This window comes from Triticum dicoccoides, chromosome 6A, assembly GCF_002162155.2.
Source record: "Triticum dicoccoides isolate Atlit2015 ecotype Zavitan chromosome 6A, WEW_v2.0, whole genome shotgun sequence".
Classification (NCBI taxonomy): Eukaryota; Viridiplantae; Streptophyta; class Magnoliopsida; order Poales; family Poaceae; genus Triticum; species Triticum dicoccoides.
Window position 1 is genome coordinate 241422834 of NC_041390.1, and position 69502 is coordinate 241492335.

General features: G+C 44.7%; 3 protein-coding genes and 2 long non-coding RNA genes across 14 annotated transcripts; 2 read left to right on the top strand and 3 right to left on the bottom strand.

The window, feature by feature from the left end:
* The first annotated feature begins 9813 nt into the window (after nt 1-9813).
* Nucleotides 9814-14362, top strand: LOC119316712. 6 transcript variants are annotated; one of them, XR_005153215.1, is made up of 8 exons: nt 9814-10283; nt 10377-10402; nt 10476-10612; nt 11052-11120; nt 11668-11757; nt 12152-12190; nt 13640-13807; nt 13925-14362. It is a non-coding gene; the product is annotated as an uncharacterized LOC119316712 (long non-coding RNA). The 6 variants fall into 6 exon arrangements; XR_005153212.1 differs by lacking the exons at nt 12152-12190; nt 13640-13807; nt 13925-14362 and adding an exon at nt 11834-12143 and having other exon boundaries at nt 9816-10283; nt 10484-10612; XR_005153210.1 differs by lacking the exons at nt 12152-12190; nt 13640-13807; nt 13925-14362 and adding an exon at nt 11834-12143 and having other exon boundaries at nt 9817-10283.
* Nucleotides 14363-16056: 1694 nt separating this feature from the next.
* LOC119316714 (kinesin-like protein KIN-14D) lies at nt 16057-24063 on the top strand. 2 transcript variants are annotated; one of them, XM_037591093.1, is made up of 19 exons: nt 16057-16304; nt 16395-16651; nt 16839-17007; nt 17223-17350; nt 17499-17582; nt 17701-17778; nt 17849-17941; nt 18254-19738; nt 19824-19905; nt 19993-20088; nt 20192-20368; nt 20492-20598; nt 20721-20899; nt 21599-21763; nt 21834-22087; nt 22176-22348; nt 22611-23017; nt 23162-23256; nt 23706-24063. In XM_037591093.1, the coding sequence occupies exons 1-18, from the start codon at nt 16268-16270 to the stop codon at nt 23178-23180; spliced, it is 3990 nt and encodes a 1329-aa protein (XP_037446990.1). In that variant the 5' UTR covers nt 16057-16267; the 3' UTR covers nt 23181-23256; nt 23706-24063. The 2 variants fall into 2 exon arrangements, with proteins under 2 accessions (XP_037446990.1, XP_037446991.1); XM_037591094.1 differs by lacking the exons at nt 16057-16304; nt 16395-16651; nt 16839-17007; nt 17223-17350 and having other exon boundaries at nt 17502-17609.
* Nucleotides 24064-25023: 960 nt separating this feature from the next.
* Nucleotides 25024-29085, bottom strand: LOC119316715 (monosaccharide-sensing protein 2-like). 3 transcript variants are annotated; one of them, XM_037591098.1, is made up of 6 exons: nt 28916-29085; nt 28718-28824; nt 27818-28384; nt 26168-27126; nt 25872-26059; nt 25024-25779 (listed from the first exon to the last, which is right to left on the bottom strand). In XM_037591098.1, the coding sequence occupies exons 2-6, from the start codon at nt 28794-28796 to the stop codon at nt 25338-25340; spliced, it is 2235 nt and encodes a 744-aa protein (XP_037446995.1). In that variant the 5' UTR covers nt 28797-28824; nt 28916-29085; the 3' UTR covers nt 25024-25337. The 3 variants fall into 3 exon arrangements, with proteins under 3 accessions (XP_037446995.1, XP_037446994.1, XP_037446992.1); XM_037591097.1 differs by having other exon boundaries at nt 28718-28830; XM_037591095.1 differs by having other exon boundaries at nt 28718-28836.
* Nucleotides 29086-43921: 14836 nt separating this feature from the next.
* LOC119316717 lies at nt 43922-45035 on the bottom strand. Of its 2 annotated transcripts, none has more exons than XR_005153216.1 (3): nt 44945-45035; nt 44684-44846; nt 43922-43983 (listed from the first exon to the last, which is right to left on the bottom strand). It is a non-coding gene; the product is annotated as an uncharacterized LOC119316717 (long non-coding RNA). The 2 variants fall into 2 exon arrangements; XR_005153217.1 differs by lacking the exon at nt 43922-43983 and adding an exon at nt 44583-44609.
* An 85-nt stretch (nt 45036-45120) lies between these two features.
* Nucleotides 45121-50598, bottom strand: LOC119316716 (serine/threonine-protein phosphatase 7 long form homolog). The gene is made up of 4 exons (XM_037591099.1): nt 50512-50598; nt 50332-50417; nt 49662-49755; nt 45121-46320 (listed from the first exon to the last, which is right to left on the bottom strand). Exon 4 carries the CDS (start codon nt 46315-46317, stop codon nt 45127-45129), a length of 1191 nt encoding a protein of 396 aa, XP_037446996.1. The 5' UTR covers nt 46318-46320; nt 49662-49755; nt 50332-50417; nt 50512-50598; the 3' UTR covers nt 45121-45126.
* Nucleotides 50599-69502: the final 18904 nt, after the last annotated feature.

A 69502-nucleotide genomic window follows, 5' to 3' on the forward strand; every position in this document is an offset into this window, starting at 1 on the left:
CCCCCCCCCAATCCTAGTTGGAATAGGATTCGCGGAGGGGGGAAAGAGAGGGAGGGGGCCGGCCACCTTTCCTAGTCCTAATAGGACTAGGGGAAGGGGGAGGCGCGCAACCCATGTAGGGCTGCCTCTTCTCTTTTCCACTAAGGCCCATCATGGCCCATTTAGCTCCCGGGGGTTTCCGGTAACCTTCCCGGTACTCCGGTAAAATCCCGATTTCACCCGGAACACTTCCGATATCCAAACATAGGCTTCCATTATATCAATCTTTATGTCTCGACCATTTAGAGACTCCTCGTCATGTCTGTGATCACATCCGGGACTCCGAACAACCTTCGGTACATCAAAATGCATAAACTCTTAAGATAATTGTCATCGTAACCTTAAGCGTGTGGACCCTACGGGTTCGAGAACAATGTAGACATGACCGAGACACGTCTCCGGTCAATAACCAATAGCAGGACCTGGATGCCCATATTGGCTCCTACATATTCTACGAAGATCTTTATCGGTCAGACCGCATAACAACATACGTTGTTCCCTTTGTCATCGGTATGTTACTTGCCCGAGATTCGATCGTCGGTATTCCAATACCTAGTTCAATCTCGTTACCGGCAAGTCTCTTTACTCGTTCTGTAATACATCATCCCGCAACTAACTCATTTAGTTGCAATGCTTGCAAGGCTTAAGTGATGTGCATTACCGAGAGGGCCCAGAGATACCTCTCCGACAATCGGAGTGACAAATCCTAATCTCGAAATACGCCAACCCAACATCTACCTTTGGAGACACCTGTAATGCTCCTTTATAATCACCCAGTTACGTTGTGACGTTTGGTAGCACCCAAAGTGTTCCTCCGGCAAACAGGAGTTGCATAATCTCATAGTCATAGGAACATGTATAAGTCATAAAGAAAGCAATAGCAACATACTAAACGATCGGGTGCTAAGCTAATGGAATGGGTCATGTCAATCAGATCATTCAACTAATGATGTGACCTCGTTAATCAAATAACAACACTTTGTTCATGGTTAGGAAACATAACCATCTTTGATTAACGAGCTAGTCAAGTAGCGGCATACTAGTGACACTCTGGTTGTCTATGTATTCACACATGTATTATGTTTCCGGTTAATACAATTCTAGCATGAATAATAAACATCCATCATGAAATAAGGAAATAAATAATAACTTTATTATTGCCTCTAGGGCATATTTCCTTCAATTCGGACATCGGAAAGGTTCCGAGTGATTCGAGTATTTTTCGGAGTACCAGAGAGTTACGGGAATTCGTCGGGGAGTATATGGGCCTTATTGGGCCATACGGGAATAGAGGAGAGAGGCCAAAAGGAAGGAGGCGCCCCCCTCTGGTCCGAATTGGACAAGGGGTGCAGCCCACTTTTCCTTGTTCCTCTCCCCCTCTTTCCTTCTCTCCTACTCCAACAAGGGAAGGAGGAGTCCTACTCCCGGTGGGAGTAGGACTCCCCCCTTGGCGCGCCCTTCTCCTAGGCCGGCAGCCTCCCTCCCTTGCTCCTTTATATACGGGGGAAGGGGGGCACCCCATAGACACAACAGTCGATCATTGGTCTCTTAGCCGTGTGTGGTGCCCCCCTCCACCATAGTCCTCGATAATATTGTAGTGGTGCTTAGGCGAAGCCCTGCGACAGTAGAACATCAAGATCGTCACCACACCGTCGTGCTGACAGAACTCTTCCCCGATATTCTGCTGGATCGGAGTCCGGAGATCGTCATCGAGCTGAACGTGTGCTAGAACTTGGAGGTGTCGTAGTTTCAGTGCTTGATCGGTCGGGCCGTGAAGACGTACGACTACATCAACCGCGTTGTGCTAACGCTTCCGCTTTCGGTCTACGAGGGTACGTGGACAACACTCTCCCCTCTCGTTGCTATGCATCACCATGATCTTGCGTGTGCATAGGAATATTTTTAAAATTACTACGTTCCCCAGCACTTATTCCTCGATTTTATCCTGTCTAGTAGGTTTATCCTGTCTAGTAGGTTTGCAGTAGATGTTAGTGTAGGTTACTCAACCTGAGAGCCACAGATATGACAAGGCGAATAGTGTTAATGGATTAGATCAAACGACTGGGCCACTCAAATGTGATTTTCATCAGTTAGTCATCACGGAACTCGCATACTTCTTCCCTCGATTTTCTTCTGTCGAGTAGGTTCTGTATTAGAGATGGAATCAGAAGGGGAGATGTTATATCCTCAGTATGCAAATTCATGCTAAACAGACAGAAGGAGATGTGGAATTCTCTAGAGATGGAAAAAGCAACAAACTGAATGTCCCAGCAAAACAACAAACTGTACTACAGGAGTCTGAAGAATTTCTTGGCTGCACCATTACTAATGAAGTTAACATCCACCCGCCAAATGATATTTGATCTAGGGGTAGGATAAAGGGAATTAAGGGGTATGATGAAAAAGGATGCAGAATAGGTAACAACAATAAGGCGAAGGTGTCGCAGCTATGCGAGATTCTATCTGTTTGTTCGTGTTTAAAAAACAGTTTTTTTATCTATCTCACTTCATGAACTGATAATTGGATATTCACTCTAATTGCAATACTTTTTTGTTTGTGCGAATGACATAGTTAATATTCATTCATCGTCATGTACAGTTTTGTTGCAACTGAAATATATGTATTTCTAACTATCGGAATGTTTAGACTTTCCTGTCTACATATATATCACAAAATAACAAGTTAGATGCTTGCAGAAAACACATAAATTACCAGATATATTGTAACACAGTATAGAATACCTTGCGGTTCCGGACAATACTGACCCTCTTCTTAATAGCCCCAAGCTCCTGAAAGAAACCTGCAAAATAATCCAAATCAACAAAGATGATATTAGGACCAGACCCCTTGCATCACCTGCACTTCTCCAAGCTCTAATGACAGAGACATACCTTGCATATGGTCCTTGTAGAAGCCGTGGGGGATATGGCCACACATAGGACAGGGGTCGTGTTCTCCGGCTCCTCCGGTTGCTTCGCCTCTCGGATCCTCTGCTCTTTCCCCTCCGGCAGCTACACCAATTACAACACAACATCAGGGACAAGGAAAAAATGCATGCGTATAATGAAAGCAACATTTCCATCAGTTCTACTAATTGGTCACCAACTTCCTGAAAATATGAGATAACTGAAGGAAATACAAATATAGGCTATCCTAGGCGGCAAAGTGTTTGGCATGTCGTCATTTGATGCCAGTTGGCACAAGCCATTTATTTTAACTGGGTTATTTGTGTAACAAGGCATTTTTTGTATAGCTATAGGTTTTATATAGCATTTAGTAGGACCGAGTAGAACATACCTTAAACGCAGCAACGTCGATCAACAGCAGGAACAAACCACACAGATACATGCTATTTCCTTGATCACAGTAGCCAACCTTCACATCACCTGCAAGATAAACATTAAAATATGGGTCCATAAATCAACATGGGTTTACGGCCTATATGCATCCACACACACTCGTCAGAAAAGCAGAGATAACTAATTAGTAATTACTCCTCTTAACTTCTGTAGAACATAACAAACAAGAGCTAAAAATTGATCCAGTAGAACCTAACACCAGCTCATAATATGTCAAGTACAGAAGCAATTCCTTTGAACAAAACACATAAGAAAAAAAGAGCGAAAGAAAAGAAAGTGTAAGTCTATCGATGATCCAACATAGACATATGTTTTTGTCACTAAATCTGCTGCAACACACTAATATGCAAGAATAGCGGATACACAAAGCCATCTCATACCAAGTGAAGATAATATGCCAAGTAGGGAGCAACCAGCGGTGCTACACATGCAGCAAGCTTTGCCCGTCTGCATAGCAGAATATACTTCGTCATTTATGTCTTAGCATAGTATAGTACTGCACATGCAACAAAAAACAAGCACCACGATCCTCCTGGATAAACAACATAAACAACCAAGAAGCACTCAGTTTTCAATTCATCAAAGGACTAAAAATATAAAACTTTGCATGCAGAAAAATTGACTCCCATGCATTGCAAAACCGACCAAATTCTGAATCCATTTACATGTGAGGAGCACCAAAAAAATTCCTAGTAAAGTATACTACTGAAAAAAGAAATTCTATAATTCTAATGAAACCAAGATGACAACCCTTCAAATTGAACAAAAACCAATAAGCCTGCCAATCAATCAACATCACAAGAGGCATTCTGTTAGCAAATCCATTAATTTGATATCTATTGTATTAGTACCATTAATTATACAGTAGATATCAAATTAAGCGGAAGTTGGTCAAAATCAGCACAAGTGCACAATAAAAATCAGCAACCCATCACGTGCAATATAGAACATACTTCCACCACCAGCATACCGCTAAACAACAAGGCGCATCGGCCATCCACTTAAATTATTATTCTGCAGCAAAAGAAAAGAAAATACACATAGAGCACCGATTAGAAGGGCTCCCTGCACACCAGTCAATGGTCTGTATAAGTAATTGCACTAATATAGTAGATATCAAATTAATGGTGTGCATTAGGTACAGAGGCATCCGCTTGTGATGTAGATAACGGATGTCCAGGAACGCAAAAGGCAGCCAAAAGCATGACCCATCAAGGGTCTACAACAAACAACAAGTAAACATCAGCGGCTTTGCCTATTTAGCTAAACAATTTCTCGTTGTTCTTTTCTTTATTCTCGGTTTCATAAAAGAACAAGAATCAATTACAAAAACAGTCAGCAACATATAAAGTACACTTACAGAAAAAGAACTCACCCATACAGATAATTCCAAAACCCTCAACCTCCCATAAAACAGAGCAACATCATCACACGTAGAATTACCATACTGCATATTGTTGGGGAACGTAGTAATTTCAAAAAAATTCCTACGCACACGCAGGATCATGGTGATGCATAGCAACGAGAGGGGAGAGTGTTGTCTATGTATCCTCGTAGGCCGTTCGCAGAAGCGTTATATCAACGCGGTTGATGTAGTCATACGTCTTCACGTCCGACCGATCCAAGTACCGAAAGCACGGCACCTCCGAGTTCTGCACACGTTCGGCTCGGTGACGTCCTCGCCTTCTCGATTCAGCAAGAGGGGCGAAGTAGTAGATGAGTTCCGGCAGCACGACGGCGTGGTGACGGTGTTGGTGAAGAACAAGCACTACGAAAACTATGACGGAGGATAAACTAGAGGGGACGGGGTTGCCGGCACACGGCTTGGTGTTTCTTGATGTGTCTTGGGTGCTAGCCCTACCCCTCTATTTATATGTTGAGCCTTGGGGTCGAAACTTGGAGTAAAAGCCTCCACAAAGTCGGTTTTACCCGAAAGGCAAGAGTCCTTCTCGGACTCCAGGGCCAGACGCCAGGGTTCCCGGCGTCTGGACCCAGACGCCAGGGACCCTGGCGTCTGGCCCCTGGACTCCGCAAAACTTCCTTTTGCGCTTTCCCAAAACCTTGTGGGCTTTCCCCTTTGGCCCAAATAAAGTGTTCTCGTACCCAAACATTTCGGGAAACATCCGGAACCCCTTTCGGTGACCAAACACTATTATCCCATATATCAAACTTTATCTCCAGACCATTCCGGAGTTCCTCGTCATGTCCGTTATCTCATCCCAGACTCCGAATAACATTCGGTCATCAACATACATAACTCATATAGTACTATATCGTCAACGAACATTAAGCGTGCGGACCCTACGGGTTCGAGAACTATGTAGACATGACCGAGACACCTCTCTGTTCAATAACCAATAGCGGGACCTGGATGCCCATATTGGCTCCTACATATTCTACGAAGATCTTTATCGGTCAGACCGCATAACAACATACGTTGTTCCCTTTGTCATCGGTATGTTACTTGCCCGAGATTCGATCGTCGGTATCTCAATACCTAGTTCAATCTCGTTACTGGAAAGTCTCTTTAATCGTTCCGTAATACATCATCCCGCAACTAACTCATTAGTTGCAATGCTCGCAAGGCTTATAGTGATGTGCATTACCGAGTGGGCCCAGAGATACCTCTCCGACAATCGAAGTGACAAATCTTAATCTCGAAATACGCCAACCCAACAAGTACCTTTGGAGACACCTGTAGAGCACCTTTATAATCACCCAGTTACGTTGTGATGTTTGGTGGCACACAAAGTGTTCCTCCGGTAAATGGGAGTTGCATAATCTCATAGTCATAGGAACATGTATAAGTCATGAAGAAAGCAATAGCAACAAACTAAACGATCAAGTGCTAAGCTAACGGAATGGGTCAAGTCAATCACATCATTCTCCTAATGATGTGATCCCGTTAATCAAATGACAACTCATGTCTATTGTTAGGAAACTTAACCATCTTTGATCAACGAGCTAGTGAAGTAGAGGCATACTAGTGACACTCTATTTGTCTATGTATTCACACATGTATTATGTTTCCGGTTAATACAATTCTAGCATGAATAATAAACATTTATCATGATATAAGAAAATAAACAATAACTTTATTATTGCCTCTAGGGCATATTTTCTTCACATATAAGAGTATTACCCTGCACTTCCTCAATGGCTATGTCAAATCCCGTGTTCTTCGAAGGCCCCTAGCCGCCGCGGCTCGAAGAGACATATGACAAGCTTCTTCTCAAGCGGCAGTTCACTAATCGAGCATCATGCTTTCCAGCTTCTGACAATGACATAAGCAATCAATTTATGAAATCTAAATGCTCTTTGAACCAGAGATCTAAATTCTCTTTGAACCAGAGAGAGTAATCTTTACCTCTACAATTGATTGTGTTATGACACACATTAGATATTCCTGGCAAGGCCACACCACACCACATATAGTACCAAATCAATCTAGATTTCAAAACACCACCTGAAAAAATTTGTAGGTCGTCATGGAAAGATGAGGAAAGGGGGAAGAAAAATAGGAAGAAAAACACCTGTGCCGTAGTCTCCTCCTCAAACTGGGAGCTTTCTCCTCCTCGCGGCTTGTCCACGGCTCCCTTGGCGCTAGGGTTCGTGCGCGAGGAGGGGCGCAGGCCGACGCCTCGCTAGTGTAGGCCGACCTCCCTCTCCTCTCCTCTCCCCTTTCTCTCCCTCTCATCTTCCTATCTCTCTCTCCTAGGGTTCGTGCGGGATGAGGGGACCGGAGTGTGGGCTCGTGCGCGAGGAGGGGCGCAGGCCGACACCTCGCCGGTGTAGGCCGACGCCGGCCGGTCAGCCTCTCCCGTCCGCTGCCGGACCTCCCTCTCCTCTCCTCTCCCCTTTCTCTCCCTCTCATATTCCTATCTCTCTCTCCTAGGGTTCGTGCGGGATGAGGGGACCGGAGTGTGGGTTCGTGCACGAGGAGGGGCGCAGGCCGACGCCGGCCGGTCACCCTCTCCCGTCCGCTGTCGGACCTCCCTCTCCTCTCCTCTCCCCTTTCTCTCCCTCTCATCTTCCTATCTCTCTCTCTCCTAAGGTTCGTGCGGGATGAGGGGACCGGAGTGTGCACGGCGTGCGGGACGAGGGGATTGGGTTGCGTTGGGTGCGGGCGCGACGCGTGGATGGGACAAATTCTCTCTCACCCAGGCGCCGCTTACCCAGCCAATACAGACACGAGACGAGCCCACCGGTCATTGGGCAGAAAAATGAACCGTGGGGTGAAAATAATTTAACCGCAAGTGAAGACCAATGGCTCAGGCGTGCCAGAAAGGCAGATCGGACGGCCGACAAAGCTCCAATCGGAGGAGCCTTGTGGAGGTGAGTTGGCTAGCTTCATTATAGTTTTAAATTTAAACAGCTATACACCACCACGGGCCATGAATAGTAAATAAGTCATCATAGTTACTTTCAGGCTCTGTTGAAAAACAAATCCCAAGCATTCAGGCACCACTCCCCTGGGGTGAATATACAACATTATTTTCTAAAGCAACGGTCCATCAGGAAGCAATGGTCCACCCCCTCGCGCAGTCGCATTGCTAAGGGCGGGCACCATTAAGGCTGTGTTCGGTTGACAAGATTGTGCAGCAGTTTTGGCAGGGATTAAGGTGGATTTAATCCTTTGCAAGTCAAAATCCCCCCAAATCCTCTCCGATCCTCTTGACAAAGGTGTAACCGAACAAGGCCTAAGGCGGCTAAGCGGCTTGCAATATGAGCAGTGAATCATCCATGAAAATTTTGTACCACCACCTTGGTTCTAAGCAATACCTGAACCCACGGTCCATGTGTTAAACTAACCGGCTTACCTACTAGACCCATCCATATGCGCCTGAACCGTACCTGAGGGCATACGAACTGCCGCAATACATTCATATTGGGAGGTCGCACCAGAAACATTAATTAAATGACACAAAAGCTAACATATCAACCTGTATTTCTAGCTCAGATAATAGAAGCATATACATCTAGGAGCCAAAACACCACGTTCAAAACCAGTTATCATGTTGGTCCTTTGGGAAATTTGGATGGAGCGGAACTAATGCACCTTCAGAAGCAAAGTGGCACGATTGGAAGACGTCCTGGCTGCCATTTGAACAAGAATACAATTATGGCGGCAAGCTGGAGCTCAATGCATCCAGCCACCTTTTGCTGAACCCCCCACAGGAATAGGCTAACTCAATGTATTGACTTATTTCTCCTCTAGTGCTTTGTACTTTTTTTTTTTCTTTAGATCCAAGGGTCTACTCCATGTTTCCCTATTTTTCCACTGCTCCCTTCTATCAAACAATGCAAGCCAGCAATATGGTGAATCTTTCAAAAAACCCAGTTATCATACAATAAAGTGATCTTTGTTTTGTTACTTTTGTCTCTAAACAATTTTGATGGGCTCTGACTAGCTACAATGGGGAGTAACTTAGACTAGTAACATATGCATGTTACTAATCTATGTTACTACCTCTATAGTGGGAAGTAACACATGTGCGGTAACATGTAACACTTCATTTATTAGGCTGTAGACTCATCTTGCCTTGATATGTGTGATGTTACTCATTTAAAACTATAATGAAGCTAGCCAACTCACCTCCACAAGGCTTCCCCGATTAGAGCTTTGTCGGCCGTCCGATCTGCCTTTCTAACGCGCCTGAGCCGTTGGATCTTCACAGCAGTTAAAATCAATTTCCACCTCGCGGTCGTTTTTCGCTGGTCAATGACGAGTGGGCTCGCGTTGGGAACTCGTTGGCTGGGTTTGTTATCACCGCGTGCACAAGGTTTCGGCCAATCCGCTCCACGCGCCTCGCATCCAATCCCTGCCCTGCCCTCGACTTGTCCCACTCCCACACGTGCCGCCAGACAAACCCTAGCCTCTTTCCCTGGCAAAATTGACAAATTTGACCTATGAACGAAATCAAATCACAGAATGAACTGCCCGTGAAACTATTTCACGCAGCTGACCTTTTTGTGTGACGCCCGTCACGAAGGCGCCACACTACACTGTGCAACGTCTCACAGATAGGCGCTACACGCCTGTCCAGCGTCGCACCTGTGTGATCCGAAAATTATTAAGTCAGTATGCAGCCTGAGAGTTAGGCGCCACACTATACAGTGTAGCGCCTAGCTTCTAGGCGTTGCACTAGTGGTTGCTTCATTTTGTAGTGCAACCACTAGTGCAGCGCCTGGCTCTTAGGCTCTGCACAATGACTTAACAATTTTTAGGCAGTCTGGAGTGCAACGCTGGTCAGGCATGTAGCGCCTATCTGCGTTGCACAATACAGTGTGGCGTCTTCGTGTCGGGCGTCATACAAAAAGGTCAGTCGCGTGAAATAGTTTTACGGGCAGTTCATTTTGTGATTTGATTTCGTTCCCGGATCAAATTTATCAAATTTGCCTCTTTCCCCTCTATTCCCACAGCCTGTCCTGCCTCCTCCGCCCATTCTCCTCGCGTCACCACGGGAGCCTCGCCGACGCCTGCTATTCCTCCTCCCTCGTCTCTGTTCGACGCCGAGGACCAGTTCACCCCACACCTTTTCTCCACCCACGACCTAGGGTTGGGGAGGCTGGGTGTTCTCGCTGGGGTGGAGGAGCAGGGGAGGGCCGGGAGGCCGAAGGTGGGGGAGCAGCGAGGCCGGCGAATGGAGCAGCGAGACCCGAATTCTAGGCATTGTACACATTGCGGGATGGAGAAGAGGCCGATGTGGGGCGCAAGGAGCAGAGGGGCAAGAAAGGTGGGGGTGTGACTTTCATCTCCTCTCTTCTAATCGCGACTCTTGCGACCTCGTCATCGGTGCTCGCTCGGCTGGCGTACGGGGCGGCGGCAGGGACGTTGGCCCTCGGCACGAACTCGAAGCCGAGTCTAGCTGACGAGCCCCGTGGTTGGTTTCTCCTACAATCTCCAGATCCCCTTTTGCTCATTCTCTTCCTCTCCTCATATCTTCCTCTGTTGTTTGTGTTCCTTGGATTTGCAGCGATTGTGTGAAGCAAATGTACGTGGGTGAGTTATTTCTTCTTGTGTGAGAGTCTCTTCCATGCTGGTATATTGATTCCTTGATCCTCTGTTCATGAAGCGATGCAGGCCAGTTGGTAGTGTAGCAGCCTGCACATATGACAGGAGCAGCAGCCAGGTCCATGGGCGGTTGCTTGCGGAGCAGCGGTCAAGTCACGGGGTACCACCAATTGAGAAAATAACTTTCCTTCTTGTGAGGTACAGTTATCGATTGATCCTGATTTAGGAAGAATGCAGCTTTTAAGTCAAACTAAATATATTATGTAACCATGCTTCCTACATTTCGGTGGATTAGCACACCTACTTAGCTATCTTGCACGCCATTCATTCATTTTCTATAAGATCTTGATCTGTGCTTTGCATTCTTACTTGATTGGTTATTCCCAGATTGATCTCAATATTTTGAATGCTCAAGTCAATTATGATGCTTAAAATCATCTCTAACTTATTGCATTCACTGCTGAAATTTTCACACTCCCTGTCATTATTGTGTATAGTGAATCTTGCATCTTTTGAATTGTTGAAACAAATTTATGCTTAATTGCTTACGCCCCTTTCTTTCTTGGTTGTGTGGTCTTTGTTGTGAATGAAAAATGTTTTGTCTCGACTTGTTTGAAATAGTATTTTTTATTTGCAGAGGGTCCAGCATCTGAAGAAGAAATTTTATTTTCACTTTCAAGACTATGTGGATCTTATCATATGGAAGGTACCTAATATATATACATTCAAGACTAGCTTTATTGAATCACAATAGTATTGTGGAAACATAGTTTGTTGGTTCTGAACATTTGCGGCACATAAATTTTAGCTTTCAGGAATTATGATATTGGCCATTTCCACTGAACAATAGAAGGACACATGTAAGGACATATAGAAACTGAAGTTAGGATATAGTGTGAGAATAGTACACCGATTTAGTAAGGCAAGTACTGGCTTGTTTTGTCATCCCTGTGATGAAAGTTAGTTTAGGTAATCTTGGTATAAAACCATTTCCTTAAATTGTAACTTATGGTCAGACGGGGATTGTTATTTCACCTGAATATTTGATTATGCTTCTAAGTTATGGGAAATAGAATAATAGATAGAGTAAGAGGAAATGGGGCGTTGTTAGGTGGGATCTTGCCACGGTGGCGTTGGTGATGTCTGTAGTATTTTCGTCCTCGCCAGTCACACTATTCCTAGGTTTGGTCAATATACTTATCCTTTGATTTCTCCTATATTTTCCTTCCTGATTTTGTTTGATGATTTGCTAGGTTATGGGATTGGATCTCCATTTTCCAAGATTCTTAGCTGATAAGTATATTGTGCGGAAAAATCTCTACTGAATGACAAATCCAAGCAATGTAAGTGACCTAACATTTCACTGGTGGTATGGTACTTCTCATACAATTTCTGAATTCCAATACCGTTCCTGTGTAGCTGGATACTCCATGGGACAAAGTTGAAGCTTTGTACATCACTTCTCTACCTGTTTATTAATGTTTCTTCATGTTTGGCAGTGATCTGGGTTTCCATGTACTTGATAGATGCATTCCTTATCTTTATGTGTTCCATCTATGTTTATATGTTTCTGCCCATAAATGTATTTATGAGCTTGCTCCGTTTTTTACTGCTTTCCTATGGCAATTTGAAAAGTACCCTTTATTCCCCTAAAAAGGGCTATACATGCATTTAAAAGAGTGCACATTTTCTATAAACATAAGCATTGTCTTTACCCCACTGCTCTCTGGCGTGCAGCGACGAAGATTTCGTGCTCAACCTCCCTCACAGCCCCAGGTTCGGCTACTTTCCAGTTTTGTTAGTTTTCTTCTTGGTAGCACTGAACACCATGGAAACATGGGTGCCGTGGCCACACACATGCATTTTGTCGTCCTCCTTAAAATTCAATTAGATTATATGCAAACATGCAGTCGTGTTTACTTAAGATCCAATTAGATGAATGCTGTTTATTTTTCCATATAGTTTCTATTTAGAAAGGCCTCATATGCAAGTTGGGGACATGCCGTGAACATATGGTTTTGTGATCTATGGTCTTGAGTCATATGTTGGATGGGTGATAATGGAAATTTTCTTGAGGATAACCCCGTGCATAAGTTTTGTGAGAGTTAAACCTGTTTTATGAGAGGTAAAGCTGTTTTTTGAGAGTTAAACCCGTGCATGTGAATGTATTTTTTTAGAACTGGTCAAACTATTTTTTGTGAGAGTTAAAGCTGTTTTCTGGAGGACAAACCCGTGAATAAGTTTCTCATCTGTATAGATTAATTAATAGGATGGCAATTTAAGTTTATTGGAGCTCTTTTTAAGAAGTGGGGGTCTGCTTTGGTTTCTTGCTGTTTGCATATTCTCTTAAAAACACTTGACTGACTGCAGCTGACTGTTTATACATCAATAATATGGGCAGTTGAATACGGCGTTTTCAAGTGAAGGATTTCAAAAATCTAATATGGCATGCCTATTTTTCATGGAAAAACAAATGGTACCTTATTTATTATTTAGTTTTTAAGCTAGACTAATTTGACTACACGCATCCTGAGGTGCCTTCTATTTGAAGTTCTGCCTAGGGTGGCCTTTGTCTTGGTTTACAGCTCCATATGGCTACCTATGTACTCCCTCCGTTCCAAAATATAAGTCCTTTTAGACATTTCAAATGGAATACAACATACGGATGTATGTAGACATATTTTAGATTGTAGATTCGCTCATTTTGCTCCGTATGTAGTCACTTGGTGAAATCTCTAGAAAGACTTATATTTAGGAACGGAGGGCGTATAACATATGTAGGTTCTGTTTGAATCGTCTCAAATCACATAGAGATGTTAAATTTTCAATTTGTTGCCTCGCGGTCGTGTGCCATCACCATGTTTACTCCAGAAAAGTGGAATGTGCAGAGTTTCTGTGTTGATTAGTCAAATATTTGCTTTGCCTTAAAGACTGTCCCAATCTATGTTCCAGGTTGTGGCAACGCTGCAGATATGCCCATTGCCATTGAGCATTTCTATCTATATGCTTCTACAGAGTATTTGGTTTTTTAACTATACGCTTGACGAAATAATTTCCTTATAAGCCGGGACAAGGCGTTTGTAGTTGGTATTTGTACTATAAGCTCAATTTTTTTGGTTCATCTCATCTCTGGTTATTTTTTCGTTTTTTGTGTTTCTGCAGCATATTATCATTAGCATGTAAAACCTCTTATATTTCTTGTTTTCAACAATTATTCTTTGGCAGGGAAGACTATGATAACACTAAGATTATCAGGAAAGGATTCAGAGCTTTTTTTTAATCCAGATTATCACACATGATGCAAAATTAACAACCACGACTTTGAAATATGGAGATGATGCTTATTATGTGCTAGAAATCAAATATGTAAAGGAGAAGATAATGTTTGCGAAGGTGTGTATACTGAACAGGCATCCCAATTGATATGTTTTTCTGTTGTTTCTTGATGTGCTCTCATGCAGCTCTGTCCATATATACTGATTGTTATACTTATTGTTGTGTGAGTTGCAGGAGAGGGGAGAGAGATACGGGTCGATTCTGGGTAAACTTTGCTTAAGTTGTTGGAGAAAATGCTCGATAGATCTCATGGATGGATGAGGTTGTGGCAGTAGTTCTCGGGTGCAATATCTATCTTGATAGAGTGATCGATCAGGGCACATTAGAAGCAGAAAGAAGAGGAAACGTTTGGGCCGTCTATGGCGTTGAAGATTCAGTGTTTCTGTCTTGTGTACATGCACGGCCAGTTCAGTAACTAGATGGCCTTTTCTACTGTACTGGTGCTGCTACTTTTCACATGCTAGCTTCTTTGGAAAGCGCCAACAGTGTGTACAACATGTAAAGAGTCCATGTTGAAAGAACAGAAGCAGAAGTATGGAGTTGATGTATTAATGGTCAATCAAGGAATTCAGTCTCGATGAGCTTAACTAATGATGTGTGGGTTGAGCCTTAGGTCATTTTCAAAGTAACGGAAGTACAAGAGATTACTTGAAAATATGCATTTTTTCAATGTGACATGGTCTTAAGTGCGATTTTATACCACCAAATTAAAATGTGGTATATCTCATTGTAGACAACAAGCCTACATTTTTATTTTATTTTATTGAAGGGGTTAAACTTGTTATCGTATGTGTTTGCCCACAACTAAATCAACTAAAACATGATTTTTTTTTCAATGTGAACATGGATTCAATGGGTCTATGCGCCATTTGACGCTGGTCCTTGCAAAATGGAACTATTTTCATTGACAACATGGTTTCAGTGGGTCTCTGCGCCATTTGGCGCATCTAGTTGAGCCCCTCCTCCCGCGGCTTCTCGAGACGAGGTCTCTTCTCCTGACTATAAAAATCCATTGATGGAAGCTGGGGAGGGCCGAGATGAACATCCGGCTCCCTGGGTCTAAGCCATCGAGATGGTAGAGACGACGTTTCCATGTCATCTACTCCAACAGCCGGACAAGGCATATAAAAACCATGGATCCTTGCTCCCCAGGCCGCAAACTGATCACAGTGATGTCTACGACCTTCTCCTAGATGTATTAATCTCAATCTCATGTTTGGCTTTCTTCCCTTTTCTCTTCTAATGATGTAATTTCTTTTACTAAGATAACACCATGTTTGTTGTAATGCCTTATTTGATGTAAGATCCCTTTTCTACTTTGAATGAATTTACTGTATATATTTCTTATTTAGTTTAGTTCATCATTCAAAGACGATGGAATATTTTTGTCCTTCACAGATTAAATGAGCATTGCGTAGTCCTTCACAGGTTAAATGAGCATTGCGTAAAAGTATGTTTAAGTTCTCTTTCTTAAGTGCTTCAAGTAAATGAAATTGTTTATTTCAAATTTAATACCTTTTAATAATAATCATAATGAGAGAGGGGTATGCTTCTCTCTCTCTGGGCAAATGTCAGTTCAGACAACATGTACTAAGAAATAAAAATTCCGGAAATGTGTTTGAATCTCACAAAAAGAGTTTGTAGTTCTTATTCATACTTGAAACACGTGAGGCTTTGCAAATTAAACCATATTTTTTTTCAAGGCGCATATGGATTTAGCAGACCACAACTAAACCGACTGTATATACATGGCATGTCCTTAGTAAAGGAAATTATTTTCCTTGCGAACATGGCTTTAGTTGAAGGGTCTTGCAGCATGAAACTACTTTCATCGACAACATGTATTCAACAGGTCTCTGCGCCATTTGGCGCAACAGGTCAACTAGTACTACTAGTAACTAGCTATTTTACCACATGCCTCTCTTTCTTCATTTATTGATTGTCACATCATCTATTTTATCTAGATATATGTGATGTTACTACCTATGTTAGGCTGGTCATAGTGGAGAGTAACTTATGCTAGTGTCATGCATATGATACTAGTCTAAGTTATTATCTTCATAATACAAAGTAACATAATAGTAGTGTCATAGATAGCTTCATTTATTAGTTTATAGGCTCATCTTGTCTTGGAAAGCGCTATATTACAATAACATATTATGTTACCACATCTTATTAACTTCATGCCATATAAGCAACATTTTCTTGAAGTGCACACTATGACCAGCCTTGGATAGTCTCATGGGCTAGACTGCGCCCTGTCTTTAATTCTGGCCCCGGCCAAGTCGAGCAGAGCCAAGACTCGTCGTCGTCCTCGTCTTCTTCCTCTCGTCGCGCGTCTCTCTCTCTCCCCGCCACCTAAAAATAGCACGAGGCCCGCGTGGCTACCGCCTCCATGAATCTCGCGCGCTCCATTCCCTCCCGTCCTCACCTTCCTCTCCTCGGCGTCCCCTCGATGCTAGGCGGCTTATACCCACCGCATGCCCGTCTCCGTCGCCCCGTTTCACCTCGCTTTCCATGTCCCTCCGCGCCCCCAATGCCGCGCCAGACCCAGGTAAACACCCACCCTTGTTGGTTCTTATCTCTTCTTGCAGGGTCCATCGACTAACTGACTGACTGACTGATTGATTCTTGGGATGGTTAGCCACAGCGAGGCGGCGGGCGGATGCCGTCGGTTGGCTTCGCGTGATATTCCCCGACGTGCCTCTGCCGCCACCGTCCGACGCCTCCGACAACGAACTGCACGCCGCGCTCTCCGGCGGCAGGCTGCTCTGCGCACTCCTGAGGAAAATTTGCCCCGGCGCCTTGCTGGACGACGTCTCCACGGACAATGTCGGCAGGTTCCGCGCTGCCGTCGAGCGGATGGGCGTGCCTACCTTCAGCGCCTTCGACCTCGAGAGGGTTGGTTCGGTTGCAGTATCCCTGTTACTTCCTCCGTTCACTTTTGTAAAACCTTTTAGACATTTAAGACAACACCTAAAACAGTTCAATTTCAGCTGTCTTAAACAACTTACAAAAATGAACAGAGGGAGCAGTATTAATTCTCTCTTCTCTCTTCTTATCCTTGGTTGACATTGCATCCATCCAGGGTCAAATGACAGCTGTTGTGACCTGCATTCTTGCCCTCAAGGATCGGTTTGGATCACGCATCGGCGAAGAACGGAACGTTACTTTCCTCACCAGAAGCGATAGCGAGGGAAGCAGAAAGTATATGGTTGCCAAGCTGCAAAGAGTGCTCACCAGTCCAATTATGTCAGGTCCTGCTATTCTACTTGCACTGATATCAAGATTTTATTTTTATTCTTTTTGTACTCTCGAGAAATATCAAGAATGACAGTATTCTCCATTAGGGAGTTTGCACAATTGCACTGATATTGAGAATTTGCGATAGTATTCACCAGTCCAAGTTAATAAGCTTGGGAATAACTTGATTGCGAGTTGAAACATCATCTTTTGTCATCTTTCTATGCAGAACCATCCACCCCTTCATTAGGGGCCGATCTGTATTCTCCGTCAGGGGTACTTCAGATGAAACAAGGGGGATTTGCTGATCTTCCTGGTTGTAAGATTTCAGACTTGATGAAATCCTCCAGCTTGGATGTAAGTACAATGCTGCATACTGCACTTGAAACCATCAAGATAATCAATCAATTCTCGTGGAAATTTAAAATGAAAAAGAAAACGTACTAGTATGTTATTTTCCGGTGCCAACTTGTTCTTGTGTTTGACGAGCCAACCTATTTTGCAGAATGCACCCACTCAGTCACTTCTGGGTGTCGTGAACAGCATCGTTGATGAGAGCATCGACAGGAAGAACGGACAGATACCTTATGTAGGCTTCTAATAAAAAAGCAATAAAGTTAGTTTGTTCTTCCATATTTAGGAGATTTTGTTTCTACACGTGTTAACATCTTTCCTTGCGTAAAATGGATGGAAATATTTCATTCTAGCGCATCGCTTGCTTGCTGAGGAAGGTCATAGTTGAAATTGAACGGCGTATGTCTTCTCAAGCTGGGCATATAAGAAATGTAAGATAAATAGTTATTCATGTTTATTTTTGTATTGAATAGTCCATTGTGATCTCTTTCTTGTCTGCAGCAAAATAACCTGATTAAAGCTCGCGAAGAGAAGTATCAGTCAAGGATAAGAGTGCTGGAAGCACTAGCAGGTGGGCAAAGCGGGCAAACACATGTAAATTCTAGCACCTTCTTTGAGCCATCTATCTCCGAATTGTTTTTACCAGAAATTTTGTGCACTGCAAGTAAATTGCTTAATTCTTCTCAATGAGTTTCAAGCTCTTCTCATCTCCAGTAAATTGTAAAATAGTGTGACTGAGCAGAACCCCATTTGTTTATTTCATATAGCTTAAAATAACAGCAAGGTTGACTTACTTTCTTGTCCACTCTGTAAATAATGACAATTCATGTACTTGAGTGGCCATAGCTTTAGCTCAATGGAGAAAGTTGATCTGTTTCTTTATGAAAGCCCACTCTTGTCATGCAGATGGAGAAAGATAAGCTCAAAGACAAAGGACAACTACCAGAGGAAGATATGGCTATGTTGATGAAATGCCAGGAAGAAGTGGCTAGATTGATGAAGGAGAAGGAAGATATGGTTACGTTGCTGAAGGAGAAGGAAGATATGGTTAGGTTGTTGAAGGAGAAGGAAGATATGGTTAGGTTGTTGAAGGAAAAGGACGATATAGTCGACTTGAAAAAGGGCAAGGTGGAAGAAACACAGCAAATAGTGGATGAGGAAAAATACAGGTTACTTAAGGAGAAGGATGATACTATAGTGACATTGAAAAAGGAGAAGCAAGAAATGGTTAGGTCGTTGAAGGAGAAGGAAGATATGGTTAGTCTGTTGATGGCAAAGGAAGATATGGTTGATTTAAAAAAGGTCATGGTTGAAGAAAGACAAAGAATAATCGATGAAGGAAATGATAGGTTACTTAAGGAGAAGGATGATACTATATTTAGATTCACAAAGGAGAAGGAAGAGATGGTTAGGTTGTTGAAGGAGAAGGAAGATATAATTAGGCTGATGAAGGAGAATGACGATGTGGTTAGGTCAATACAGAAAGAAGATATGGTTAATTCAGAAAACGGTAGTATTAAGGACAAAAAACAAACAACAGATGATGGTAATGATAGATTGATTTCAGAGAAGAACACTATTGTGGTTAGGTTGACAGAGGAGAAGGAAGAGATGATTAGGTTGCTGAAGGAGAAGGAAGATACAATTCGATTGATGAAGGAGAAGGAAGATAATAAGGCTGACCTGAAAAAAGGCACAGTTAGAAACATTAAGCAATCAACTGATGAAGACACAGATACATCAACTAAGGAGAAGAGCGACATAATTAGGTTGATGAAGGAAAATGAAGATTATAACAATACAATTATGAAACTTAAGCTGGACTTAGAAGCATTAAAATCATTGCACGAGGAGAACTGCAAGTTGTTAGAATCTAAGGAAGATATAATTAAGCTTCTTGCAGACAAGGAAGACAATGCCAGTATGATTTTGCAACTCAAACAGGACAGCTTAACAAAGGAGAATGAGGACATTCTTAGGTTGATGAAGGAAAAGGAGGATGGTAACAGTATAATTGCGAAAGTTAAGCTGGAAATGGAAGCATTAAGATCGTCATACGAAGAAGCCTGCAAGCTCTTAGAATCTAAGGAGGGGGATGTAGTTAGGCTTCTTGCAGATAAGGAAGACAATGCCAGCGTAATTCTGCAACTCAGGCAAGAGCTTGAAGCAACAAAAAGATTGCATGAGACACATAGTCAGCAGTTAGAGACCAGAGCTTCCCAGGTAAAGGAGGAGTTGGAACATAGGATAAAAGAAGTAGAGCTCATGTTAGAAGATTCTATCAAGAGAAAAAGGGAACTTGAAGAAGTATCTAAATCTCGAATCCAGTTCTGGGAGCAGAAAGGAATAGTGGTCAACCAATTTGTGGGTTTGCAAGTACAAAACGTTCAGGTATTAGTCAAATCAATTCCTTTTCTCGGTTTCCATAGGGAGTTCCTAAATTTTCAGTTATGTGAATAGTGTTTTGTTTTATCAGGATTTGAGGCTATGTTCTGTTTCAGTTAGGCATGAAATCCTAAATTGTCAAAAAAGATGGCTTGAAGAACTAGCTGGCCTTGGTAAGAATGAACCCTGCGAGTAGTTATCTCTTGTATTTACATAATTTCATCAATAGATCACAATTAACATTATTGCATTTTTTGTAGGAGAAAACCTTAAGGCGGTAACAAATGCTGCAGAAAAATATCATGCAGCTCTTGAAGAAAACAGAAAATTGTTCAATGAGATCCAGGAACTAAAAGGTGCCAGTTTTGTACTACAATCATTAGTTCATTTTGTTTGGCTATTATATTTACTTAGGTAGTACAGCTAAAAATATTAGGTTAACATAGTATTACGAAGCAGGAAACATCAGAGTTTACTGTCGGATTAGACCTTTTCAACCTGGGGAGGATGAGGGCTCCAATTCAGTTGAATATATTGGCGACAATGGTGAACTCGTTTTAACGAACCCTACAAAACAAAAGGAAGGGGGCAAGAATTTCACATTCAACAAAGTATTTGGGCCTACCACTACACAAGGTACTTATAACAGTGAGATCTATGCAATTTACCTTCTCTCGAGTTTCTATTTATGATGTAACAATGCACTAATATAGTGTACGTCATAAATTGGTTTTCTTATATCCTAATTTTCCTTAATAGATATGGTCTTCAAGGATATTCAGCCACTAATTAGATCAGTTCTTGATGGCTACAATGTTTGCATTTTCGCATATGGTCAAACTGGATCAGGGAAAACATACACTATGGTATGAAGCTTTCAGAACATGAACTTTTAGCTTTTTATTTCTGTTTGCATGGAAGAACTAATAGTATATGTTTTAATAGTCGATGATGTGCTTACAATATCTTGTTTCAATTGATTTCTTAGATGGGGCCTGAAAAGGCAACTGAGAAGGAATGGGGCGTTAACTATAGAGCACTAAATGACCTTTTCAATATCTCCCATGCTCGGCGAGACATGATCACATATGAACTTACTGTTCAAATGATTGAGATCTACAATGAGCAAATCCGTGATCTCCTTGGTGGTGGTGGTGCACAGAAGAAATATCCTTTTGTTTGTCTAAACTGGCTTCACTGGATAGTAGTTTGCGTGTGTTTTCTGCATGTTCTATGTTAGCCATTGTTTTATGTGGTAATATTGTTATAACGAAATTAGTTGAAATAGGTCTATTTTGTAATTCTGCAACTTTTAGTTGGGCATAGTAGTCCGTGTGTGTTTTCTGCAAGTTCTAACAAAACTTAGTCATTTTTCTCGAATACGCAACATTAGTCATGGTTTTATGCATTCTGAATTCATCTATTATTAGCAAGAAAGTGTCTGGAAATAAAGGGGCTGTTTTTGGTTCCTAGACACACCTTGCCACACTTTGCCACACCTCAAGTTAGGCAGGACCAAGTTAGGTGGGTGTTTTGTTCTAGCCACACCTAAGGCAAGATTCTTCTTGTGAGAAACAATCCCCACATGTCATACACACAAAAAGTATGGCAAGATTCCCTTAGGCAAGCGAAAGTATGGCTAAGAATTTGAGCACCTAAGGCAGGTGTGGCAAACTGTGGCAAAATTAGTCACCACCAAAGAGGCCCAAAAAGTTGTAACTTTGGTTGGGTACACCAATTGCCCGTACACAGTATTCATGAGATTTCTACTGTCATAGTCTTGCTTGTAATTCAATGAATTGCCTTTTGCAGACTGAAACATCCCCCCTCCCCCCCTCCCCCTTTTTTTTTCCTTAACTTGCACACGATAGGGATTCAGAATACCATGCAGCCAAACGGAATTGCTGTTCCTGACGCAACTATATGTCCTGTCAACTCAACTTCTCAAGTTATTGATCTAATGCAAACTGGGCACGGCAATAGAGCGATGAGTGCAACAGCTTTGAACGAGAGAAGCAGCAGATCTCACAGGTAGGTTAATTTTGCCAGTTCTCTTTTTCTGCAGGAATAAAGCTCCTTATTAGTGGGTAATCTTCTGCAGTGTTGTGACAATTCATGTCCGAGGCCAGGATCTAAAAACTGGGAACACTTCACGTGGCGCTCTACACCTTGTGGATCTTGCTGGAAGTGAGAGGGTGGACTGCTCTGCGGTTACAGGAGACAGGCTCAAAGAAGCACAGCACATCAACAAATCTCTGGCTGCTCTTGGGGATGTTATATTTTCCTTATCACAGAAGAATGCGCATGTACCATACAGAAATAGCAAGCTTACACAAGTCTTGCAAACTTCTCTGGGTATTTTTTTTCACCAAAGAACTAATTTTAGTCACATAATTATGTGTTGTATAGAGAGGTTCATGACATGGGAAAATTTCATATGCAGGTGGGCATGCAAAGACACTAATGTTTGTGCAGGTCAATCCAGACGTTTCGTCTTATACAGAGACCTTAAGTACTCTTAAATTTGCGGAACGAGTGTCTGGGGTGGAACTAGGTGTTGCAAGGACCAATAAGGAGGGAAAAGAAGTCAAAGATGTCAGAGAATTGATGGATCAGGTAACATACTCTCTCAACACAAAACATTATTGGGGTGCAGTGATATTGCAAGGACCTTAAGGACTAATAATAAGCGACAAATGCAGTGATATTGCAACATACTAGCGTAACTAGCTAATGATCTTGATATTGAGGTGCGCAAATAAATTAAGGATATCATACTAGGGTGTCAAAATTCAAAACAGTATGTCATGTGGCACAAGATTTTCTCTCATAATGAAATACAGTTACAGTTGTTGACATCTAATGTGTCGACTTGCAGCTTTCGATGCTAAAAGATACTATCTCAAAGAAGGACGACGAAATCGAACAGCTGCAGCTACTGAATACTAGCACCTCCAAATTGAAGTCCAACAGACAAGCTGATCACATATTGAAGCATTCATCATCTTCTCCTGGCATAACATCACTAGGAAAGGTCTCAAGTGTTGGTGGTGGAGCAGCTTCTGATCTTGACAACTTCTCTGACACTAGTGACAGGCAATCTGAAGCTGGGTCCATGCTCTCCATTGAACCTGAGGTTTCTGGTCTTGGTGATGTTGAATCTGATGGAAGGTTAAGTGATGCATCTGATGGGGGTAATTCCACCGGTGCGGAAACTGACAGTTCTGTAAGCAGTGTGGTAGACCAAGGGCAAGAGAAAGCGTCTAGCACTGCGAAAGAGCGGTTGTGCGTATTTCCAGTTCTCATTAGTCTGACATTTAATAGTTTCATTTATTTGACAATTCAATTTATACAGAATTTCCATGAAGTGGAACTTTTGTCATGGTTGTGGCTGTTGTCTGTGACTTGCACCTTTTTCCCTTCGTGTAGGACAAAGACGGTATCTTGAGTTCAGAAGTTGACAGTCGGAAAAGCATCAGGCTTGCGGCCTAAACCAAGGGATCCTGCTGTTCCTAAACCCTCAGGTAAGATGCCTCTTTATTTTGCACTTGGATTTTTGAAATTTTCTGAATATGCCAAGGTTGACAAAATAATGCTTGGGAGAAACATAACTGAGTTTGACAGTTTTATCCATACAGTTAGTTCATATAGTTCACTCCTAATCTCGGTAACATACATGTACAGTGTGTCTTGAACATGTAATTACAACGGGATTTAGCTGGATATGCATTGGCATGGAATCAATGTTTTGACTACGGTCCAGAGTAAAAGGATATTTGCATTGATGAACAGATAACGAATCTAATCTAATACAAACTCAGTGTAACTCCTGGTACCGTATCTAACAAAAAAGTGACTCTTGTAGAAATCTCGCAAGGAATATAGTTACTAGAGTATTGATTATTAACATTCAAATACCTGGATTATATCCACTCTCAACATGTCTACATATTTTTTCTTATTCTTGTTGCAGTGCCAACAGGGGCACGAAGAAATACAAGCACCCAAGGAATTCCACCAGCAAGAGCTACTAGTAGTGCAAAACGAGGACCATAGATCAAGTTTCTTACTGTGCCATTTTGGCTAAACCATTTTCCACTTGCCTTAAATATCTATTGGAAGCTCTAGAGTGTACAGTCTAGCTTGTTGTAATTATGCCCATTGAGTTGGAAATTAGGCAGGGAGAAAATTTAGGTGTTGTGAATCTCTCCTCTCTTGTGCTTGATTCACTTATCCTTTTTACTATTTCAGTACGGTCTAAACAACTTCCAAGAAGTTGTTAAAGCACATGAATATGTAGCCTAGGTGCAATTCAGTGAAGGCTTCTAATCTGTTATTGCCTAAATTAGGTATAGCCTAGGTGTATTTTTCTCATAGGGTCTGAATTCTGAAATCAGCCGGTGATGTTTTCCTATGATCTGGCGCTCTCTTATGTTTCAGTTGTGCTCTTAGATTTGCGCATAATTTCATCAACTACAAGGATTTGGGGTTCAGTATAGTAGATAGACCAGAAACCTTTTCTCATTCTTTGTTGTTTTTCAAGATGTTGCCTTTCTTTTTCTCTTTCGAAGGATCCAATGATATTGACTGACTTGATGCACTTAATTTAGTTGCTGCAACGTTGCACTGTGAAGAATATGACCGGAGTTTCTCAGTAGTTTTACCATATGGTAGGAAGCCTGTGTTTTTTTTATCTTCAATACAAAATAGTTCACCATATGGTAGGAAACTGTGTTGACTTGATTCTACTGATGCAATGAACTATGTACAGTACTAATAAATAAACTTACAGGAAGAGGTACTTCCATGGTAGTGAACAGTTCAGTCCTCAGTTACGACAGAGTAAAAACGCATGCAATTCAATCGTCATATTGCAAATGTTGTTTGGAGTGTCACGAAGTCGCCAATATAATAAGATATCATGTAATTTTCTAAATTAGAAGTGTCAGTTTTATACCAGAGAAATTATTTGCAACTTCAGTACTCCGTCCCTAAATATAAGTCATTTTAGAGATTTCAATATGGATTACATACGGAGCAAAATGTGTCAATCTCGCTCCAAAATCCGTATATATGCATCTGTATCTAGTTCGCATTGAAATCTCTAAAAAGACTTATGTTTAGAAATGGAGGGAGTATTATATTTAATTTTTCTACCACTAAGCTCCATGCAGCAAATGTGTCGAGAAAAATCTTTCATGACTTACAAACAAGTGCTTCTCTCTGAATCGAGGGAAGTTGATAAAGAAATTTACAATACATTGCACAATGTTTAAAAGAAAGTTTGCAAGTTGACACAAAAAAAAACATGCTTTTTCTTTATTTCGGACATCAGCATGGTAGTTCAGAATCAGATTAGCAAGTTGAACAACCCTACAGCAACTAATGACGATTACAGTACAGTACTAATAAGCAATAATAGACGATGAAATGGGGGCATGAAATCCTCCTACTTTTACAGCTTCCCGTTCCTCGTGATGAGCTCTTTGGGTAGCTGTCTCATTTACAACTCAAAAGTTTTTCCGTTCCTCACGAGGACCCGTCCAATTTGCAATTTTCAGCGCAGACCGCAGTGTGCAAACTGAAAACAAAGCTCCATGATGAATCAGGCAATGGTGGCCTGCGCTTGCTTCGCCCCAACCGCAAAGAACTCGGTGATGACCTCGAGGGGCATGCCCTTTGTCTCTGGGACCTTTAGGTAGACGAACACAAAGGCAATGCAGCAAACGACTGCATATATACCAAAGACACCCGCTAGACCAATAGCATTCAGCATCACAGGCAGGCTGTAGGTAACAATAATGTCACAAATCCAGAATGTGAGGGCGCAAATAGCGATGCAGACACCACGGACTCTGGTGGGGAAAATCTCTGCACATAGAATGTTGGGGATCGGGCCAAAGCCCATGACAAAGCAGCAGAAGTAGACAATGACGCTAACTGTGGAGAGCACAGCGTGGGGCACCGTACTCAAGTTGATAACATTGGACACAACCAAAACAATTAGGGATGCTATCAAGATGGGAATTGTGCCCAGTAGCAGAAACCTGCAGAAAGGAAAAATAATAATAAGGCCTTGTTTGATCGGAAAAAGTGATAATACTGAGAATTGAGATTCCAAAGCAAACCAGTTAGTTACCTTCTTCCAGATATATCCATAAGTCTCATGGCTACACCAATGCTTGGGAGCATGAGTAAGGTGGTGAGAGAACTGATCAAGATGGATGCTGATGCTGAACTGAGGCCAAGATTGGAAAGAAGAACAGCCACACCAGCTTGCTCCAGAATTTGAGGGGTATAGTAGAGAACTCCATTTATTCCAGCAAACTGCACAAGGAAAATCGACTTAGTACTTGTTGGCCAGTTTCAGACTATATGTTTGTTCATATCTGGCATACATACAGTAATTAAAGAAATCAGCAGCATAATCTCTACCTGCTGAAGCATCTGAATTCCAACACCGACGAACAATGCACGCCTCACACCAGGTTCAAACAGATCTTTCCAGATTGAACCTTTGGGAGCTGCCTCCAATGGATGAATCATGGCTGGACCGGCCGCCATACGCTCTTCCATAAGATCCTTGGAGTAAAGAGCCGAGTGGCTTACCAAAGCAGCAGCATGTATAAACCCACTGCCCCCTTGCGTGGCATCACCCCCACCAGGAAGTGAAACAACAGAGCCCCTTCTTGAGTCGGCCACCCCCTCTTGGTGCAAGTAGATTCTTTTGAAGCCTCCTTCCTTCTTGCCATCCTCGCCTTGTCGCTCCGACCATTTCCATGCGAGTTGCCACCCCCCACCAATACCAGTGCTGCTGACTGCCTCCCCACCCTCTTCCAAGAGACTTCTCCTTCTCATGCCCAAAGTGCTTCCATGGTGACCATGGTCCTTCCCATCCGTGTTTGTGGTCTGTCGTGACAGCAGCGGGCTATGGACATTATCTTCGTAGTCACCTCCAGCATCAGATGCATATTCTTCATCGTCCCTATGAACGTTCTCCTCATCCCAGTGCTCAGTTTTTGGGTGCTGATCTGCCACACTGAGCATGCTGCCAAAGTTAGGAAACAATGTGCTCCGCATGCTTCCTCCAACTTGAGGCATGTTCTCATGAACACTTCCGAAAAGCGTGACTAGAGGATCCATAAGGGGCACACTCTGGTTCACCATGCTGCCATGACGAGATGCAAGAGAAAGCACACTTCCAAGCATGCTGGGTCCCTTGGAAGGTCGAGCAATCCATGATTGGCCCTCTTCAGGCCCATATAGTGTTATTTGGTCATTATCGCCATCAACAACATGATCGTCAGCTGGGTCATTAGCTGGTCCTATTATGTACTCCTCAATGGAGGTGTCTCCTCCAACCTCCAAACCTTCAACAAGAAGGGCCATTTCTCCTGCACAAATTTGATTTGGAATGATAACTGTAACTTTACTCATAGTTATTCGTAAACCACCAACTGAAATTTACCAACACTTAGATTCCAACATACTATATTGAAACCCGAATTGTGAAATCATTTTTGAGGAATACCAAAACATTATATCTTTAGAAACATATCATAATTGACTTGAATACCTTACTGAAAGGAGCAGCTTATGCAAGTTCTTAACTTAAGTTGCATACTTGTGTCCATTTACCAACCAATATAGCCACAGTCCATCTGAGCTTTGTCAACAAGGTCATTTATTAAAGAGCAAAAAAAGCCTCCACTGAGGTTACTACTACTACTTCGACATTCTGTGCTGTGCAAAGTACCAACATGAATTTAATGTTAACAAGACTCAACATAATTTCTTACTCTTTGGTCATTTATGATCTGTTATACAGTCTGTACAAATTAAATAATGATTTTTTGTTAAAAAAATTGTGCAACCCAAATATAACAGTTAACACTAGTGCATATCACTTAGGCAACTAATTGCAATCCACTATCAGGGATGAATTTAAAGAAGGGTTCTGTAGCAATCCAGGTGAAATTGTGGCCGTATGCATCTCTCCGATGCAGAGGCCGGGGATGTCCCCCTTTTCCAAAAAAAAGCAATCCAGGTGAAATGAATATGGAGTTTTGAGTGAAAAAAACAGACCTGAGACATCCTCCCTTCCCCGTAATCTTTGCAGCACCTTCTTTGCCTCTGCCATTCGGCCCTTGCTGACAAGCCATCTCGGAGATTCTGGCAGGTAAAATACCGTCAAGATGAAGAAAAACAATGACGGAACTGAGAGAACCCCCAGCATAATTCTCCAATCAGGTGATGGCAAGAGTGACATCCCGAACACCATGCAGTATGACAAGAACATCCCTCCTGACCCACTGAACTGTGGAAGCGTGTTGAGCCGTCCCCTAATCTCCGAAGGAGCCGTCTCTGAGATGTACAAAGGCACCAGCGTGACAGCCAAGCCGATACCAAAGCCATCGACAAGGCGTGCCAGGAGCAGCACATAGACATTGGGTGACCATAGCATAATTAGGCCGCTGAGGAAGTAGAGAAGCGAAGAGAGAATGAGCATAGGGCGCCGGCCAACCCAGTCTGATACTGGCCCGGAGAATGTGGTGATGATGGTTGCACCGATGAGCGACATGGCCACGATGAGCCCCTCCACAGTCGGATTATTTTCGAGCTGGAATTCCTTCTTGATGTACAGGACAGCACCTGAAGACGAAAAGCTTGCTCTGTTAATCTGTGCCTCGAGTAAAAGTAAAGGATAGCAAGTTTACAGATGAGAGATAATCAAGGAAATGTTCACAATCCAAACTTGTCTTGACAATTGGTTGGTACGGTGTTGCTTTTAGGGTCCAAGGAAAAACAAGTCATCAGTTTGCTCAAGGGAAATAAATCACCCGTCTTTTGTTCCAAAAAAGACTAGTAGTAGTAGTACTGAACAGCATCTGGTCTAAACTACTTATAAAGGAAGCTCCCAAACCAAGAACCCCAAATTCACCGGAGTGATCTAACAAGGTAGTAAAACAAATCTGGGCTACTTACCAGCGATGGTGGCATTGTCCCACCCCTGCAGCAGATTGCCGATGGAAGCCGCAATCGCGACCAGTGCAGCACCCGACATCTTCTTCCCTCCTCTCCACCAAGGATCCCTGCAGCTGCGCCTGCGCGCAGAAACCCAGCCCAAGATAAACGAACCAGCCACCACCAGCTGGGATTATTTAGATGAAAAATCTCGCCTACCTCTCTAGTAGAGAACCAACCAAGGAGAGGAGATGGAGAAGCCCAAGAAGCGGCAGCCCCCTGGTGTGGTGTGGTGGTGCGGTGCGGTAGATCAGAACCGAGCGAAGCCGCCTCAAATAGGAGCCAAGAGCTGCCCCTCGTTCACTGCCCCGGCTGCCACCGGAAAAGAAGAAGACAAGGCGAGCAGCGTGGCCCCCCTCCGCCGCGAGGGTGACGACAAAAGGCTGATTACAGCTGTGTATTTATTTTACAGCTGTATATAATCGGCCATATGTGATTTCCACGACTTAATTTGTACAGAGTATCAACTTTCGTTATTCTCAGTCCACCACGGTTCAAGCCCTGGTGTTAGCATTTTTCCGGTTGTATTTAAGGAAAATTTTCCGCGATGCACGTTCAATACGAGGATACGTTTTCGTCGACTATAAGACGCCTATGATGACTTCGTCAATTTCAAAATGATATGTCGGCTCAGTCTATAAGGGTAGGGATGTGCGTGTATGCGTTCATAGAGGTGAAAGTATGTGCGTATACATGAGCGGTTGCGTTTGTATTGTATTTAGAAAAATCTTTCTTTTTTGCACATCAATATATGTTTTGAGTCGAGAAATCGCACTAATTCTCGTTTGAACCTTTTTTGACCGCCGAACTGATGAGTGGGGCTCGCTCGTAGGGATGACGTGACAAAAAACCATCCCGACTCCCATGGGTCTCTACCAAGTGCCAACTACTCCACGATGGGAGACCAAGGGGCCCAGCCGAGGCAGGATGCTGGGTGCAACACGTACGATGCGGCTATATCTCCCACGTGTCGGAGCACGACTTAGAGGCATAACCGCATAGTAGGCATGTCGCAAGAGGGATAATCTTTACACATCTCATGTATTGAATAAAAAAGGAATAAAGAGTCGGCTTACAATCGCCACTTCACACAATACATGAGTATAGCATTACATCAGCCAGAATACAATCAAGGTCCGACTACGGAACCAAATAAAGAAAGACAACTCCTAATGCTAGATCCCCGATCGCCCCGACTGGGCTCCACTACTGATCAACTGGAAACGAAACAACACAACGAACAAGATCTTCATCGAGCTCCCACTTGAGCTCAGCTGCGTCATCTGCACTGGTATCAACGGCACCTGCAACTGGTTTTGGAAGTAATCTGTGAGTCACGAGGACTCAGCAATCTCACACTCTCGCGATCAAGACTATTTAAGCTTATGTGTAGGAAAAGGTAGTAAGGTGGAATTGCAGCAAGCACTAGCATATATGGTGGCTAACTTACGCAAATGAGAGCGAGAAGAGAAGCAAAGCACAGTCGTGAACTAGAAGTGATCAAGAAGTGATCCTGAAACTACTAACGTTCAAACATAACTCCAAAACCGTGTTCACTTCCCGGACCCCGCCGAGAAGAGACCATCACGGCTACACACGCTGTTGATGCATTTTAATTAAGTTAAGTGGCAGGTTGTCTACAACCGGATATTAACAAATTACCATCTGCCCATAACCGCGGGCACGACATCCAAAAGTTTAAAACCCTGCAGGGGTGTCCTAACTTAGCCCATCACAAGCTCTCACGGTTAACGAAGGATATTCCTTCTCCCAGGAAGACCTGACCAGACTCGGAATCCCGGTTACAAGACATTTCGACAATGGTAAAACAAGACCAGCAAAGCCGCCCGATGCGCCGACAATCCCGATAGGAGTTGCACATATCTCGTTCTCAGGGCAACACCGAATAGGTTAAGCTACGAGTAAAATCAACCCTCAAGTTTCCCCGAGGTGGCCCCGCAGGCTGCCCGTTTCGGACCAACACTTAGAGAAGCACTGACTCGGGGGGGTTAAAATAAAGATGACCCTTGGGTTGGCCGACCCGAGGGAAGGGTAGGTGGTGGTGAGGCAGATGGTAAAACCAAGGTTGGGCCTTGCTGGAGGTGTTTTATTCAAAGTGAACTGTCAAGGGGTCCCCATAACACCCAACCATGTAAGGAACGCAAAATCAAGGAACATAACACCTGTATGACGGAAACTAGGGCGGCAAGAGTGGAACAAAACACCAGGCATAAGGCCGAGCCTTCCATCCTTTACCAAGTATATAGATGCATTAATTAAATAAGAGATATTGTGATATCCCAACAATAACCATGTTCAACATGGAACAAACTTCATCTTCATCTGCAACTAGCAACGCTATAAGAGGGGCTGAGCAAAAGAGGTAACATAGCCAAACAACAGTTTGCTAGGAAGGTGGGTTAGAGACTTGACATGGCAATATGGGAGGCATGATATAGCAAGTGGTAGGTATCGCGGCATAGCAAAAGAGCGAACAACTAGCAAGCAAAGATAGAAGTGATTTTGAGGGTATGGTCATCTTGCCTGAGATCCCGCAAGGAAGAAGAACGAGTCCATGAAGAAGACAAACGGACGTAGTCGAACGGATCCTCACAACTCCGGAACGAAACTGAAGCTAACGCGAGAAGCAACCCGGAAAGAAGCAAACAACATAGTAAACAACCACCACATAAACATGGCATGATGTACAACCAAGTATGATGCATGTCCGGTTTAAAGAGGCATGGCATGGCAAAGTGCACAACCAATACTACAAATTAAGTGGAGCTCAATATGCAACGAGTTGCATATTGACGAAACACCACATGGCTTATCTAATTCACTCCTGGTTAGGTACTCAACAAAATTAAATGTTGTTTAAACATGGCAAGAGGTGAAGCATAATAAAACTACTTAACTAGGCAAGTTTAAATGAGGCCGGAACAACAAACAACAAGTCCGGTAAATCCCCATATGCATTTAGAAATTTAAAGCAAACAACAATTTTAAACATTTTAATTGTTGTTATCATGATGCGGATGACATGTGCATGTTTATGCAAGTTTTATGCCATAATTATGAAAATGTTGATAAGAGCATGACATGAAGCATTTTGTCATCGTGGCGGAGCCGAAAGGGGTGCCACGGCAACTACGACGAAAAAGGTGCCACTACGGCGAAACGGAAATGATGTCACGACAACATTCCGATGATCCAGTAACTCGATTAAGATGCCGGTGCAAAAGAAAAGGCGACGGGAGCGTGTCATGCAAGGATGGTGGGGTGCTCCCGACTACCGGGTTCCCACGGGACGATGGCATGGCAACGGGGAACGTGCAAGAAACACGTCGGGCACGGTGCAAACCCGAGCATTTCATACATCACATGCATTCAACCACGGGTTATCGTCTCGGCGATTATACCTTCAAAGCGTGCGTTTTAGGAGCGGATGGAGTTCGGCTATGGAGGTACACGTGTTGAAGGGGAAGTAGTTGTTCTCGCGAGGATAGTGGAAGTAGTGGTACACAACGATGGTAGTTGTACACGAGTCTTGTGACCCACGGTTCTTCGGGCAATGGTAGTCGTCCACGACCGTAGCTGTTCGGGGTCGTCGGTAGAGGTACTCGCGGTATAGCGACGATAGTGGTACAAGGTCGTCGGGGTACGTGTCGGACCAGTTTTGATGGTCTCGTTTTTGCGACGGTACTCAGACTAGTCGGCGGTAGCGGAACTTGACGGATTCGAGCTCTTCGAGGTTGTCATGGTTACTTGGGGTCTTCGTACTTGCCGGTCTCGTCCTTGTGACGATAGTCGAACTTGAAGTTTTTGGTTCATGGGTCTTCGGCGACGGTAGTCGTTCTAGGCATCGGGCGTCGAGGTACTTGGTGTTCTTGGCGATTCCGAAGACGAAGGTACATGTACTTGACGCTTCACCGTGTTGTCATACATTTGTCAGAAAGGATGACACATCCAAAACGAAGCAACACTAACAAGGGCCTCGGATCTTGGCGTGTCCAAAACGTAGCAGAACAGAGGTCTCGGTTGCGGTCGTGATCTTGAGGAGGTCAACAGGAGCTGGCAGCGCTCGGCCTTGGCGAGGCTGACAGCAGGCCGGGTGGCCCATGTGCGAACAGCGAGGGCAAGGAGGCAGCCCTAGGCGCGGTCGATGCGGGCGTCCTCGCTACGCTCCTGATCCTGCTCGATGCAGAGAGCTTCGGGACGGCGCCTGCAGCTGCAGGAAGGCGATGGCGCGCACAAGGAAGGCCGACGAGGACTTGGCGCGACAGAGCTCTCCAGCGAAGCAGTAGGGTCGTCGGGCAGCGCGCGGGAGCATGACGAGGACGCGAGGGAGAGGGGCGGTGCAAGGCGGCAGCCTCCTGGTGGCCGCCGATGGCGGCTGGTGGCGATGGGTCACCGGAGCGGGCGGTGGCCGGACGGGTCGCGGAGGAGAAGGTCTGGTGGTCGCGGCCCAGTTCTGCGGGATCCATGGCCGCTGCGGGCGTACCGGCGCTGGCGACGTAGAAAAGGGCCGGCGAGAAGGAGAGGCGAGGACAAGGTCGCGGGGGAAGGAGATCCGGCGGGGCGCGAGGGTGCAGGGCGGCGGCCTGTGGACGTTCGAGCAGAGCAGCAAGGGAACGAGAGGGAGATGGTGAGCGCTGGGTCGATCGGGCACGGGAGCGAGAGGTGGGGGGCGGCGCCAGGCAAGGGAGTCGAGCGCGGGGTCGGGTGCTCTGTTCGTCTCTGGCGGCGCTGAGGGATGAAGAGGGAGCGAGGGGAAAGACTCAGGAAGGCTAGGGTTCGGTCGGGAGTGGGCCTTGGGCCAAATTGGGCCGCGGGATCCCTTCTCTCTTTCTCTCTTCTCTCTTTACTTCTCTGTAAAAACAGAAAAAGACAAAGAAGGAAAAGAGAGAAAGGAAGAAAAGAGTGGACAAGAAATAGGGCATGGGGATTATTTTCCCAGACTCGCACAAAAAAAGCTCGATCCAGAAAATAAAAGTGGCAATATTGAAAGATCTGGATTCAAATCCATTTGAGTTTAATTCAAATGGTTTGAGTAAGTTCAAGGTTTTGAGGATTCCAAAAATGTCCGGAATTTTTGTGGAGATCGGGAAAGCGATGAAAGAAATTATGGGCAAAGTTTGGGGACCAAACTTGAAGCGGGAAAAGGCATGTGATTATTTGCAAGTGTGTTTATGGGTGATTCCAAAAATGAAATATTTAATATAGCTCCATAAAATCGGGAGGACATGTTATAAAGAGAATCACCATGTGAAGTCCCTTGGTTTAAATGGACCGAAGATCCATACGGTTTATTTATTTGAGTTGCACAGATTGATGGCATGATGACATGATGCAATGCAAAAATAAAAGAGCAAGCACAAAAGAAACACACAGCGAAACTCGAAAAAATAAGGAAGGCATCTGAAGCTCCGGTCTTGGGGCGTCACAACACTCCACCACTACGAAAGGATCTCGTCCCGAGATCTAGGATGGCACCGGAGAGAAACGGAAGAGGGAGAGGTAAGACAAAGTTGCTTCTTTGACAAATGAGTGAAACCAACGAACCTTGCGAGGTTGAACAAATTGAAAGAAAGAATACAACGTAGATGAACAAAGTTGAAAACACTCCGTTAGAAAAAGAGGAATGAGGAAGAACAAATACGGACAGCACTCCGGTTGAGACGAGATGTACAAGGAACGATAAGGATCGATTACGACAACACTCCGGTTAAAACAAGATAGAGAAGGAATAAGAATGTTATAATTTGGGAAGCACTCCGACCGTAAATGAAAGGAATTGAACATGCACTTGACAAGATGAGAGGGAACTTGAAGAGATCAACAACACACTGCCTCCGGAACTATTGAAAGAATGGCACGGGGTGTAAGAAAGATTTCAGACATCACTCCGGTTAAGAAGAGATGCAAGACTTGATAAGATGAGAGAGCTTGAATGAAGGACACGACACTCCGGTTGAATGGATAAGCAAAAGAAAGAACATGATCTTCACAAACAAAATGGGATGATGGGTGAAGAGAGCAACATCACAAAGCTTCCGAAAGAAATGAAAGAATGGAATGGAATGAACGGAGGGAAACGAGATCTTGAGAGAGTATGCTTACAACAAATGCTAGAATGGAGTTGTTGGGTTATCAACAACGAAATGAATAAACTTGTAGTGGGCTTAAGGAAAACTTCTCAAAATTATGAGGTGAAAAATTCTGCCACTAACGGAAGACAAAAGATTGGATTGATATCACCAAGAAGATGAGAAGCTTATATCACCGGGAGGATAAATGAAGAACTTGGGTCATTTATAAGCACCATAAATAGCAACAATCCTTAGGGAAAGCTTTAGATGAAATATAACCCAAGATAATTCCAAGGAGGAAAATGATGGTTTTATATACCTCATTCCTGACAACTTGCGAATCATGAAACACGAAAAAAAATATCAACAATGACATAACACCATCTCAAATGATAAGGTAGAAAGAATTGCACTTCGAAATGCAATATGAAGAATGCTTGAACTCCTCAAAACAAGACATGTGTTGAGCACCATCTTTATTTGAGAGTATAGCTTGGCGGATCATAACTTCAAGAGAAATCTTGAAGAACAACTGAAGAATGAAAGGAATCCTTGATGAGCCACCATGTTGAGCCTTCATGAAGAACTCAGGTAACAAAAGAATGATCAAACGAAAGGGAAAGTTGAAAAGTACTCCGGGAGAAGCCTTGCAATGATTAGATGAAGCTTTGAAATGATATGACCGAGAAAACTTGGAACTCGGGAAAGAAAGATGAACAAATGAAATCAAGAATTTTGATGAACCTCCGGAATAAGGAATTAATCACTTGGATAAAACAAGAATAAGAATTAAGTTATGCATATCCTTCATCAATTAAATTTATGACAAGCAACGGATTTGGCATACTACTTATTCTTGTAAAAAGGATTAAGATAGATATAGCGCAAACTTGGGAAGGTCTGCAGCAAACCACCGGTAGGATTGAAACAACGAATAAATTGATACAATAACAACGGAAGAGAAATCTTGAACGAACCACCGTAAGGATTGAAAATGAACGAAGATACTTGAGTGAATCAAGATGCAAGAGAATGAAGAGATCACGAACTGATTAGAGAATACTTGAATGATGCACCGGTAAGATTTGGAGAATGAGAGCTGAAAGTTGAAATGAATAATTCTGAGATGATGGCTTTGGATGAAATAAAACTGAAAAGACTCTTGAATTGCTCCGTATGGGTGAAAAGAATTCTCACAATCGAAAGTAATTACGAGAGGATGGCAACAAGCTAGAACCATGCATCTATGAGAGAACGGACCAAGATTTGAGAGGAAATCTTCTTTGGTCTTCAAATCCGAGACTGATGATGAGAAACACCACCATGAATTGATGAGACACTCCGGAATAATGCAGAATATAAAGGTTGAATCAACAATGAAAAGAATTCAAAGGTCTTGGAGAAAGACATTTGACCGATGATAACTCATCCTTACGTCAAACTTTGAAAGATTTGAGAATAGCTCCGGTAAAATTAGAAGAGTCAGGTAAGATCCTGGAAAAAGACTTGTCGGTTAGGGCCCACTCAAAGATACGTCGTTTAAGGTCGCTTGGAAGAGAGATTGCACCGGTTGAATTAAATGGCTCAAAAGAGATAACAACCTCGAGATATCTTGAATGGATCGAGAATGTAACCATGAGTCTTCTGAGATATCTTCAGCACTCCGGAACAATTGAATAACGAGAAGTGGATGATTAAGAAGTGCACCGGCATGAGAAAGCATTGGACAAATGAAAGGACTATGCTCAACACCAAAGCTTGAATTGAATCCACCGGAAAAGAAACAGAGAATGAAGAATGATAACTTGAAGCTCTGTTAGTACCTTCCCGAGAATCACCGGATACGAACATTGAGGGAAAAGAACGAAGAGACTTCGTGTGAAAAAAAAAACTGGATAGTTGATCTGAATATCTCTGAGTCCTTGAAGAAAAAGGGTGGGAGGGCAGGAAAACAAAGGAAACTTGGGGACGAATGAAATAAACACCGATGAGAAAAGAACTTACAGTTGATCTTACGAATGTTAAAAATGATCGGATCCACTTGAAGAGGAACACGCCGGTTGAAAAAAGATTGACATGACAATCTCGATTATTATGAAGGATTAGTATTCACATAGGAATATGAGAACACCACTCAGGAAAGGTATGGAATCAACATTTGACTTCAAAGCAACTCGAATACCACAATCAAAACAAAAAAAACAAAAGATTGGCTTGCAGAATAAGCCGGAACAAACATATGATAGAGATTTCGTCCGAAGTTTTTGTGGTGGGGCCCACACGGGCTCGATCGTACAACACCATCATGTACAAGGCAGTGCACATGACATACGAAGTGTCCCCGAGTCAGCATAGCCAAGGACTCTTTAAGACACAACGAGACCACTGTAAAACCAACCGTGGATAGGCGGACCACTAGACGTCAAACCCCAATCACATATCATGCATCTGTCGGAAAGATATCCTAGGAGTTACTTGAATTCCCACTTATAAACTCCTGAAACTTTCTGGTTATGCAATCAGGTGTTGGGGATAGAGGGGAAGCGTAATATCTCACCCAAAACTAGCAAATCCTACATCCAGATGTATCCATCCTTCAACACATAACCAAGAAACCTTCGGAAATCATTTACCTCAACCTTCGAAAGGCATCCGTTATACGAGTTATGGCAATACTCCCGAACTCCCGCCCCAGTACTGGGTGGCGTCGAGGTTATCTCACCAACAACTGCATAAAAGAGATTTTCAATGTCGGCGAACTCATGTATTCCAGAACTGCAACGATAAAATTGTGACGACAACACCTCGTAGCTCAACTCCCCGGGACACTGCCACAACCCCTAAATGTCAGGAGGCACCAAGAACAATGTTCTCGTCACAAAACCATCGGAACGATTCCAAGATACCCGCGTGATCCTAATTTTTTAGTGAAATTTGAGGAGAGAAGAGTCAAAACTCTACGTCAGGAGGCCTCACTAGAGCGACGAAGGGACTGAGGAGTAAAAAGAATCCTACTCTCCGATATATATATATATATAATCCTATAAGACTCAAAACATTTTCTTCTAGACTCAACAACGCCAGCGATTCGATCAAGCAGGGGGCTCCTAAGTCGGGGAAGGCTCTGATTACCAACTTGTAACACCCACGATGCGGCTATATCTCCCACGTGTCGGAGCACGACTTAGAGGCATAACCGCATAGTAGGCATGTCGCAAGAGGGGTAATCTTTACACATCCCATGTACTGAATAAGAAAGGGATAAAGAGTTGGCTTACAATCGCCATTTCACACAATACATGAGTATAGCATTACATCAGCCATAATACAATCAAGGTCCGACTACGGAACCAAATAAAGAAAGACAACCCCTAATGCTAGATCCCCGATCGCCCCTACTGGGCACCACTACTGATCAACTGGAAACAAAACAACACAACGAACAAGATCTTCATTGAGCTCCCACTTGAGCTCAGCTGCGTCATCTGGACTGGTATCAGCGGCACCTACAACTGGTTTGGAAGTAATCTGTGAGTCACGAGGACTCAGCAATCTCACACCCTCGTGATCAAGACTATTTAAGCTTATGGGTAGGAAAAGGTAGTGAGGTGGAGCTGAAGCAAGCACTAGCATATATGGTGGCTAACTTACGCAAATGAGAGTGAGAAGAGAAGCAAAGCACGGTCGTGAACTAGAAGTGATCAAGAAGTGATCCTGAAACTACTTACGTTCAAACATAACTCCAAAACCGTGTTCACTTCCCGGACCCCGCCGAGAAGAGACCATCACGGCTACACACGCTGTTGATGCATTTTAATTAAGTTAAGTGACATGTTTTCTACAACCGGATATTAACAAATTCCCATCTGCCCATAACCACGGGCACGGCTTCCGAAAGTTCAAAACCCTGCAGGGGTGTCCCAACTTAGCCCATCACAGGCTCTCACGGTCAACGAAGGATATTCCTTATCCCAGGTAGACCCGATCAGACTCGGAATCCCGGTTATAAGACATTTCGACAATGGTTAAACAAGACCAGCAAAGCCGCCCGATGCTCTGACAATCCCGATAGGAGCTGCACATATCTCGTTCTCAGGGTAACACCGGATAGGTCAAGCTACGAGTAAAACCAACCCTCAAGTTTCCTCGAGGTGGCCCCACAGGCTGCCCGTTTCGGACCAACACTTAGAGAAGCACTGGCCCAGGGGGGTTAAAATAAAGATGACCCTCGGGTTGGCCGACCCGAGGGAAGGGTAGGTGGTGGTGAGGCAAATGGTAAAACCAAGGTTGGGCCTTGCTGGAGGAGTTTTATTCAAAGCGAACTGTCAAGGGGTCCCCATAACACCCAACCGTGTAAGGAATGCAAAATCAAGGAACATAACACCGGTATGACAGAAACTAGGGCGACAAGAGTGGAACAAAACACCAGGCATAAGGCCGAGCCTTCCACCCTTTACCATGTATATATATGCATTAATTAAATAAGAGATATTGTGATATCCCAACAATAACCATGTTCCAACATGGAACAAACTTCATCTTCACCTACAACTAGCAACGCTATAAGAGGGGCTGAGCAAAAGCGGTAACATAGCCAAACAATGGTTTGCTAGGAAGGTGGGTTAGAGGCTTGACATGGCAATATGGGAGGCATGATATAGCAAGTGGTAGGTATCTCGACATAGCCAAAGAGCGAACAACTAGCAAGCAAATATAGAAGTGATTTCGAGGGTATGGTCATCTTGCCTGAGATCCCGCAAGGAAGAAGAATGAGTCCATGAAGAAGACAAACGGATGTAGTCGAACGGATTCGCACAACTCCGGAACGAAACCGAAGCTAACGCGAGAAGCAACCCAGAAAGAAGCAAACAACATAGTAAACAAGCACCACATAAACATGGCATGATGCACAACCAAGTATGATGCATGTCCGGTTTAAAAAGGCATGTCATGGCAAAGTGCACAACCAATACTACAAATTAAGTGGAGCTCAATATGCAATGAGTTGCATATTGACGAAACACCACATGACTTGTTTAGTTCACTCCCGGTTAGGTACTCAACAAAATTAAATGTTGTTTAAACATGGCAAGAGGTGAAGCATAATAAAACTACTTAACTAGGCAAGTTTAAATGAGGCCGGAACAACAAACAACAAGTCCGGTAAATCCCCATATGCATTTAGAAATTTAAAGCAAACAACAATTTTAAACATTTTAATTGTTGTTATCATGATGCGGATGACATGTGCATGTTTATGCAAGTTTTATGCCATAATTATGAAAATGTTGATAAGAGCATGACATGAAGCATTTTGTCATCATGGCGGAGCCGAAAGGGGTGCCACAGCAACTACGACGGAAAAGGTGCCACTGCGGCGAAATGGAAATGATGCCACAGCAACATTCCGATGATCCAGCAACTCGATTAAGATGCCGGTGCAAAAGAAAAGGCGATGGGAGCGTGTCATGCAAGGATGGTGGGGTGCTCCCGACTACCGGGTTCCCACGGGACGATGGCATGGCAACGGGGAACATGCAAGAAACACGTCGGGCACGGTGCAAACGCGAGCATTTCATACATCACATGCATTCGACCACGGGTCATCGTCTCGGCAATTATACCTTCAAAGCGTGCGTTTTAGGAGCGGATCGAGTTCGGCGGTAGAGGTACACGTGTCAAAGGGGAAGTAGTTGTTCTTGTGAGGGTAGTGGAAGTAGTGGTACACGACGATGGTAGTTGTACACGAGTCTTGTGATCCACGGTTCTTCGGGCAACGGTAGTCGTACACGACCGTAGCTGTTCGGGGTCGTCGGTAGAGGTACTCATGGTATAGTGACGATAGTGGTACAAGGTCATCGGGGTACTTGTCGGTCTGTTTTTGACGGTCTCATTTTTGTGATGGTAGTCGCACTAGTCGGCGGTAGTGGAACTTGACGGATCCGAGCTCTTCGAGGTTGTCGTGGTTACTTGGGGTCTTCGGACTTGCCGGTCTCGTCCTTGTGACGGTAATCGAACTTGAAGTTTTTGGTTCATGGATCTTCAGCGACGGTAGTCGTTCTAGGCATCGGGCGTCGAGGTACTTGGTGTTCTTGGCGATTCTGAAGACGAAGGTACAGGTACTTGACGCGTCACCGTGTTGTCGTACATTTGTTAGAAGATTTTTTGTCCAAAAGGACCCCCTACCGAACGCTATTGTCAAAAAGGACTATCTGCAGATAAAAACGTCAAAAAGGACCCCCTGACTAGTGGCGGCAGGTGCGACAGGCGACACGTGGCACCTGCCGCCATGCCAGGAGGCGGCGGGCCCCGCCGCCACCGCAGGAGGCGGCCGCGCGGTGCACAACGGGTTCTTGCACAGTGCGACGGAACGGGCCAGGAGCGGTGGGCCCGGCCGCCACTAGGTGAGGCGGCGAGCTCTGCCGCTGTCGCTTCCCGTCCGACAGCCTCAGCTGCGCGCGGGCCGAGGCGTGGGCCAGGCCGCCACCGGAGGAGGCGGCATCTTTCTTCACGCCCGACGCATTTTCCTATTGCAGATGGCGCTGATTCCCGTGTGCAACAGCGACCCTGACGGCGGTGATTCCCACGAGCGGGAAAATGCACGCTGATGCTTCTTTCGCCCAAGAAACAGTCTTGCTTTAGCTTCTTTTGCCTCAGCGGATAGGACCGCACTGTGAGAATCGCTCTGGCTATTGCTTGAGAGGATGCGACGGCATCAGTCACTCGCTGCGGGAATCCAATACTGCGGGAAGCTATTGTGCCGACACTACAGGGATCCTAAAATTTACTGCTTAATTTTCTCGCCATTATTTATCGTCTGGGCTTATAAAAGGAGACACCGAGGCTCTCGTCCAGCCATCCTTGAAATCGCCACTGCGCAAAGTGTATAACACAATTTTTTTCAGTCGGTATGAGTTTGCCTTGCTCGGATCAAAGCATTAGGCCGAGGAAAATGAAGAACGCAAGTTTGCCTCCTGGGGTGGCAGTCCTGCGATGTTGGTGTGGCGATCTTTGCAAGGTGAAGGAGGTGACGGATTTTTCAGATTGGTTGGGCATGAAGTTTTTCATGTGCGCCAATTATGAGGAAGATCCTACCGTAGCTATTTCAGAGTACGACAAGCCTCCGGTATGCTTTAACCATCACGAATAGATATTGTTGGTATTTTCATTGATTCTTTAGTAACATTCTTGTTTCTTGTTGTAGTCTCCTCCGCCTCTGTGCATGTACTATCATTGGATTGACACGGAGAAGCCGGCTTGGGCAGTGACTGAGATTCGTGAAAGAAGTCGCCGTGCGTGGAATAGTTTATTTGCGGAAGAGCGATGCGAGAAGGCGGAAGCTGAGGAGAAAGCAGAGCAAGAGAGAGAGTTAAAAGAATACTATGCAGAGCAACACCGTTTTTTTTGAGGAAATGGGAAATAAAAACAGGGAAGAGGCTCGTCGCATGGAGGAGCAGGAACGACAGCGAAAGGAGGCTCGTGAGGCAGAGAGGCAGAGAAAGAAAGAAAGGGCTCGTCAAGCCAAGGCAGCAGAAGAAGCTGGCGATGGAAAAGGAAAATATCCACGCTGGACTCAGTAGATTCCTGTGGTAGTATTTAAAATTCCGCAATCATTTGTATCTTTATTTCTGCACTTTAATGTAGCTTTATTTCAGGAGTTAAATGTAGGTATATTCCTACAATGTATCTTATTTTCAGTTGTGCCGTGTCGTAATGGAAAAAAAAATAGTTTAAGAATAAAGTAGTGGCATTTTCTTTCCCTCCACTAATATCGAACATCGTGCAACAACTACAAAATAAAATTAAGATAGAACATAATGCCCTACAATAACAGAGTACAAACTAATAATGCAAGTACATCCGAATTAAACGGTAGAACTGGAATAAAACTACATGAAGGCATCATCGTCATCCTCCATCGATGCAGAACTCTTGCCCTTCGAGGATGTAGAACTCTTACCCTTGGACGATGCAGAACTCTTGCTCTTCGAGGATGCAGTACTCTTGCCCTTAGACGATGCATAACTCTTGCCCTTTGATGATGCAGCACCCGGAAGCGGCGGCATGAAGATATCATCTTCATCCTCGCTCTCCTCAGTCCATAAAAATGGATGCATTTCTGCAGTCCTTCTGAAAGTTTCACTCTTCGGCTCCACTACATTCTTCCACCTTGCATGCAACCTAAGAAGTTCTTTACGTACCTCCTCATAGGTCCTTTCAGGCCACCCAGACCTACGTAATTGGTGAGCCAACTCATTCATTATGGTGTCACTACCGGTGAGTTCGTCCCATGGAACTATCCTATTGTCCATCCTGAAATCGGTAGCTAGCCTCAAAAGAGTCCTGCTCATCCCAGGGTGAAAACTACGATCGAAAGGATAATGGGACATCTCAACTACACTACACTCGAATGCTCATCCACCTCCGTCTGAATGGGGTTTTATAGGTAGAGAGGAGAAAATGGCGGGAAAGAACGAGTGCAGTATGGCGGGAAAGGGTTGGCGGGAACATATGGCGGGAAACGAGTGGCGGGAAGATATGGCGGGAAGGGGTTGGCGGGAAACGGGTGGCGGAACATATGGAGGGAAAGCGTTGGCGGGAAAATATTGAGGTGAAAGCGTTGCCTGAAAATATTGAGGGGAAAGCGTTGACTGGTGCATTTTTATTTCAGCAAACATAGATGTTCAAATCGAAAAGTCTGATACACACATATATAGATACAATGGGTCGCGCACGTGCATAGATGAATCACCCTACTTAACGACGACCACCTGGCCTTTCCTTACGACCGGAAGGCGACAAGCGATTAGGTGGCCGGGTCACACGAAGACCGCGGCCGTACTCCACTTCGGCTTCATGTGTCTGCGAGTCCTGCGTAGGTGGTGGAGTCGCGAATCCTTGTTGCGAACCTGAAGCGTAATTGTAGGCGTATGGTTGTGACTCCGGGGGGATAAAAGATGGGCCAATAACATCCCCTCCGAAGAACTCTGTAACTAATGATGTAACCGTGTCGCCAAGATCATGTGATGCTCCCCGGAGGCCTGTGTTGACGCCATGATCATGTGATGCTCCTCGGAGGCCTGTGTTGACGCCGCGTTGGGTGTTCTCATCGCCCCAATTAACATCAGGTGTGTCCTGCACATAGAAACATTTTAAACAAACTGTTAGAGGATAATATATGATATCATTGTAAATGCATTGAAATGTAAACATGACTACCTAAGCATATCCCTCTCCTATACTGTCTGGCCATTGTACTTGGTGCTGGTTTAAATCTGGTACACGAGTCTCCTCGGGCATGGGGATCCCTCGCGTGGAGAGAAACGGCTGAGATCCCTCACCTTGGGTGTATGCATCATATCCTGTGTACGCATATGGGTTAGGGGAAAGAAACTGCTCGGGCATCGAATCCAAGCCCGTGCCATGGTCCTGAGATGTTTGCCCCTAACGAAGCTGCATCGAAGAAGAGCGATGCAGTGGCAGAGATGAGTCATGTCGTGGCAATGTCGTTCTAGTACTCGGACCCTCCCCCATTGCTCATGGCTCGTACGCGCCTCGCTCGGTCTGGACGACGGTGCCGCACTCGGTCTGGCTGACCTCGCTACCGGCATGTATGCTCCAGTGGCAACGTCGTCGCCTCTACCGCATCTGAACTTCTTTGCCACGAATTGTTGCAAAAGTTTCTGGAATGTCTTGCGATATGGGCCCTGGGCCGGCATGCTATCCGTAGCCGTCTGCCCTACTTCGTTGACATTTTCAAGCTGAACAATATTTGGATGTTATTTAGTTCCAATGATTATGAAATGATGGACCTAAAAAAGTTACAAGTGATTACCAGGTGGTCACGATAGTAAGCTGCATGCAGCTCAACATGTCTCCGCGCCTGCTCCTCTTGTGTGAGATGTGTTGGTATAGTAGCTGGCTGACTGGCCAGGCTAGCACGTGTGTTCATGCAGCACCACTGCTTGTACGCTTGATCTGTACTTCCATCGTACGGCCTGCAAAATTAAATAATTACATAAACCGTTGTGATGAAAGCAAAGCATCTTCACGCATCGTATGATCATCGTAAAAAAATAATGTACATAGAATATACCTAAGTTGACGCACTATATCTGCTAGCGCTTCATTTGTCCACTTGTGTACCCATTCACTGTTCTCTTCCCTCCAATCGTATAAACTCCAACCCCTGCCCATATTGGTTATCCTGCAAATTATGTAACAAAGTGTGAGTTTAGTAAATTAAAAATGACACTAACTATTTAGGGATGTCACATCTTACTTATGTGTTTCCTCATCGATACGTCTGGGAAAAGGTGGTGGAATTTCTTGATAGAGACCGAACTGTCTCATTACACGCTCTGGGTTGTAAGGTTCAACACACCACAGGAACAATAAGTTGCAGCAAGTCAGCCAGAATGCACTATCGGTCAACATGCCTGGTGTGAAGTGTCGAGCATCAAAGACCATTTTTAGCTGGTCCTGAGTCCACGGGTTCCATGTGACTTCTGCCTCATCAAGTATCTCAAACTGCTGGTGGTACATAGGGTAACAATTTTTCGCAATATCTGGAGACCAACGTTTCCGTGCCTTTGTCCACCTGGTGGCCATAGTTGCGCTAGCACCCTCGCCAAAGTCATATGGGTATATGGGTTGTACTATACGAGGTCGTCCTACAGGGAGGTATTCCCAGGACCACAACTGTAGAAACTCATAGGCGACACAAAGTAATGGAGCTTTTTGTGCGAAAGAGGTTTTTTGCGTGGCATCACACAAGCCTCTGTATGTATGAGATAGCATGGCAGAACCGAAGCTGTATTTTGGCTGCTCGGGTAAAGGTTCATCTACCATATTCTCTGCAATGTAGATGAGACCAGGGACAACAACGTCCCCATGTGAATTTGAAAATAGATTCCCGAGGAGCCACAACAAATATGCAAACAGATGTCTTTTTCTCGTCTCCTCATTGGCGAAGCTAGATAAATTAAGAAAGTTATCACGAAGCCAGACGAGTGGGATGCCCCGAGGGTTACCAGAACGTTGTGATTCTGGCATTTCCATCCCAAGACGGGCTGCTATATCTAATGCCCAAGATGGAGACACTCGTGGAGAGACTACCGGCTCACCTCTAATTGGTAGAGCAGTGATCATAGAAACATCTTTCAGTGTAGGTGCAAGCTCCCCAAAACGAAAGTGAAAGGTGTGGGTTTCAGGTCTCCACCGGTCAACGAGGGATGTCAAAAGGGATGGGTCCGAACGTACTTGGTCGTCGCATGATGTGAGCCTAGCAAAACCTTGTAGTCCATAAGCGTCAAGGTGAGCAAGGAAATGATTGTGTATTGGCCATGTTTTCTTTATGGTTCGAAGTCTGAAAGGCCGATAATCATGCTTAGTATTTGGTTTCAAAAATAGGTGGCAACGGTGCCCGGCGTCATGGGGCCCCTGCAAAAGCACTGGCACTTCACCCATAACCTGCACACAAACATACAAATATAAATTACGAGGAAGACAGAAATACAAATGCAAATCTAAATTAACTTAAAAAATACAAAGAGATATGATTTACATTAATTATCTGAAGTTAACATCAGGAGTACAATAATACAAAGAGAATGAATTTAAATTCAATATAAGTACACATAACGAGTACAAATATAAATAGACATGACGAGTACATATATATCAACATCATGCGTTGTTGTTGGCTCGATACGGGCAGTCTTTGCGTGAATGTCCAGGACACCTGCAAACGCGGCATCGCCTTGGTTCTCCCATCTGGCTATGGTCCATGTCATTGCGATGACGCCTAGACTGACGTCGTCCCTTTGCGGTTCTCATCAAGTCGGTGTTCGGAACCCATTTCGGCCCATCTGGCCACAACATTTTGTAGTTCATATCAATGCCCCAAGCCCAGAACTCACCGTTCCAAGTGTTGTACAGATTGTACATGTTAAAGTACGGCGATATGTATGGCTCGACGCTGATTTTTTGAACAGCAGCCGCCCGGAGCACATGACTGCAAGGGTAGCCCTCAAGCTTGGGCTTGTTACAAGTGCACTCACAGGAGGTTGAGCCAAGGGTGACAGCTTGCTTTTTTGATCCTCTGTGGTGACCCTTAACGTACTTGGCTCGCACATTGACCTCTCACTTATTCCTAAGTGCGTCCACTTTCCTGCAGCCATGACTTTGGGACTTCTTTGCTTTCTCGTCCAGATGTCTTTGCATCTTCTCGGACCATGGCTTGTTCAATTTAACTTGTGCTTTGGCGACGGTGACCCTGTCTGCAAAGTATGACAGGGTCCGGTTCCAAGTTTCTTCAATTAGGGCTATGATAGGCAGTGCTCGCACCCCTTTAAGAACACCATTGTACACCTCTGACATGTTGCTGGTCATTATTCCATACCGAGCCCCGGTGTCGTGAGCTTGTGCCCACTTCTCCAAATGAGGGCAATTCTCGGTGATCCACTGGCTCAAATTTATGGCCGTCCTACGACCCCTCCGGTCTTCTCTCTGCGGCAAGGCCGCGCGGTCGATCTCACCATTGATACCTGCCCATATCGCATTCATTTTGGCTTCAGTTTTTTGCATGCACATCCTCTTGAATAACTTGAACCAATCCTTGTTTTTGAATTTGGAGTAAAAGTTTGCTGCCAAATGCCTCATGCACCACCTTCCCTCTAGATCGGGCCAGCCCCACTCTTCTTCCGACGCCTTAATTATTTCAAGAGCGCTTAATAATCCAGTGTTGCGATCAGAAATGATGCAAACACCTTTACGCTCTTTCACGACACCAATCTTCACGCAGCCCAGGAACCACAACCAGCTATCTTTGTTCTCGCTCTCGACCAATGCATATGCAATAGGAAGAAGCTGATTATTTGCATCCGCTGCAATCGCCACCAATAGTGTGCCCTTGTACTTTCCAGTGAGAAAGGTACCATCAACAGATAATACCGGGCGACAGTGCCTGAAGGCTTGTATAGTCTGGGCGAATGCCCAGAATAAGCGGTCCAGGATTAGCTCACCCGGGTTCATTGGGTTTGGACGTTCTCTCCGCCAAACTTGAGTCCCCCTATTAGCACTTGCTATTTGATGAAGCATTCTAGGGGCATAAGAATATGCCTCCTCATAGGTACCATACAAGTTCTTGAATATATTTTCCTTCGCATGCCTAGCCTTGCTGTAGCTAACAGGGAATCCAATTAGATCCTCTGCATCTTTTTGCAGAGCCCTAACACTAATGTTGAGACTTCCCTGCACAATTGTTTCCATCGTCTGTGCCACAAATTTTGCTGTCACATTGCAGTGATCTGAAAGAGTCCCAGTTTGCTCACAGGTATGCTCCACTATTTTTGTGATATGCCATGACTGACATAACCCAGGCTTCAGTCTAGCGAGAACTCTTCCGCGTCAACCTTTCGCGGTGTGGATGCATATGACCTTCAACTCTTTTTTATCAGACTGCTTCACTCTATGCTGGCGGTGGATGCCGATTGCATAGCTACCCATTGCCTGGTAAGCAGACTTCTTATCTGGGAAAACTTGCCCAACCTCCAGGCTTCCCGCTCCTAGGCCAGAAGCAGAGTGAAATTCGTTGGTCATGCTCATATCCTGTAAAAACCCAGGTTGCAGTGCCGCCGCGACCGCCCTCTGAGGAGGAACATCTTCTTCTCCGCTTGACTCCGAAGACGCAGAAGAATGATCATCATCATCTAGCGCCTCCGGCAATCCCTCCACGTGTTCGCTCATGTCAACGGCCGCCGACCAATATCCTGTGTCATACACAGGCTGGCCGCCCGTCGGTTCCGATGGGCCGATGCTAGGGGCTGATGTGATGGCCAACTCGACCTCACCACCCCTGCTACTGCATCCGGCAACATCAGTGACTGAAATGAACTCCACATACACCATCGGCTGACCATACATTGAGTTATTGGGATTGCTTGCAAACCTCATGTACGACCCCCACGACCGATCACCTGTGACAGGCCGCAAACCCCAACGGGAAACTGTCCCATCATTTCCTCCGTCAACGACGAAGGCCTCCATTGTCATTTTTTTCCTGCATCACTGGGCCAAACACCGCTCGGATGCACCTTCTAACAGCTGCGTAACCCACGTTGACCATGTCTCTCACCACTACTGTAGTCGACTCACAGAAGGACACATCCACCCCGCATGGATCGTCGCGTAAGACGTTCCCATAGTACACTACTAAATTTTCCATAGTACCTAACCAACATACATGTTTACATTTCAAATAATTAGTAACTGAACATTTAGTAACGATGACAACATTTACATATCTTATGACTAAAATAATAACCGTATTTTCGTTATAAATATTCGGTTTGTTTTTAGAATCATTTGCTTAGACTTTAAGGGGTTGTTTGGTTAACGGGTATTTAAAGATCTATTTTTCTCAAATTTGCCTATGAGCGTAACAAACTAAAACTCTGTTTGCTTTTCTCTAACTACCCCAAAAATATCCTAAAATAGTTCTCGTAACATGCAAAAACTTAGCTTCTGGAAAAACGACTTTTCGTAAAATATGGTTTTCTACATAATTTCCTTACAACAGGTTATGACAAAACTGAGGGTAAGTACTCGCTATCCAAACAACCACTAAACATAATATTACGATAATAATATTTAAATATCATATGAGTAAAATATCTAATTTCTTCCGGCATGATATAATGTTTTTCATATCATACGATAAATTTTATTTATTTACAAATAATAATATTTGCAGCGGCATGACAGTACATCAATATAAAAAATATTAACAAAATTACGGCGTCATTTTATACCTTAGGTCCAATATGGATGTGCTTGCAAATGCAATTAAGCGTCCAAATAGTTCGAATAAATATCCGTCACCAGTAATATATGAACAGAGTCAACCTATTATCACATGAACATCAATATTACACACGGATTTTTCTTTCTGCTATCAAAAGTATGAAAATAACACTTGCATGTATGTGGTCATCATCTCAAAAGGGATAGCGAAGATGGTAACACAATTTCTTCAATCACGTCATCTCCTCCTTGTTTGCTACTAAGATGAATTATTTTACCTAATTACATTTATCATTAAGTACATTACCACCTAATCTTAACATATAAAATTTAGATTATTGTGACATAACAAAGTAGACCTACGATTTCCTAACCATAGACTTATTAATAAACATACCGCATGAAATATCATACCACATGCAATGAACAATTACAGTGTAATTTTTTCTTAATTACCGTATTAAGAGCTTCTCGCATGTCAATACAAATGTATGCAACTAACATTGATACAACATCTTCAACCTACTCTTATCAAAAAAATAGTTTAAATATTGTATCCGTCGTTTGAATTTTTTCCGAACCTCTAAGCACTAACATCACATAGCTAATGACGAGCTAAATGACTAACTAATTACCACCGTGCATCACAAAAAAATCCATGTATTGCAAAGCTCATACCTTGATCTCCCCCTTCGTACTTCACTTAGCACGGCAAATCCTACTCCAGAAACTCCAAATGACTCCTCCAAGTGCTGAAATAATGCCTAAAACAACATAGAGTACACACTTAGGAACTAATCAAACAGAACTAAAACATCATGCATGCAAACAAAACCAACAAAAATGGATAGATCTTACCTTAATCTATCTTTTCTTCAACTTCACCATCTTCGAAAACCAACTCTAAATCGGCCAAAATCACGAGTGAAAGTAGCTACCAAGTATTTCCTTCTGTGTATTCTTCTAGACTTAGACAGAGTAGAGAGGCAGTGAAGGCAAGGAGAGATATTCGAGAGAGTGTATATGCAGCCGCGGTTGTGCGTATATAAAGAGGAGGAGCACTGTATTGTCGGCAGAACGAGGTACACTCAGCTACCGCAGCCTCGGATTCCAGCATTGCGTTGTCTCATCACACGCAGCAACTACACCGCTCTCGGGTGTCGGCAAGAAGCGGAAATCACGCAGGCTGCGGGAATCAGATTCCAATTTACAAAGCATCTGCGGAAATCACGCGCTGCAGCAGGCCGTCCAAATTAGCGTCGTCAGGTCGCTGTCATAGAAATCAGCGCCGTCAGGGGCTGTCGGGCCGCATGCGCGCTGCCGCCTCACCCGGTGGCGGCCGGGCCCGCGCCTCGCTTCCCGTGAAGATGCTGCTGTCGGCCTGGGCGCGGCATGGGCAACAGCGGCCGCCTCAGCCAGTGGCGGCGTGGCCCACCTGGCCTCACCCGTTACGTTCCACTGTGCCGAATCTGTTATACCGCGCGCGGCCGCCTCCTGTCGTGGCGGCCGGGCCCGCCGCCTCCTGGTGTGGTGGCAGGTGACACGTGTCACCTGCCGCGCCTGCCGCCACTGGTGAGGGGGTCTTTTTTGACATTTTTATCCGTAGGTAGTCTTTTTTGTCAATAGCGTTCGGCAGGGGTCCTTTTGGACAAAATAGAGTACACACCCAAAATGAAGCAACACCAACAAGGGCCTCAGGTCTTGGCGTGTCCAAAACGTAGCAGAACAGAGGTCTCGGTTGCGGTCGTGATCTTGAGGAGGTCAACAGGAGCTGGCAGCGCTCGGCCTTGGCGAGGCTGACAGCAGGCCGCGTGGCCCATGTGCGAACAGCGAGGGCAAGGAGGCAGCCCTAGGCGCGGTCGATGCGGGCGTCCTCGCTACGCTCCTGATCCTGCTCGATGCAGAGAGCTTCGGGACGGTGCCTGCAGCTGCAGGAAGGCGATGGCGCGCACAAGGAAGGCCGACGAGGACTTGGCGCGGCAGAGCTCTCCAGCGAAGCAGCAGGGTCATCGGGCAGCGCGCGGGAGCATGACGAGGACGCGAGGGAGAGGAGCGGTGAAAGGCGGCAGCCTCCTGGTGGCCGCCGACGGCGGCTGGTGGCGATGGGTCACCGGAGCGGGCGGTGGCCGGACGGGTCGCAGAGGAGAAGGTCTGGTGGTCGCGGCCCGGTTCTGCGGGATCCATGGCCGCTGCGGGCGTGCCGTCGCTGGCGACGCAGAAAAGGGCCGGCGAGAAGGAGAGGCGAGGACAAGGTCGCGGGGGAAGGAGATCCGGCGGGGCGCGAGGGTGCAGGGCGGCCGCCTGCGGGCATTCGAGCAGAGCAGCAAGGGAACGAGAGGGAGATGGAGAGCGCTGGGTCGATCAGGCACGGGAGCAAGAGGTGGGGGGCGGCGCCAGGCAAGGGAGTCGAGCGCGGGTTCGGGTGCTTTGTTCGTCTCTGGCGGCGCTGAGGGATGAAGAGGAAGCGAGGGGAAAGACTCAGGAAGGCTAGGGTTCAGTCGGGAGTGGGCCTTGGGCCAAATTGGGCTGCGTGCTCCCTTCTCTCTTTCTCTCTTCTCTCTTTACTTCTCTGTAAAAACAGAAAAAGACAAAGAAGGAAAAGAGAGAAAGGAAGAAAAGAGTGGACAAGAAATTGGGCATGGGGATTATTTTCCCGGACCTGCACAAAGAAAAAGCTCGATCCAGAAAATAAAAGTGGCAAGATTGAAAGATCTGGATTCAAATCCATTTGAATTTAATTCAAATGGTTTGAGTAAGTTCAAGGTTTTGAGGATTCCAAAAATGTTCGGAATTTTTGTGGAGATCGGGAAAGCGATGAAAGAAATTATGGGCAAAGTTTGGGGACTAAACTTGAAGCGGGAAAAGGCATGTGATTATTTGCAAGTGTGTTTATGGGTGATTGCAAAAATGAAATATTTAATATAGCTCCATAAAATCGGGAGGACATGCTATAAAGAGAATCACCATGTTAATTCCCTTGATTTAAATGGACCGAAGATCCATACGGTTTATTTATTTGAGTTGCACAGATTGATGGCATGATGACATGATGCAATGCAAAAATAAAAGAGCAAGCACAAAAGAAAACACACAGCGAAACTCGGGAAAACAAGGAAGGCATGTGAAGCTCCGGTCTTGGGGCATCACACTGGGGATGGCCAGCATGGTGATGGTTGACGGGCAGAGGGGCGGTGGATCTCCATTATCCTCTCTCCCTCTCTTGATCCTTGTTGGGTTGCTTGGAGTAGTTGGTGGAGGAGAGCGTCCATGGCTCGGGGCTCCTACTAGTGGCCGTTGATGATGACGGTGGAAGGGTTGGGTCATTCTCGACGGTAGCCCAGGAGGAACGACCGGCGACAACCTTCTAAAGAAAGGCTAGAGGCAGGCGCACTCTTTAGCTGGCGGGAAGTGCTCAAGCCTCGAGATTAACCGCTTCAGCTCATAGTGTGGAAGGGGTGCCGTCCTGGAGAGGGATATGCATATGAGAATGCTAAATATGGGATGCTGCTCGAGCGACGGTGTATAGGGGGCTGACCTAGACGGGAGCAGTACTACAGCAGCCGCCGAGATGGAGGATGGATCTAGATCGAGGGAAGGAGGGTGCAGAAGGGAGGGGGAGATGGTGCTGTGGAGATTGGATGTGGTGGCATGCAGCGACGCCAGTGAGAGGCCGATGAGGAGGGTGGTGGTGTGCCTCGGCTGAGTTGCCTTTGAATCCGAGAAGGGTGAAGAAGATCGAAGGTGGGGTGGAAGTGAAAGAGTCAACATGATTATTTTTTGCCACTTCATCCCTGTGAGCGGGTTCCACCATCAGTTTGGCTGTAAAAAAGTTCAAAACAGAATTAGTGTGAGTTGTTGTGACTCGACCCAAAACAGGAACTGACCAGTAAAGAAACGAAAGTTGGTACAGTTTGTGACCTAGCCCCAATTATGGCACTATCTTGCAATTAACTTGATTTCTGCGTGAAAAAAACAAAAGATCAAGGTGTGTATATTTTTGTCAAGTTGGCACTGCAGTGGTCACAAAAACCAATACTGGTGGAGACATACTGCACTGAAATCCCGTCCTTAGTGAATGCAGGGTCACTTGATCGTTCGAGGAACATGCAACAGGTGGCTGTAATAGCAGAGTTGTTAAAGAAGAGGCAAGCTGAAATCAGGAAAATCAAGAGAACAAAGAACCAGGTTGGGCATGCCATGGCAACCATTGGATGTCAACAACAAAAACGACATGTTGGTTAGCAAACAGTCCTCAAGAGATTAGCACTATCATCATGAATGATTATAAGAACATTATTACTTAAGTAATTGAAAGAGCATGGTGTCCCCATGTGTGGTTTTGGTAATTGATGACATTCTTTATGGACTAATGGTTTCCTTGAGTTATATTCGTAGGATTTGTCCATATGCATTTCTTGAAGTCCATTTTTTGGTTTCAAGGAGTTTATGTGTTGACCAAGGTGTTATTCAAGGAATTATCCAAAGATTGGTCATAGAGAAGACATGATACAAGGTTGATCAAGACTAAGTCAAAGAGTGAATCAAGTTGATCAACACACAAAGAGTACAAGATGTACTGAGAGGGATCAAGTGATCCCATGGTATGATAAGTATTGTCCATTACACTTTGGGTGCTAACCCATGGTCTATGTGAGAGTTCTATGTGGGGTCAGGTATGTTTCCATGGGTTTGCATCAAGAGGAATATCTCATACAACCCATCGAGGATGGCATCAAGTGGTGATCAAGTTTGCGTGTGCAAGTTCAGGTGAAGCCTCACAAAGAGATCACATGCTTGAAGCTTGCCGTACATTGTGGTGACAATGAACTTGTGAAGATGTGCCGAAGAGTGGCTCACCCATAGTGGAGTATGGGGGAGTGATCGACTTGTCTTCATTGAGCCAACGCAATCAAGAAAGGTGGTCCAACTTGAGGAAGTCAAGATCGTCATCATCTAGCTCAAGTGGACTATGTGCAGACAAAGATTTACCCTTGATAGGTTTTCTATTTTACCAGTCTCATGGTGATAGCTGGGACACCGGGTTATAGGATCGATTGTCATACTATCAAAGGGGGATCTCAAGTGAGTAGCTTGATCGTATCATTCATAGAGAGCTCAATCCATTGCACCATTGCATCATCTTTCTTGGTTCTTGTTTGATGTTTCTCTTTGTGAGTTTTAAAGATTATGTCCATCTTCATGACAAGCTTGAGTTCATAAAAAATAGAGTGCATATGCATCTTCTATGATGTTTTTGATGTTGGAGTTTATGTCGGTTCTTCTCTGACGGAGCTTTCACACCTCTATACCATAGGCATACCCCCCCTACCACTTCTTTTACCCAACAAGCTTGAGTTCATTGATTTCGGAGTCCGTTTGTAGGAGTTATAGTAGTTTCAGTTTTGGAGCTTCCTTCTGTTTTGCTTGGAGAGTTTTTTAGTTCTAAGCGGTAGTACTGCTCCCTCGAGCGGTAGTACTTCTCCCGAGCGGTAGTACTGTTTGTGCGGTACTTCCGCTTCCTTGTACTGCAACCACTTCTTGAAAGGATCGAGAAGAGGGGTCTAGAGGGGGGGGGGGTAGACCCTCAACAAGTAAAAGTGGCAACTTTTAGGTTCTTTAAGTTAAAGTGGAGTTTTAGCACAAGTTTAAACATTCACAATACATTTCAAGCAAGCATGACAAGAGTATGAGCAGCGGAAAGAGTAAAGCATGCTAATTGCAAGAAAGTAAAGGGATGGGATTGGAGTGTGCAAACGCAATGAAGACACAGAGATTTTTGGTGTGGTTCCGATAGGTGGTGCTATTGTACATCCACGTTGATGGAGACTTCAACCCACGAAGGGTAACGATTGCGCGAGTCCACGAAGGGCTCCACCCATGAAGGGTCCACGAAGAAGCAACCTTGTCTATCCCACCATAGCCATGGCCCACAAAGGACTTGCCTTACTCGGGTAGGTCTTCACTAAGTAGGCGATCTCCTTGCCCTTACAAACTTCTTGGTTCAACTCCACCATCTTGTAGGAGGCTCGCAAGCGACACCTAACCAATCTAGGAGACACCACTCTCCAAAAGGTAATAGATGTTGTGTTGATGATGAACTCCTTGCTCTTGTGCTTCAAATGATAGCCTCCCCAACACTCAACTCTCTCACACATATTTGGATATGGTGGAAAGAAGATTTGAATGGAAAACAACTTGGGAAGGCTACAAATCAATAATCTTGTGGTAGGATTGGAATATCTTGATCTCAACACATGAGTAGGTGGTTCTCTCTTAGAAAATGTATGCTGGAAGTATAGGCACGTTATGATGGCTCTCTCACATATGGAGAAGGGGGTGGAGGGGTATATATAGCCTCCACACAAAACCCAACCGTTACACACAATTGACCCAACTCAGTCAGACCGAATAGAAAAACGGTGAGACCGATTTAGTTCAAAATATGAACGTTAGGAATCTCGGTGGGACCAACTGGAGCAAGTCGGTGGGACCGATGTGCTAGGGCTTAGGGCAAACATCAACTCGGTGGCACTGATTGCATGAACTCGGTGAGACCAAAGTGAAGCAATAAGGCAATAGAGAAGATGTCAAGCCAACTCGATGAGACCGGCCGCTATTTCGGTGAGACCGAAATAATTGCAACAGGCAACAGAGACTTGGCAAGGCCATATCGGTGAGACCGAGATCCGTATCGGTGTGACCGAATTGTTAGGGTTTCTGGCAATGGCTATGTCAAATGAACTCGGTGGCGCCGGATAGAAAGAATCGGCGGGGCCGAGTTGGAGTTTAGGGTTTTGACATATTTGGAATGAGAAAGTGGTTGAGGGCTTTGGAGCAATATCACCAAGCATTTTGGGCAAGCAAGCATTAAGCAACACATCATCCCCTTTTAATATTATTGGCTTTCCTATGGACTCAATGTGATCTTGGATCACTAAATTATAAATGAAGAGTCTTGAGCTTTTGCCAATATGTGTCCTTAGCATATTGAGGGGTCCACATCTCTAGTCCTTTTCACGCCATTGTTGAACTTGTTTGAAATACACAAGATAAAAGCATTAGTCCAACAAGAGATATGTTGACATCAATTACCAAAATCACCCAGGGAGCACTTGTGCTTCCAGTCTCCCCCTTTTTGGTAATTGATGACAATACACATCAAAGCTTTAGGTAAATGATATGAAGAGTAACAGGTAAAGCTTTGGAGAAATACGTAACATGCATAAGCTCCCCCTACATATATGCAATCATGTGAAGATAGAATACAGGAACATGTGAATGCATAATTATGAAAGAGCAAGCAAAGAGTTACATGTATCTTGGCTATATGCATCAGAGCAAATGATGTGGTTAAGAAGTATACCTCATGTTTATGAATCCTCCTTGCAAACAATATATACATCAGCAAGAGACCATCATGCACATGAGTGTGATGCACATACTCACTGTAACACCCACAATGCGGCTATATCTCCCACGTGTCGGGGCACGACTTAGAGGCATAATCGCATGGTAGTTTTGTCGCAAGAGGGGTAATCATCACACAATCCCATGTATTGAATAAGAAAGGGATAAAGAGTTGGCTTACAATCGCCACTTCACACAATTAATAAGTTAAACGTACATCATCCAGAATACAATCATGGTCCGACTACAGAACCAAAATAAAAGGAAGACAACCCCAAATGCTAGATCCCCGATCGTCCCAACTAGGCTCCACTACTTATCAACCAGAAAAGACAAATAACAACGACCAAGATCTTCATCGAGCTCCCAGCTCGGCTGCGTCACCTGCACTAGTATCATCGGCACCTGCAACTGTTTGGAAGTATCTGTGAGCCACGAGGACTCAGCAATCTCACACCCGCGAGATCAAGACTATTTAAGCTTATGGGTAGGGTAATGTGTTAGGGAACGTAGTAATTTCAAAAAAATTCCTACGCACACGCAAGATCATGTGATGCATAGCAACGAGGGGGAGAGTATTGTCTACGTACCCAACGCAGACCGACTGCGGAAGCGATGACACGACGTAGAGGAAGTAGTCGTACGTCTTCACGATCCAACCGATCAAGCACCGAAACTACGGCACCTCCGAGTTCGAGCACACGTTCAGCTCGATGACGATCCCCGGACTCCGATCCAGCAAAGTGTCGGGGAAGAGTTCCGTCAGCACGACGGCGTGGTGACGATCTTGATGAACTACAGCAGCAGGGCTTCGCCTAAACTCCGCTACAGTATTATCGAGGAATATGGTGGCAGGGGGCACCGCACACGGCTAAGGAACAGATCACGTGGATCAACTTGTGTGTCTAGAGGTGCCCCCTGCCTCCGTATATAAAGGATGGAGGAGGAGGAGGCCGGCCAAGGCAAAGGTGCGGCCAGGATAGGGAGTCCTACTAGGACTCCAAGTCCTAGTAGGAGTCCACCAAAAGGGGAGGAAGGGAGAAGGAATAGAAGGAGAAGGAGAGGTGGCCGGCCCCCTTTTCCCTAGTCCAATTCGGACCAAAGGGGAGGGGGGGGGGCGCAGCAGCCTTTTTCCTCTTCCCACTAAAGCCCATCAAGGCCCATTACTTCTCCCGTAACTACCCGGTACTCCGAAAAATACCCGAATCATTCGGAACCTTTCCGATGTCCGAATATAGTCGTCCAATATATCGATCTTTACGTCTCGACCATTTCGAGACTCCTCGTCATGTCCCCGATCTCATCCGGGACTCCGAACTCCTTCGGTACATCAAAACTCATAAACTCATAATATAACTGTCATCGAAACCTTAAGCGCGCGGACCCTACGGGTTCGAGAACAATGTAGACATGACCGAGACACATCTCCGGTCAATAACCAATAGCGGGACCTGGATGCCCATATTGGCTCCTACATATTCTACGAAGATATTTATCGGTCAGACCGCATAACAACATACGTTGTTCCCTTTGTCATCGGTATGTTACTTGCCCGAGATTCGATCGTCGATATCCAATACCTAGTTCAATCTCGTTACCGGCAAGTCTCTTTACTCGTTCCGTAATACATCATCTCACAACTAACATATTAGTTGTAATGCTTGCAAGGCTTATGTGATGTGTATTACCGAGAGGGCCCAGAGATACCTCTCCGACAATCGGAGTGACAAATCCTAATCTCGAAATACGCCAACCCAACATCTACCTTTGGAGACACCTGTAATGCTCCTTTATAATCACCCAGTTACGTTGTGACGTTTGTAGCACCCAAAGTGTTCCTCCGGCAAACGGGAGTTGCATAATCTCATAGTCATAGGAACATGTATAAGTCATGAAGAAAGCAATAGCAACATACTAAACGATCGTGTGCTAAGCTAATGGAATGGGTCATGTCAATCAAATCATTCAACTAATGATGTGACCTCTTTAATCAAATAACAACTCATTGTTCATGGTTAGGAAACATAACCATCTTTGATTAACGAGCTAGTCAAGTAGAGGCATACTAGTGACACTTTGTTTGTCTATGTATTCACACATGTATTATGTTTCCGATTAATACAATTCTAGCATGAATAATAAACATTTATCATGATTATAAGGAAATAAATAATAACTTTATTATTGCCTCTAGGGCATATTTCCTTCAGTCTCCCACTTGCACTAGAGTCAATAATCTAGATTACACTGTAATGATTCTAACACCCATGGAGCTTTGGTGCTGATCATGTTTTGCTCGTGGAAGAGGTTTAGTCAACGGGTCTGCAGCATTCAGATCCGTATGTATCTTGCAAATCTCTATGTCTCCCACCTGGACTAGATCCCGGATGGAATTGAAGCGTCTCTTGATGTGTTTGGTCCTTTTGTGAAATCTGGATTCCTTTGCCAAGGCAATTGCACCAGTGTTGTCACAAAAGATTTTCATTGGACCCGATGCACTAGGTATGACACCTAGATCGGATATGAACTCCTTCATCCAGACTCCTTCATTTGCTGCTTCCGAAGCAGCTATGTACTCCGCTTCACATGTAGATCCCGCTACGACGCTTTGTTTAGAACTGCACCAACTGACAGCTCCACCGTTTAATGTAAACACGTATCCGGTTTGCGATTTAGAATCGTCCGGATCAGTGTCAAAGCTTGCATCAACGTAACCTTTTACAGTGAGCTCTTTGTCACCTCCATATACGAGAAACATATCCTTAGTCCTTTTAAGGTATTTCAGGATGTTCTTGATCGCTGTCCAGTGATCCACTCCTAGATTACTTTGGTACCTCCCTGCTAAACTTATAGCAAGGCACACATCAGGTCTGGTACACAGCATTGCATACATGATAGAGCCTATGGCTGATGCATAGGGAACATCTTTCATATTCTCTCTATCTTCTGTAGTGGTCGGGCATTGAGTCTTACTCAACTTCACACCTTGTAACACAGGCAAGAATCCTTTCTTTGCTTGATCCATTTTGAACTTCTTCAAAATTTTGTCAAGGTATGTGCTTTGTGAAAGTCCAATTAAACGTCTTGATCTATCTCTATAGATCTTAATGCCTAATATGTAAGCAGCTTCACCGAGGTCTTTCATTGAAAAACTTTTATTCAAGTATCCCTTTATGCTATCCAGAAATTCTATATCATTTCCAATCAGTAATATGTCATCCACATATAATATTAGAAATGCTACAGAGCTCCCACTCACTTTCTTGTAAATACAGGCTTCTCCGAAAGTCTGTATAAAACCAAATGCTTTGATCACACTATCAAAATGTTTATTCCAACTCCGAGAGGCTTGCACCAGTCCATAAATGGATCGCTGGAGCTTGCACACTTTGTTAGCTCCCTTTGGATCGACAAAACCTTTCGGTTGCATCATGTACAACTCTTCTTCCAGAAATCCATTCAGGAATGCAGTTTTGACATCCATCTGCCAAATTTCATAATCATAAAATGCGGCAATCGCTAACATTATTCGGACAGACTTAAGCATCGCTACGGGTGAGAAAGTCTCATCGTAGTCAACCCCTTGAACTTGTCGAAAACCTTTCGCGACAAGTCGAGCTTTGTAGACAATAACATTACCATCAGCGTCAGTCTTCTTCTTGAAGATCCATTTATTCTCAATTGCTTGCCGATCATCGGGCAAGTCAACCAAAGTCCATACTTTGTTCTCATACATGGATCCCATCTCAGATTTCATGGCTTCAAGCCACTTTGCGGAATCTGGGCTCACCATCGCTTCTTCATAGTTCGTAGGTTCATCATGATCTAGTAGCATGACTTCCAGAACAGGATTACCGTACCACTCTGGTGCGGATCTTACTCTGGTTGATCTACGAGGTTCAGTAGTATCTTGTTCTGAAGTTTCATGATCATTATCATTAACTTCCTCACTTATTGGTGTAAGTGTCGCAGAAACAGTTTTCTATGATGTACTACTTTCCAATAAGGGAGCAGGTACAGTTACCTCGTCAAGTTCTACTTTCCTCCCACTCACTTCTTTCGAGAGAAACCTTCTCAAGAAAGTTTCCGAATTTAGCAACAAAAGTCTTGCCTTCGGATCTGTGATAGAAGGTGTATCCAATAGTTTCCTTTGGATATCCTATGAAGACACATTTCTCCGATTTGGGTTCGAGCTTATCAGGTTGAAGCTTTTTCACATAAGCATCGCAGCCCCAAACTTTAAGAAACGACAACTTTGGTTTCTTGCCAAACCACAGTTCATAAGGCGTCGTCTCAACGGATTTTGATGGTGCCCTATTTAACGTGAATGCGGCCGTCTCTAGAGCGTATCCCCAAAATGATAGCGGTAAATCAGTAAGAGACATCATAGATCGCACCATATCTAGTAAAGTACGATTACGACGTTCAGACACACCATTACGCTGTGGTGTTCCGGGTGGCGTGAGTTGCGAAACTATTCCACAGTTTTTCAAATGTACACCAAACTCGTAACTCAAATATTCTCCTCCACGATCAGATCGTAGAAACTTTATTTTCTTGTTACGATGATTTTCAACTTCACTCTGAAATTCTTTGAACTTTTCAAATGTTTCAGACTTATGTTTCATTAAGTAGATATATTCATATCTGCTCAAATCATCTGTGAAGGTGAGAAAATAACGATATCCGCCACGAGCCTCAATATTCATCGGACCACATACATCGGTATGTATGATTTCCAACAAATCTGTTGCTCTCTCCATAGTACCGGAGAACGGTGTTTTAGTCATCTTGCCCATGAGGCACGGTTCGCAAGTACCAAGTGATTCATAATCAAGTGGTTCCAAAAGTCCATCAGTATGGAGTTTCTTCATGCGCTTTACACCGATATGACCTAAACGACAGTGCCACAAATAAGTTGCACTTTCATTATCAACTTTGCATCTTTTGGCTTCAACATTATGAATATGTGTATTACTACTATCGAGATTCAATAAAAATAGACCACTCTTCAAGGGTGCATGACCATAAAAGATATTACTCATATAAATAGAACAACCATTATTCTCTGACTTAAATGAATAACCGTCTCGCATTAAACAAGATCCAGATATAATGTTCATGCTCAACGCTGGCACCAAATAACAATTATTTAGGTCTAATATTAATCCCGAAGGTAGATGTAGAGGTAGCGTGCCGACCGCGATCACATCGACTTTGGAACCGTTTCCCACGCGCATCGTCACCTCGTCCTTAGCCAATCTTCGCTTAATCCGTAGCCCCTGTTTCGAGTTGCAAATATTAGCAACAGAACCAGTATCAAATACCCAGGTGCTACTGCGAGTATTAGTAAGGTACACATCAATAACATGTATATCACATATACCTTTGTTCACCTTGCCATCCTTCTTATCCGCCAAATACTTTGGGCAGTTCCGCTTCCAGTGACCAGTCTGCTTACAGTAGAAGCACTCAGTTTCAGGCTTAGGTCCAGACTTGGGTTTCTTCTCTTGAGCAGCAACTTGTTTGCCGTTCTTCTTGAAGTTCCCCTTCTTCTTCCCTTTGCCCTTTTTCTTGAAACTAGTGGTTTTGTTTACCATCAACACTTGATGCTCCTTTTTGATTTCTACCTCCGCAACTTTTAGCATTGCGAAGAGCTCGGGAATAGTCTTGTTCATCCCTTGCATATTATAGTTCATCACGAAGCTCTTGTAGCTTGGTGGCAGTGATTGGAGAATTCTGTCAATGACGCAATCATCTGGAAGATTAACTCCCAATTGAATCAAGTGATTATTATACCCAGACATTTTGAGTATATGCTCACTGACAGAACTGTTCTCCTCCATCTTGCAGCTATAGAACTTATTGGAGACTTCATATCTCTCAATTCGGGCATTTGCTTGAAATATTAACTTCAACTCCTGAAACATCTCATATGCTCCATGACGTTCAAAACGTCGTCGAAGTCCCGATTCTAAGCCGTAAAGCATGGCACACTGAACTATCGAGTAGTCATCAGCTTTGCTCTGCGAGACGTTCATAACATCTGGTGTTGCTCCAGCAGCAGGCCTGGCACCCAGCGGTGCTTCCAGGACGTAATTCTTCTGTGTAGCAATGAGGATAATCCTCAAGTTACGGACCCAGTCCGTGTAATTGCTACCATCATCTTTCAACTTTGCTTTCTCAAGGAACGCATTAAAATTCAACGGAACAACAGCACAAGCCATCTATCTACAATCAACATAAATAAGCAAGATACTATCAGGTACTAAGTTCATGATAAATTTAGTTCAATTAATCATATTACTTAAGAACTCCCACTTAGATAGACATCCCTCTAATCCTCTAAGTGATCACGTGATCCAAATCAACTAAACCATGTCCGATCATCACGTGAGATGGAGTAGTTTCATCGGTGAACATCATTATGTTGATCATATCTACTATATGATTCACGCTCGACCTTTCGGTCTCCGTGTTCCGAGGCCATATCTGTATATGCTTGGCTCGTCAAGTATAACCTGAGTATTTCGCGTGTGCAACCGTTTTGCACCCGTTGTATTTGAACGTAGAGCCTATCACACCCGATCATCACGTGGTGTCTCAGCACGAAGAACTTTCGCAACGGTGCATACTCAGGGAGAACACTTCTTGATAATTTAGTGAGAGATCATCTTATAATGCTACCGTCAAACAAAGCAAGATAAGATGCATAAAAAGATAAACATCACATGCAATCAATATAAGTGATATGATATGGCCATCATCATCTTGTGCTTGTGATCTCCATCTCCGAAGCATCGTCATGATCACCATCGTCACCGGCGCGACACCTTGATCTCCATCGTAGCATCGTTGTCGTCTCGCCAATCTTATGCTTCCACGACTATCACTACCGTTTAGTAATAAAGTAAAGCATTACATCGCGATTGCATTGCATACAATAAAGCGACAACCATATGGCTCCTGCCAGTTGCCGATAACTTGGTTACAAAACATGATCATCTCATACAATAAAATTCAGCATCATGCCTTGACCATATCACATCACAACATGCCCTGCAAAAACAAGTTAGACGTTCTCTACTTTGTTGTTGCATGTTTTACGTGGCTGCTACGGGCTAAAGTAAGAACCAATCTCACCTACGCATCAAAACCACAACGATAGTTTGTCAAATAGACTCCGTTTTAACCTTCGCAAGGACCGGGCGTAGCCACACTCGGTTCAACTAAAGTTGGAGAGACAGTTGCCCGCAAGCCATCTATGTGCAAAGCACGTCGAGGGAACCGGTCTCGCGTAAGCATACGCATAAGGTTGGTCCGGGTCGTCTCGTCCAACAATACCGCCGAACCAAAGTATGACATGCTGGTAGGCAGTATGACTTGTATCGTCCACAACTCACTTGTGTTCTACTCGTGCATATAACATCAACATAAATAACCTAGGCTCTGATACCACTGTTAGGGAACGTAGTAATTTCAAAAAATTTCCTACGCACACGCAAGATCATGTGATGCATAGCAATGAGGGGGAGAGTATTGTCTACGTACCCAACGCAGACCGACTGCGGAAGCGATGACACGACATAGAGGAAGTAGTCGTACGTCTTCACGATCCAACCGATCAAGCACCGAAACTACGGCACCTCCGAGTTCGAGCACACGTTCAGCTCGATGACAATCCCCGGACTCCGATCCAGCAAAGTGTCGGGGAAGAGTTCCGTCAGCACGACGACGTGGTGACGATCTTGATGAACTACAGCAGCAGGGTTTCGCCTAAACTCCGCTACAGTATTATCGAGGAATATGGTGGCAGGGGGCACCGCACACGGTTAAGGAACAGATCACGTGGATCAACTTGTGTGTCTAGAGGTGCCCCCTGCCTCCGTATATAAAGGATGGAGGAGGAGGAGGCCGGCCAAGGCAAAGGTGCGGCCAGGATAGGGAGTCCTACTAGGACTCCAAGTCCTAGTAGGAGTCCACCAAGAGGGGAGGAAGTGAGAAGGAATAGGAGGATAAGGAGAGGTGGCCGGCCCCCTTTTCCCTAGTCCAATTCGGACCAAAGGGGAGAGGGGGCGCAGCAGCCTTTTTCCTCTTCCCACTAAAGCCCATCAAGGCCCATTACTTCTCCCGTAACTACCCGGTACTCCGAAAAATACCCGAATCATTCGGAACCTTTCCGATGTCCGAATATAGTCGTCCAATATATCGATCTTTACGTCTCGACCATTTCGAGACTCCTCGTCATGTCCCCGATCTCATCCGGGACTCCGAACTCCTTCGGTACATCAAAACTCATAAACTCATAATATAACTGTCATCAAAACCTTAAGCGTGCGGACCCTACGGGTTCGAGAACAATGTAGACATGACCGAGACACGTCTCCGGTCAATAACCAATAGCGGGACCTGGATGCCCATATTGGCTCCTACATATTCTACGAAGATCTTTATCGGTCAGACCGCATAACAACATACGTTGTTCCCTTTGTCATCGGTATGTTACTTGCCTGAGATTCGAGCGACGATATCCGATACCTAGTTCAATCTCGTTACCGGCAAGTCTCTTTACTCGTTCCGTAATACATCATCTCACAACTAACATATTAGTTGTAATGCTTGCAAGGCTTATGTGATGTGTATTACCGAGAGGGCCCAGAGATACCTCTCTGACAATCGGAGTGACAAATCCTAATCTCGAAATACGCCAACCCAACATCTACCTTTGGAGACACCTGTAATGCTCCTTTATAATCACCCAGTTACGTTGTGACTTTGGTAGCACCCAAAGTGTTCCTCCGGCAAATGGGAGTTGCATAATCTCATAGTCATAGGAACATGTATAAGTCATGAAGAAAGCAATAGCAACATACTAAACGATCGTGTGCTAAGCTAATGGAATGGGTCATGTCAATCAGATCATTCAACTAATGATGTGACCTCTTTAATCAAATAACAACTCATTGTTCATGGTTAGGAAACATAACCATCTTTGATTAACGAGCTAGTCAAGTAGAGGCATACTAGTGACACTTTGTTTGTCTATGTATTCACACATGTATTATGTTTCCGATTAATACAATTCTAGCATGAATAATAAACATTTACCATGATTATAAGGAAATAAATAATAACTTTATTATTGCCTCTAGGGCATATTTCCTTCATAATGTAATTAGGTGGAGCTGCAGCAAGCACTAAGCATATATGGTGGCTAACATACACAAATAAGAGCGAGAAGAGAAGCAATGCAACGATCGTGAACTAGAAGTGATCAAGAAGTGATCCTGAATCTACTTACGTTCAAGCATAATACAAGAACCGTGTTCACTTCCCGGACTCCGCCGAGAAGAGACCATCACGGCTACACACACAGTTGATGCATTTTAATTAAGTTAAGTGTCAAGTTCTCTACAACCGGACATTAACAAATTCCCATTTGCCACATAACCGCGGTCACGACTTTTGAAAGTTCAAACCCTGCAGGGGTGTCCCAACTTAGCCCATCACAAGCTCTCACGGTCAACGAAGGATATTCCTTCTCCCGGGAAGACCCGATCAGTCTCGGAATCCCGGTTACAAGACATTTCGACAATGGTAAAACAAGACTAGCAAAGCCGCCCGATGTGCCGACAATCCTGATAGGAGCTGCATATATCTCATTCTCAGGGCAACACCGGATAGGTCAAGCTACGAGTAAAACAAACCCTCAAGTTTCCTCGAGGTGGCCCCGCAGGCTGCCCGGTTCGGACCAACCTTAGAGAAGCACTGGTCCGGAGGGGGGCGGGGTTAAAAATAAAGATGACCCTCAGGTTAATTACTCCCAAGGGAAAGGTATGGGTTGTTAGGCAAATGTAAAACCAAGGTTGGGCCTTGCTGGAGGAGTTTTATTCAAAGCAAACTGTCAAGGGGTTCCCATAACACCCAACCGCGTAAGGGACGCAAAATCAAGGAACATAACACCGGTATGACGGAAACTAGGGCGGCAAGAGTGGAACAAAACACCAGGCATAAGGCCGAGCCTTCCACCCTTTACCAAGTATATAGATGCATTAATTAAATAAGAGATATTGTGATATCCCAACAATAACCATGTTCCAACATGGAACAAACTTCATCTTCACCTGCAACTAGCAACGGTATAAGAGGGGCTGAGCAAAAGTGGTAACATAGCCAAACAACGGTTTGCTAGGAAGGTGGGTTAGAGGCTTGACATGGCAATATGGGAAGCATGATATAGCAAGTGGTAGGTATCACGGCATAGCAAAAGAGCGAACAACTAGCAAGCAAAGATAGAAGTGATTTCGAGGGTATGGTCATCTTGCCTGAGATCCCGCAAGGAAGAAGAACGAGTCCATGAAGAAGACAAACAGACGTAGTCGAACGAATCCTCACAACCCCGGAACAAAACCAAAGCTAACGCGAGAAGAAACCCGGAAAGAAGCAAGCAACATAGTAAACAACCATCACATAAACATGGCATGATGCACAACCAAGTAAGATGCATGTGCGATTTAAAAATGCATGGCATGGCAAAGTGCACAAACAAAACTACAAGTTAAGTGGAGCTCAATATGCAACGAGTTGCATATTGACGAAACACCGCATCAATTATTTAGTTCTCTCTCGCTTATGTACCCAACAATATTAAATGTTATTAATCATGGCAAGAGGTGAGGCATATGAAAACTACCTATCTAGGCAAGTTGAAATGAGGCCGGAAGAACAAACAACAAGTCCGAAAAATCCTCATATGCAAATTATGGATTTGGTACTGTTCTGCCCTAAACCATATTTTAGAGTTGTTAAACATGCAAAGTAAAGCCACCATGTTAAACTAGGCATTTTTCTACCCCATTTACATATAAAGTTTATTAAATTTGGAGCTACGGTTATTTAGTTATGAAATAAATCATTTTAGCATGGCATTTAAGAAAATTAAACACAAACAACATTTTAAACATTTTAAACATAGATGGAAGTTGCAAATTATTAATCTACACAAAATTCTAAGCAAGTTGCATACATAATTTATTTAGATCCGATGCACGGTTGGTGAGTTATGATGCATGATGTTTGAGGGCTTTTCTGCAAAACAGGTTTTCTCTCGATAATAGGAAATTTATTCTGTGGAGAAAAAAAAGGCATCGGGCCGAATCTGAGATCTGGCCCAACAGAAGAAAAAACACGGAGGGGCGCTGGGGTGGCCTCACCATGGGCCAAGCCCAGCCGGTGGAAGAGGCAGGCCGGCGGGCGCTGGCTGGGCCTGATGAAGTGGGGCTTGGGTCTTGACTGGATCAAACGAGGAGGAGGAGGGGGCGCGGTCAATGCTTGAGGACGAGCATTCGCTCGATGCAGGATGCGGCTCGATTCAAAGGAGGACCCAGTAGAGGAAACTTGGCGGGGCACCCCGGCGAGGGAGATGGCCGGCGCGAGCACTCAGGCATGGGGAGGCGACGCGAAACGACGAGGAGGGGCACGAGGCAGGGGTCCAGGTTCTGCTGGTGCTCCGTCGACGTGGGAGGCCTCCGGCAAGATCGAGGATGGGAGGAAGGACGTCTCCATGGACGGGCACTGGAGGCAGCGGGGACGCGGGGCTCCGGGCGAACACCTGCTCGAGAGAGGATGGACAAGGCCTGCGAGGAGGCAGCGGGGAGGCAGCAACGACCCGGTGGTGGGCCATCCATGGCGTCGGGGAAGAGCCTGGGGCGGTGCCATGGCTCGATCTGTTGCAAGCAGAGGAAGAAAAGTGGGGACCGAGGGGAAGTAGAGGAAGGAAGGAAGGAGAGCAGGGCGCGAGACAGAGGCCTGGTGTTGTCGGGTTGGTCGCCGACGTGAGGAGGCAGGGAGCGGGGGAGCCTCAGGTGCTGCTGCTTTTGTCACCGACGGCGGCGAGCTCTGGCTCGAGGAGAGGCGTTCGGGAGCAGGGAGGTGAGGTGGTTCGAGGTGGAGGCACATAGTAGGAGCTCAGGTTGGCCGAGAGATGATCCCAAGGTGGGAGGGGACTGGCGGTAGGGAGGAGGATTTGGTGGGAGCTGGTGGAGATGGATGGGACGGGGAGGTCGGCCGCTGGTTGGGTGGATCGGGCAGGTGGGATCCCGATGTGGATTCGGTGGAGTGGAGGCTGTTGAGATATGTATTTAGCACATGTATTCTTGTACTCCAAGTCTCCTCCTTGTGTATAGTTGAGGATAGGACTTGCCCTATGTACTATATATACTTGTGCATATGCACCTATCAATACATTGAGAGTTGCATCCTATTCCTCTACATGGTATCAGCCTAACCCTCGGTCCTAGCCCTAGCCGCACCGCCGTCGCTTCTCCAGGCTGCCGCCGCTCCCGCTGAACCGCGCCGCCGCCTCCCCGGCCGCCGCGCCTCCTTCTCCCTCCACCACAACCTTCTCCCCGCCGCGCCCCCACCCTCCCCGCCGCACCCCGCC

Excerpts from the sequence above, each read along its gene's own strand:
- LOC119316716 (XM_037591099.1), bottom strand. The coding sequence starts at position 46,317 with ATGGGTGAAGTGCCAGTGCTTTTGCAGGGGCCCCATGACGCCGGGCAC.
- LOC119316714 (XM_037591093.1), top strand. The coding sequence starts at position 16,268 with ATGTCCCTCCGCGCCCCCAATGCCGCGCCAGACCCAG. Across the intron at positions 16,305-16,394 it reads CAATGCCGCGCCAGACCCAG|CCACAGCGAGGCGGCGGGCG; the intron begins GTAAACACCCAC and ends TGGGATGGTTAG. Across the intron at positions 20,599-20,720 it reads CAGGGAAAACATACACTATG|ATGGGGCCTGAAAAGGCAAC; the intron begins GTATGAAGCTTT and ends TTGATTTCTTAG.
- LOC119316715 (XM_037591098.1), bottom strand. The coding sequence starts at position 28,796 with ATGTCGGGTGCTGCACTGGTCGCGATTGCGGCTTCCATCGGCAATCTG. Across the intron at positions 26,060-26,167 it reads GAATTCAGATGCTTCAGCAG|TTTGCTGGAATAAATGGAGT; the intron begins GTAGAGATTATG and ends TTCCTTGTGCAG. Across the intron at positions 25,780-25,871 it reads ATGGATATATCTGGAAGAAG|GTTTCTGCTACTGGGCACAA; the intron begins GTAACTAACTGG and ends TCCTTTCTGCAG.